Source organism: Pyxicephalus adspersus, chromosome 12 (assembly GCF_032062135.1).
Source record: "Pyxicephalus adspersus chromosome 12, UCB_Pads_2.0, whole genome shotgun sequence".
NCBI lineage: Eukaryota > Metazoa > Chordata > Amphibia > Anura > Pyxicephalidae > Pyxicephalus > Pyxicephalus adspersus.
In genome coordinates, this window is record NC_092869.1 from 17,930,099 (window position 1) to 18,002,187 (window position 72,089).

The window sequence follows — 72,089 nt, forward strand, 5'->3', positions numbered from 1 at the left end:
CTAAATCTCAAAAGTTCTAGCGTGTCTTTAAGAAAAGATGGTAAATTGTTCACAATAGGTGGCAAATAGAGATGAGCGAATTTCTCAAAAATTCGATTCGGCCGTTTTGCTGAATTTTTCGTAAAAATTTGCTTCGATCCAAATTTGTTTGCAGCAAATCGCATTAAACAACGGCTATTTCCAGGCTGCAGAAAGCCTTGATAGTGGTGTAGAACACTGTGCCTTGCAGTAACACGAATAGGGAGTCTGATGTGCTAGTTAAATAATACTGTTAGTCAGTATGACATGCAGATGACATGGGTCGCTATTAGAATCACTGCACACTTCACTTATTTGGGCAGTCACGGGGCCAAAACTGAGAAAATAACTCAAGTATGAACTCACCCTTACAGGTCTATGTTAGCATCAAGAAGGGCACTCCTTTTACACCCTCCTCCACTGGTTCCACATAGATGTCTACAGAACCTGTTCTATTTACCGTCTATACAAGTAGAGCCCCCCCGACAGAGAGGAGAGGGTGTCAGCAGTAAGTTTGTGTTGATGTCACTGAATATTTTGCCCTTCCTCTGATCCGTCAGAACAATAATCCACGAAAAACGGATCCTGTCTGTGGAGCATATGCCTTCACTCAGTCAGCATTTGCTCAATAATCCATCAGTATTGCTAATGCCAAAAAAACAGGAGTGGATCCAAAAGAGAGATGACATGTGAAAGAAATATTTGCATGTCCCTAGTCGTGCTTTTGGCTACCAAATCATAAGCCAATTGTGATGGGGACCATACAGGCCTTATAGCTGCTACACAGACAGGATCTGTTGTGCGTCTCCTTTTTCCTTCCTTCTGACAGATCAGAAGAAGGGTCAAATAAATAGTTATGTCATCCAGGCCAAAAAGGCAAAATAGTCATGGAGTGGGAAGGGTGGGAGAACAGCTTGAGAAGTCCACAGAGTGGCACAATGACATAGTGGTGAGGTGGAAGCAGCATGAGGAGACCACAGAGTGGCCCAATGACAGTGTGGAGGTGGCAGCAGCATCAGGAGGCCACGGAGTGGCACAATGACAGAGTCTGGAGGTGGTGGCGGCATCAGGAGGATACCACAGAGTGGCAAGGGGACATAGTGTGGAGATGGCAGCAGCAGCATCAGGAGGAGGCCACGGAGTGGCACAATGACAGAGTCTGGAGGTGGTGGCGGCATCAGGAGGATACCACAGAGTGGCAAGGTGACATAGTGTGGAGATGGCAGCAGCAGCATCAAGAGACCACACAGGCCGCAATGCGGCCGCAAATCCAGTTTGGCTGCCCAGTAGTCGAGGGGATCTTCAATGACGGTTGGCAGGGTGCACTCCAAGTATGGCACCACCTGCTGGATCAGGTTCTGCTCTATGTCTAGCTGCTGGTGAGTAGTTTCTTCACTATGCAGGTGAAGAAAACTGCTCATCAGCGACTCTAGACTCAGGTTGCGGCTGATGGAGCTGGTACTGCTCCTGCCACCACACCCCTCCCCAGCAGCCATGGCAGTAAAACGTGAGTGCAGAGGCCCCCCCGCCAGACCTGCGAGAGGATGGACGATGGTGCAGATAGGCAGCGGCCAACTGACTACATAGGATGTCTCTGTAGTAGTTCAGTTTGTCCTCCCTGTCAGCGGGTGTAAAAAAGGTGCTCATTTTGGACCGGTAGCGAGGGTCCAACAAGGTGGAGATCCAGAGGTCATCCCTCTGCCAAATGATGACAATTTGACTGTCACTACGTAAGAGCATGAGCCGGGCCATTTGTGCAAGTGACTTGAAGGGACTCTCTGCCTCCATCTCCACTGCATACTGCCACGGTGTGTCTGGGTTCTCTTCCTCGTCTTCCTCATCTCCCTCTTGCTCCTCTGGCTGCTCCTGCTCCTCCTCTCCTGTCACCTGAGTAGAAAAACTATCCATTTCCCCATACATTGCCTGTGCCCCAATGTCCTCCTCCTCCTCCAGTTCAGCCCCCACAGGGCTTGTGGCCGTGACATCTAGGCACCACGTCTCCAGTCCCCTGACCAGCCAGATTTACCAGCATCTGTTCCAGGACATGAAGCAGTGGAATGACGTTGTTCATCCCGTAGTCCTGGCGACTGACAACGTGGCCTCCTCAAAGGCCTAAGCAAATGGCAGGTGTCACGCATGAGCTGCCACTGGCTGACATCGAAGTTACACAGTTACTCCTATCTGCTTGGATCATCAAGAATTCGTTGATGGCCTTTCTCTGTTAGTTTAGTCGGTCCAACATATGGAGGGTGGAATTCCAACAGGTGGAAACGTCGCATATCAGCCTATGTTGGGGGATGCCGTTCAGCCGCTGCAGCTCAAGGAGGGTGTGCTTTACAATGTACGAGTGGCTGAAGTGCATGCAAAGATTCCTGGACATTTTTTTGATGTCTTGCTGATGGGTGAAAGACTTCAGGAACCGCTTGACAACCAGATTTAAGACGTGTGCCATGCAGGGCGCATGGCTCAGCCTTCCTTGACACAACGCCGACACCATGTTCTTCCTGTTGTCGGTCACCATGGTTCCGATTTTGAGTTGTTGCAGAGAAAGCCATGATTTGATTTCTTGATGACTCACACGGAGCAGTTCCTCCCCGGTGTGACTCCATTCGCCCAGGCAAACCTGGTGCAGAACAGCGTGACACCGCCGTGCTCTGCACATGTGGTATGCTGGAGGGGCACTGTGAATTGTCCCTGCAGTGGAGGATGAGGAGGCAAAGGCGGATGTTGTCGCAGGACCAGCGGCGTGAGAACGTGGAGGCGAACGAAGTGTCACCTGAGGAAGTTGCCGGTGTGGCTGTGCAGGAACCACATTCACCCAGTGGGCCGTAAAGGACATGTATTGTCCCTGACCTTGGTTACAGCTCCACACGTCGGCGCTGCCGTGCACTTTGGCGGACACCAACAGGCTCAAGCACTGGCCCACCTTCTGTTCTACATTTTTGTGCAGGGCTGATACTGCCTTTTTCGCAAAGAAATGACGGCTTGGGACTCTCCACTTTGGCTCGGCACAAGCCATCAGTTCTCTGAAAGGTGCAGAATCCACCACGTAGAAAGGAAGGGATTGCAGTACCAGCAACTTGGACAGGCACACATTGAGCTTCTGCGCCGTTGGATCAGTGCACGCATACTGTTGTCTCTTGGCAATCGCTTCGGTGATGGATTGCTGACGGAATGACTGACAAGGAGTAGGAGGAGCAGCATCTGGACCAGCAGAAGGTGGAAATGACATACAGCTCCCTTCGGCTGAGGTGGTGGAGCCTTGACTGCCTGAAAGCCGGTGCGTGCCACTGGGTGATGCAGCGGTTGCTGCGGCAGGCTGGACCACCACATCAGAGCCACGGTTCTCCCAGGCCACTTTATGTTGATGCAGAGCCGTAGTGCCAACATTGGCACCCTGGCCACACTTCACCTTCTGCCCACATATTCAACATATTGCCATGTTATCCTGCTGCGGTGGCTTAACAAAAAACTGCCACACTGCCGAGTAGGGGATTTTTCCCCCACACTCCGCACTGACTGACTGCTACTGCCGCTGCCTCCGTGGACCCCTGCACCACTACATCCAGGGCAGGTAGGCTGCTGCGAAGCAGGTGGTCTATCCCGGGCATGTTTGGCTCCCGACCTCCCACTACTGCCACCCTGCTGACTCCCAGCCATGCTACCACTTTGCTGGCTCAGCCGCTGCCTCACGGGCAAGCTGCCACCCTCTTCGCCTGATGATGATGAAGCCCCTTCTTCACCCGGCTCCCAAGTTCAATCGGCTTCATTATCATCGAGTAGTGTCTGCACGTCACTGATGTCCTCCTCAGCGGTCTCTGGGTCAGGAGCCTGAACACTCGCAACACCACCTCCCACGCCACTCTCCTCATCACTACTTGCCCGCCTAGCCAAGGAAACGGTGGATGTCTCCTCCAGACACACTCTATTCATCACCACAATGTTGCCACCCTTATCTGCAGGTTTTATGACTAACTTTTTGTTACTTTTAAAATTAATGAGGGCCTTTTGTTGTTGAGGATTCAAGTTATTAATTTTTGTCCCCGAGGTAGTTATTTTTTTAATTTCTTTTGTAACTAGATTTACAAAGGCTTAATGTGAGAATGTTGAATTAGCGGAGGAAAGAATTTCAATTTCAGTTTCCTCTTGGGAATAGAACTAAGCGTTGGAGGTTCTTGTAGTAGAACAGTGTCCATCCTGGACTGTTCCACGAGTGGGTCATTATTCTCTTCAAGTAGTAAGTTAAGAGTTTTCAGATTTTTGAAATCGGTAATATTGAAGTCCGCAAATCCAGTAGATGGATTAAAGTTCATTGAAGTTTTATCTTTATCAAACATCACTTTCAAACTAAGATTGTGTGCAAACAAGTTCAAGTCTTTAATCACATCAAAATGATCCATATCAGACAAAGGACAAAATGATAAACCCAATTTCAAAAGATTTGTTTCCTCTGTTGTTCAAGCAAAAGAGGATAGTTAATATATCTCTAGTTTTTGTCCTCTAGAGGCAAATTCAGCAAAAACCTGTCTATCAGGCCTTCGATGGTGGTGGGTGATGATAGTGGTGGAGGATTAAGGGATAACAAAATTTGTCTTGTTTTTTGGTATTGCTCCAGCTTGGGTGAAGGTATTGGTAACATTTGGTTGAGAAAGGCATTCTGGAGTCAAAGAGGGTGGATTATATGTTGAGAATTCAGGAATGGGGCTGTCCATGGGTGAGAGCCATTTGTGGTTCCATTTGGTCCAAGGAAATGTTTTGAGCAGAAGGAGGGGTCATAATTTTGCGTGGGAAGGGTATAGGTGCTAAAGGAATAGGTAGAATACTACTTGTAGATGTCATAGAAGGTTTACGTTTTGCATTTTCTGGACTGTAGAGACTGTTTTCTCTTTGTTGTCATTTTTTTAGCTTGGTGAATATTGCGAATATGAGTCTGATCTGTAATACCATTGAAAGTTTGTTGTTTGTCTATTAGGTTACTATGTTGGGGTGGGGGGGGGTGGATGATTGGGTATGTCTATCAGGTTTTGTCCATAGCTCAGAAGATGAAGATTTTTCTGATGTGTATGTCTGTCTATTTGTTTTATTTTGTTGTTGAGAGGATGGAGGTTGATCTGAGGATGTATGTGGTGGGTATTGTTTGTTGGATATATTGGATTCCCATTTGTATGCTTTATGGAGAGTGAAAGCCCACTTATCCTTCTGGAATCTCATTTCTTTATTTATTTTCATTGCCCTTGTGCTCTACTATCCTTTTTTCCTGCTCAATGTAGCTAGGTGAGGAAATAATATTCCCTCCTCCCCTACCTAAGATGGCCACCGCGCTTTTGCAGGAACAGTGAAGTCTTTCGGGATCTCGCACTGACTCCAGGGATGCGTGGCTGCCTTTCTTATCTCTTATTTAAGGACGAGATGCTGGCCGGTACAGTCCTTCTGTGGCTGACTGCTGGCTCCTTGCCCTCTTTATTCCACAATCACCATTGATCCAAGTAAGTGTTAATCTTGTACTTTTTGGAACTATACTTTTATTCATTGAAAATCCTTTGCATCTCTTATATAGACTGTTATATGGTGAACCAGCAACCAGTATATGGGATGACAGGTAAGTATACCTGTATTCCCTTGATTAACCCTTACTACACTTCATTACCTATATATTAAATGAAACACCTTCTCATTCATTGTTCCTAGTTACACTCTGTATCCCAACTCTATTGAAAAGTTCCATCCCTCTACTACTTTAAAGACCTATATGTAAGTAAACACTGCAAACTTTTGTGTATATATTATGAATGCCATTGACTATAGCTATATTCATCTACCTATATTTTGTTCTATAACAGTAATATATGCTCTTCTCATCCAGACGTATCCATTCAAATGAATACATTTTTCCTATCCATCTAATATCTCCAAACTCCAGGCAAGCCAAGTCTGAATTTCTTTTCCTTATGGTTAATGTTTTATCCTAAATTATGCAACATTCATCTAACCCCTAACTCCTAAAACACTTTTCTGTTCAACAGAATACTCAAGAGTGTAGTAACCCTAAATATCTTATTTTGTTCCACTTACACATTTTGTGCTTTGTTGCTGACAACATTATACCAAGTGCAAATTAGTTTCCCTTTTTTTCCCTGAATATTTCCACATACCCTTATCTCTACCCATATCCTGAACCACCCTTATACATATATATATATATATATATATATATATATATATATATAATTATTTTTAACATTAAAATTATTATTTCGTAGTCACCACAAATACCCTCCCTCCCCTCTATTGGTATAGGTTGGCGCGGTTGTCCTGCAGATGCTTTTATCCACTCTTTATCACTGTGATAACATAAGTGTAAGTAACAATATCCAAGCTTAGTGCATTTTTCTGAACTTTATGCATTGTAATATGAATGACTTTGGCATTTAATCTGAACTTATTGTTTTTCTTTTCCTTTATGTCTTGCTTTTTATATCCACCAATATGTAATTTGATACATTCTCAGTTTTCAAGTCAGACTTTAATCTCAATTTCCCCCCCTAAAGAAGCCTAAGGGCGAAATGCGTTGGAAACCTAAAAGCCCTTCTGAACTCCATGTTTACATTATATTTGAAATGTAAAACTATATATATGTGATCACAAAAAAAACTTTCTTTTGTGTCAGTTTTCAATCAGTATCAGTAGTCGATTTCAGTAAAATCAGTAGTCGATTTATGTAAAGTATAGGAGTATACTATACATTATTAAATATAGTTATTCACCTTTGAACTTGCCTACAAAAGCCTGTCTATCCTTTTAAACCTACCAAATAACCATTTAAATTAATATAGGTACAAACAATATTTACATTTATATACAGATTGAAAATATGATAAACAATGGTTACAATGTCCCCCTATTTTGTTATAACTTGGAGGTTCAAAACCTGGTAACTTAGAAGTAATAGTAGAAGGATGATGTAGCATTTCTGACGTGTTTCCCTCATTCAGACTTCTTCAGAGAAAAATGAAAGCAAGAGGTGTAGATTTGCTGCAAATGCTTGAATCAAAAATTGTTGAATTGGATATCGGTGTTTGACTCCCAGAGTGTAACTTTTTTCTAGGCTGAGTCCATAGATATTTATAGGATGTTTTCCTAAGTATACCCAAGTCTAGCAAAAGTTTCCATGTGAAGGGGGCGAAGAACAGATTTTGCTTGGAATTGAATGTGTGACGAGAGTTTGGACCCTCTAGACACGTGGGGGACTGGTCCTGTTGCAGCTGCAATCACATTTTTCAGAGAGCAATTTTTCTCAGTGGTAACCTCCCATAAAACTTTATTTATATACACAGTCCTATCTTGTCAAATTGTCACCCTCCATACCAGAAAATCATTTGGTCATTCACCAACCTTTGCTGACCAAGTGGTGATGCCTAAAACATTTCATATTTCTGTGGTGTTTTTAAATAAATTATACTTTACAAGTTGCTATGTGCTTGATGTTGGTTTAACCAGCCAAAACAGTTTTTAAAACCACATATAGTAAAAGTATAGAAATTAGGACAAAACGCATGAGCATGCGCGGACCAGGCGGATGGTAGTGTCCTGAGAACGCCGGGATGCACAAGGCTCCAACAGATGTATCGCACAGTTTTTTTTCCCCCTAGGATGCTTTCTGAGGGCGGGCAATACAGGGGGAGGATAGTGGTGGAGAAAGCCAGATGCCGACACGCAGCAGGCGTCGGCAGCCCCGTGTGGGAGTGCAGACAGCTACAGCAGACACAGCAGCTGAGAGGATGGATTCCTTCCCCCTTATGAGCCAGGGAAGGAGGGAGGGCTCTAGTGAGCCGGATTTGTTTGCAGGGAGTGCTCCTGCAACTCCAGCTCCTCTCATGCAGCAGCAACCATTGGATACAGACAATCTCCTGGATAGATTCCAATTTATGTTGCAAACAGCCTTGGAAAGTACAACTAAGAAGATTTCTGAATATTTTACTAAGGAAACGAGAGGGCTGGGAAAGCGTATAGTGTAATTGGAGGGGTGAATGGATGACACTACTACTGTTTTGGAGGGGCAAAAAGAGGGATATCGAACACTTGAAAGGGCTACTGTCCCTGCAAAACAAGTTGGAGGATCAGAAAAATAGGTCCCGCCGTTCTAACCTGAGCATTTGTGGCCTACCAGAGAATATAGTTGATCTTTACCCAATAGTCACAGCTCTCTTTCAAGAATTATACCTTTAGATTCCTGTAGAAAAATTAGAGTTGGATCGTGTACATCGCACTTTAGCAAAATTAAAACCTAATGGTCCACCAAGGGATGTAGTGGTTAAATTACAATTTTTCCATGTTAAAGGTTTGTTAATGAAAGCAGCAAGAGCAAAAGAGCCTCTATCCGTTCAAGGAAACCATTATCAGCTTTTTATAGATCTGGCTCCAATGACAATATTGCGCTGCAGAGAGTTAAAACCGTTTCTGCAGATACTACAGAATCAACGGATCCCTTACAGATGGGGTTTCCCTTTTAAATTGCTTTTCTCCTATGGGGCAAGATGCAAATAATTTCTTCGCCAGAGGAAGCCAGAACTTGTTTTCAAGCTTTGGGACTTGGTAATTGTGAACAACCTGAGAAATAAGGTGCTGCGGATAATTCTCATTCCTCTATACCTCGGTTATCAGCTCCTTATCAACAAAAGGTGAATAAGGAGCATAAAGCAATAGTTTCACTTAATATATACATTTATAATCTTTCAGTTTCACTTAGGCTACAAAGTTTTTGCCTTCTATGGATAAATATCTATCTTAATTACTAGCTGTATGTTGGATAGCTGATTGATGCCTTTTTGTGTTTTTTTATGTGCCCTGGTCCTGGTGTGGAAGTCACTGTACACTTTTATTATCAGTAGAGATATCCCCTGCCATTTTTTGCAGGGGATATGTCTGGTGATATTGTTGGAGTGACAGAAATGTTTCTTCCCTCCTTTGTATACACTATCTTGTTGTACTATCAGATAATGTGGATATGGGGTGGCAGTTGATTTTAAAGGTGCGTACACACTTCCAATTTTTATCGTTCCAATCGAACGACGAACGATCGATTGGGCAAAAAATCGTTCGTAAAAGAGTAACCAACGACGCCGACGAACGAGGAAAGTCGCTGGAAACGAACGACCGGACCGACGGATCGGATTGGGCGACGATCGTTGAACATCGTTCGTGTGTACGGTCGTTCGTTGATCGTCCATGTTCAGAGCATGCGTGATGAACGAACGTCCGTTCACTTTCCTGTCGTGCACATAGTTCCTCTATCGCTCAAACGATCGTATCTATTGTGTGTACAATATCTACGAACGATCGTGTCGTTAACTCTATGTGCAGGATCGGTGCTATACGATCGTTCATATATATCGTGCATGAACGTTCGTCGTTCGTTTTCCAACGATAATAATTGGAAGTGTGTATGTAGCTTAACTCTACACTACTTGGGTGTATTTGCTAAATATAGTGCTTTGTTTGGTTAGGTGTGGTTTTTGTCTCCCTGTCTTTCTTAGTTTTTTTCCTTTTGTTTCTGATATTGGGGCAGGCAGCCTATTCTATAAGCCTATTGTATATATTGTATAAGTATTGGCGATAGTAGTACTTTGTATTTTAATGTAATTTAAATGCATAAGGCAGATATGTCTTCAAGGGACACACTGTAACTTTTCAATTGGATAGGGAAGTAGCTTATAATGACAGTCGCTATTTGATACTGGTTGGAATGCTAAATGACGCTAAAGTAACATTGGTGTCCTATTATGCCCCTAATGATAATCAATTACTTTTTTTTGAACATCTTATGTTTTTATTGCGTATTTATACACAGGGTTCCCTGCTGTTATGTGGGGATACCCCCAAAACCAAGTATACAAAAAAATGTTACCTTATCTAAAAAATTGCTTGAATTATCGCGTGTACGGTTTATCGCGTGTGCGATTATCTATCGCGTGTACGGTCGTTCATTGATCGTCCATGGTCTGAGCATGCGTGATGAACGAACGTTCACTCAATACATACTAACGATCGCATCTATTGTGTGTACAATATCTGCGAACGATCGTGTCGTTATCTGTATGTACAGGATCGGTGCTATACGATCGTTCGCAGATATCATGCAGGATCGTTCGTCGTTCGTTTACCAACGATAATTATTGGAAGTGTGTACGTAGCTTTACACCCTAAAGATCGAGATTATACTTATTTCTCACATCCCCATCAATTGCACATCTCCATCAATAACACGTATAGATCACATTTTAGTACACTTCAGGGTACTTTATTTACTTCATCAGGCTAGACAAAATAAGACTCCAGCATTTTTGTTGAGCCTGGATATTAGTAAAGCATTTGATTCGGTGCTATGGCCATATCTTATGACATTAATAACTAAATGGGGTTTCAGACCTAATTTTTGTAAATGGGTATCCTTTTCTTATGCTTCTTCTAAAGCGTTTGTCCAATATATGGGCTACTGTTCAGAAAGTTCTACTATAGGCAGAGGCACCAGGCAGGGTTGTCCACTATCGCCACTGCTTTTTGCACTGGCAGTGGAACCTTTGGCCATAGCAATTCGAAACCATGCATATATTTAGGGTATAGATGTGAATGGCGAGCAACATAAGATTTGCCTTTTTGCGGATGATATCCTTCTTTGTTTGACGAATGCTATGGTAACTCTGCCTCAATTGGTGGAGGTCTTGGGACGTTTTCAGGCTTTTTCCGGGCTTCAATTGAATAGTTCAAAATGCAGGGCTCTTAATGTTACTGTCGCCGGAAATGGTGAAGATATCTAAAGAATCTTTTCCAATGGGAACCAAAAAAAACTTAGTTATTTGGGTATATATATCTCCCCAACCTTTGATACTTTGTATGCTGCCAATATCCCTGACTTAGTGAAACATTTGATAGGCCTTTTTGAATCATGGAAACAATATCAAATTTCATGGTTAGGCGTATTGCTTCTATTAAGATGTCTTGGCTACCAAAGCTTTTGTACCCTATGAGAGTATACCAAATAGCTTATACTATAGTGGGCCATTCTTTTCCTAAGAGACCAGTGGAGGCACTTTTGAATTTGAAACCATCGATATGTACTATAAACCAATTTAAATTGTTAACATATTTGTTTACTTCAGCTAAAATGGTTTTGGCCAAGGCCCGGTTGTCTACAAGCCCCAATGTGCAGCGGGTTAAGAACAAAATGTTTTGGTTCCTAGTAAATGAGAACATGAGAGCTTTACTGAATGCCTCTGTTCCCAAATTTCAAAAAATATGGTCTCCATGAATTGAATATTATATGCCCATGGGTTGGGATCGATCATTGTTGAATATATAGTCATACTACTGACCAAGTATGAGGTACCTTTTCTTTTCTTTCTTTCTTTATTTTGGATTGTTTTTGCTGCCTGCTTTTCTTTCCCTTTCTTTTCTTTGTCACTTTGTGTTTGTGTTGTTATATGTTATTTGTATTAATATTATTTAGGTTTAAATGTAAATGTCTCTTTTTGCATATGTATAACTATAGCCTTGATATTTTGGCAAAAATTGGAAAAGAAAGGAAGGCATATGGTAATTAAAGTATAATATAGGGAGAATAGAAAATATGTATTCAAAATCTATTGAGTCAAAGGGAATATTAAAGATTGATTGATTCATAATCTAAATATAGTTATTATTTAAAGAATGAAATATTTCTTCATACATTACAGAGAGAAATACACTAATTTTGATATGATTTTGATAGGATTCACTTGTCACAGGTTTTTTTTTTGGTTTCTTTGACACAAGTTAAACACAATAGGAGTTTGATTGTTTTGAATAAATATGTTGTTGTGGGGGGAGAGGAAAATATTTTTTTCTTTCCTCTTACTATGAAGATTGATTATAAGATTAATTAAGGATATGAAGAGAAGAGATTGTACATAGTAATTAGAGAAAAAAGAGAAAATAGGTCTAGTATAATATGAGGCATTTTATTTTGTTTGTTCAAATGTTTGTATAGTTAAAATGAAAGTTAATAAAGAAATTGAAAAGAAATTAGGACAAAATGCAAAGAAAAGGACATGAATATGATGGTTAGTACATGCTTGTTTAATCTGGTCAGTGCTGGTTGACAACATGTCTTGGCAGTGCTGGAGAGAATGGATAGGTTTACAACAAGGTGTGGTTGTGCATAAGAGCATTTGGATTAATCTGAGCCCTATTCCTGGCTATAGCTATAACATGAGTCCTGGGTAAGCGGCTGTACTGTGGGATGAGAGCTCCCCATAAAGACAACCCTTGTTTTGTGTGCTTATTTTATTAAACTGGTACTTCATAGGCAGTTATGCTGAAATAATTTTTTAAATTTGTAATTTGTGGATTTTTTATATCTGGAAGTCTTACAGACCCTATAAAAGGTATTCACATTAGAAGTTTTAATGTTTTATGAATAAAAAACTCGAAGATAATGCATTTTACATAACAGACCAAACTGGGCAACATTTATCAAAAGTTGAATAGGATGTTTTGAGACATTTCACAGCTTTCAGTTTGCTTAACCACCTGAGCGTTACACTGAGGTCTAGATTTCTGTACCAAAAGTGATCCACTGTTTTTCATGAAATTTTTTTTTTAAATTGATTACGGGGTTAACCATCCTAGCCATTTTTTTTTGCCCGACCTTCGTACGGGCATAACGGCTAGGTGGTTAAAAAATATTATTTCAATATTTTGTCATTTTTGCAAACCTCTACTTAACACAACTATTGCCACATGTGAAAGGATCTGCTTCTACTTCTTTCCGTACTCACCGAATTCTTTGTGCTCTAATCCCGGACCCGAGCCCCCAGCTGAAAGGATCTGCACCCTGACTTCTCCTTCACCAGAGAGACAGACGTCTGGAGAGATATCCCAATAACACACACTCACTCAGTATGGTCTTAGGAATAGTCTTTGATCTTTACTTGTCAAGGCGGTCTTTTTATACACATTGGTACAAGGGGTTTATGTTATTTACGTACAGCTATTTACGTTTTAGCCATATATAGTGTCACTTGGTACATTGCAAGGCATACATTGTACTTTAAAAAGCTTTCGTCATCTGGTTACAAAGTAGACAGAAATAGAAATACAACTAGTATATACTACAAGAATATTTAACATTAATATTAACATTAATTAGCTATACAGTCCTAGTTAACCCTTCAATCCCCTCTTAAGTCATGAACAGGACTTATTTCTTTCTAACATAGAGAGGTAAATAGCATATTTTTGTCCAGGATCTGTGGGCTTTGGACACATAGCGTGAAATGTTTGTATAAGGGAAGGGATACATTGGATACAACAACATAAAATGATCAAGGAAGCAGTTATAATTACAATACTGATAAATAATGTTCTTAACCAACTCAGTTCCGGCAGCCAGCACAATAACCAGTCCTGCCAGGAGGATGAACCATCATCCTCCTTGATATTATTAGCAGTTTCATGTAACGCTTGAATATGGGACTGGATTGATCTGAAATGGTCGGATAAATTAAAACAACACATTCCTTTAAAATTCTGACACCCTACGTTATGTTTAAGTAACAAATAATCCACAGAAATCTAGTTTCTAGCACTGCTCCTCTTACTCCTTGTAGATCTAAAAGCATGTTTGATAAGGCGGTAGAAGTATGATTCAGAGATTTAGCCAAGTCACATGCAATAGAATTTATAGTACGAGTATAATATATAGCCAGTCCAGGCACTCCCAATATAGAGGTCCCCAAACTTGTATATTCTGCACGGCTGAGAAGGGGCTGGAGTAGAGCCACAATTTTCTGATAAAGTCTTGGTAACCGATCTTTGGGTTCTCCTGATACGGGGTTGTCTAGGAAGGGCCAAAGTCAGCCTGGATAATGCACAGGGACCTCCAATAACATTGGCAGGAATTTAATTGTAAGTGCTGTTACCACATGACAAAAACCATCCCTTAGGGAGCATTATATTATAGATAAAACTGTGAGTCAAAATGGTCTTATTACAACTCATGGAATTATCCAGGGAGCTAACAATCCTACCATTCTTTTTACAGGTTTTAATATTATAATCATATACGCTATTCTTAGGTAATTCTCTTTTTATGTCTCTGTCATCACAATATAAGGTCATATCCTGGGAAAAGGTAAAACAGGTGTCTGCTGCAGTCACATTAACAGTAGTTATTCTAATATTATCCCTGCTATATCCTAATTTCTGACATTCCCCACAGAAGTCATACAAGGGAATAAAAGATTGTGTATTTTTAGTCATCGATCCAGACTTCAAGGAGGGATTCATCCAGGTGTAGGCACAGCTACAATACATGTTTTTATAAGGTCCCGTGGGCTCTGTAGGTCTTCAATGCACAATAAGCTAACATTTAGGGCATTTGCCATCCTGACTATACTATTCTGTTCAGAATGTAAGGGGTCGGGAGCAAAGGGATCTTGCTCCTGAGCTCTTTTGGATACTGACTGATTATTCGGTGTACCACATAAGAAACTCATCTCCTCTGGATGACAGATACAAGTAGTAATAAGCCAGACTGGCAAGAAAACACAAAGATTAATAATTATCAACAAACAAACAAATTTCCCAGAATATTGTGGGGTCATCATCACCTGCTTCACCCTCTTTGTCTCTGTTTGACGCTGGAGAAGAAGCCTCAGGGACCCTTTTCACTCTGCTAGCGTGAATCCAGATTGGAGCCTCTTCTGTGAGAATCGCTGTTTTGGTGACTGCTACCACTCGGGTGGGTGGTCCAAATGGGAACTCTGTCTGTTTTTGCCCTTTTGCCAGGCGCTGGACTATCACTACGTCTCCTGGTTGGAAAGGATGCGCAGGTTCCTGTGGAGAGAAAGGGGAGGCATGAGCAACATGTTTTTCAACTTTATCTAAAGTTTCTACAAGTTTCCTCACATATTCTGCCTGTACTACTTCTAGATCCCCTTTTTCTATCACGGGGGCCTTTGGACCCCAAGGGGTGGGGAAGGGTCTTCCCATTAGGACCTCAAATAGTGAGTAACCAGTATTCTTGTTAGGCTGCATCCTAATTGCTGCTAATTGCTAATTGCTAATTCCTGCTAGGGCTACAGGCAAAAACTTTTTCCAATTAGTGAACGTACCTCCAGTAATTTTCCTTATCTTTTCTTTAATTGTTGTATTCATCCTTTCTACTACCCCAGAACTCTGAGGGTGGTAAGGGAGGTGGAACTTCCAGTCAATCCTAAGGGCATTGGAAAGCTCCTTACATACCCTGGACCCAAAAGCTGGGCCATTATCTGAGGTAATTTGAACAGGGCAAATTAACTCAGGGGGATCTGGGGATGATCTCTTGTAACATAATCTTTACCACTATTTGTGTGGTTTCATTGGTAGTAGGAAAAACCTCCAGCCATCTAGAGAACATATCCACAATCACAAGGGCATACTCCTGCTTTCTTCCTGTCTTTGGAATATGGGTAAAGTAAATTCGTAAGTGAGTGAATGGCGAAGTCGAGTAATTCAGATGCTGATGTTGGGCCTTCTTTGAGTTATTTGGGTTGTTTCTGAGACATATAATACATCGTGAAACATAGGATTGTACCTTTGATCTATAGCTTGGTATATAAAAAAAAAAATCTCTCCTAATGAGGTCAGTGGTTGCCTGTGCTCCCCTATGCCCATATTGTGCAATTAAAATTGGGGTGCTTGCAATTGGAATATATGGTTTCCCCTCTTTGCAGATAAGACCCGTATCAGGGTCTTGTACTGCACCTACCGACTGCCATTCTAACTTGTCACTCCTTGTAGCCAAATCCTGGAGGCTTAGCAATAAATTGTCGGTAAGGGTAATTTCTGGAACTAGGGAGGGCATTTGAACTGTTGCTGCCTGTCTAATAGCGGCCTCTTTTGCTGCCTTGTCAGCTAGGGCATTCCCCTTACCTATGTCCGTTTTGAGGCCAGTATGTGCTTTACAATAGATAATAGCAACTTTGCTTGGTAATTGGATGGCGACTAGGAGATCACGTACTAGGGTAGAATGTGAGATTTGCTTCCCATCTGCAGCTGTGAAGCCTCTTCTCTGCCAGATTACCCCATGATCATGTACAACCCCAAAGGCATATTTGGAATCAGTGTATATATTTACATCTCTTCCCTCAAAAAGACAACAAGCCCTAGTAAGGGCAATCAGTTCAGCTGCTTGGGCTGACTGAAAAGGTATAGGATTTGATTCAGGGAGTTGAACCACAGCGTATCCCGCATGATAAGTGTTGTCATTAGGGCGGGAACAGGATCCATCCACAAAAATATCTGCAGCTCCTTCAATGGGTGTGGACTGTAAGTCAGGTCTAGGTGAGGTGTGTTCATGTATGAGTTCAGTACATTTGTGGGGAGGAGGCAAATCATCCTGCTCTCCCTTAAATCCAAGTAGGGCATTTAGTATAGCCATTGGACCGAATGTGGGTGCTGTGTATTTAATATGAAGTTGGGGGTTAGATAACAGCAAAACTTCATATCCACTCAGTCTTTGTGCTGACATATGTTGTGTATGTATGTTTTTTAGTAGGGCTAAAACATTATGGGAGGTATGCAGAGTGGTAAGATGACCATGGGTGATAGGCGTGGCCATCTCAGCGACCATGGCACAGGCTGCCAGACTCCTGAGACACGCAGGCATGCCCTGATCCTGTACCGGAACCACTTTTGAGAAAAAAGCAACAGGGCGAATTTTGCCTCCATGTTCTTGCGCCAGAACTCCTGCCATGGTTTTACAATTGTCCCTGGCAAATAAGTGAAACATCATGCCATAGTCGGGTAGGCCCAGACCAGGACTTGAAACTATTGCACACTTTAAATGACTAAAAGCTTGTAACATTTCATCAGACCATTTAATGAAATCAGGCATATCAGTCTTAGTGGCTTGTCTCAGAATATTGTCATAGTAGGAACAATCAGCTATCCATTGGCGGCAGTAACCAATCATGCCAAGAAAGGTTAACATGTCTTTCTTAGTTTGTGGGCGGGGCAGACCCAGTACAGCAGTAATTCTGACATGGCTGACTTTCCTTTCACCTTTACTGAGGACAAAGCCCAAATAATCAACACTTTCTGTACACCATTGCAATTTTGACACCTTGTGTCCATATTCACATAACCACAGTAACAAGCTAACACAGTCTGCCTGGCAGGCCTCCCGAGTAGAACTACATATGAGGAGATCGTCCACATATTGTAGAAGGACAGAACCATGAGGGGCAGTCCAAGGGCTCAGTGTAGCTTGGAGGACAATGGAGTAGACTACCGGGGAGTTTACATAACCCTGAGGCATTCCACACCAGGTATACTGGCGATGTTTAAATGTAAAGGCAAAGAGTGGCCGTGTCTCCTTGTCAACTGGGAAAAAAATGCATTCTATAAATCAATAACAGAGAAAAACTCTGCATGGGCAGGAATAGCTGATAGCAGAGATGGCACATCTGGAACCACAGGGGCTATGGATATGATCTGAGCATTTACTGCTCTAAGATCCTGGACAAACCTAAAGGTATTGTCAGCCTTTCTCACTGGGTTGATAGGTGTATTATAGGGGGAGATAGTTTCCTCAATAACCCCTGCCCCTAGGAATTCCATCAACATAGGCTCAATTCCCTTTTTATTTTCTGGAGAAAGTGGGTATTGTTTAATGTAGACAGGTGCAGTGCTGGGCCTAGGCATTGCCTTGTATGGTGTACAAGAGATTAGGCCAACATCTTGGTCAGTATTTGCCCAAACCTCAAGAGGAACCTGATCAAGTAGTGGATCCTGAAGTATTCCAATAATTCCCACAGAGGGCTCAGCATTTTCTCTTGGACCACTTTAATAATCCTCACATAAAGTGCTACAAGTGGCACCAGAATCTACAAGAAAAGGGAGAGGACGTCCCTCTATGTTTAACACAATCGGTGGTGACTCCTTATAGTGGTTCGTGATGAGAGTGAATGCCGGGATACTGTCCCCCGGGCATCTTCATTGTAATGTCTGCTGACCCCAGGCTACAGGGAAGCGAGGAGTATTATTCTGGGGCTGTGGTGGGGGAAGATTTTGAATCTGAGCTTGTGGATATGGTTGGGGACCTTGAGCTTGAGTATCATTTGGAGCATTTTTTCCTAAGTGGGTAGAGGCATCTACTGATCCAGTGGTCAGTCTTACCACAATTAAAGTACCCTGCAGAACGGTTTCTATTATTACCCCCTCTTCCAGAATATGAACCTCTACCCCTTCCTTTGCCCCTTCCCATTCCTGGTAAACCTCCCCTGTTAGACTGATTCGGGGGGAAATTCCTTTCCTGAGTCTGGTAATGGGCTTCTTTGGGTCTTGCCACTTCAAAACAGCCAGCCGCATCTTTCTCCATTAATTTGCTTTGGAATTGATCTTTATTAAGACTAGGCCATTCGGAGATCATTTGCTTAACAGTAAGCTGGAGATGTGGCTTTAAATTGGTAAGGAAAGTCTGAATGAGCATAGAATGCATATTATCCTGAATATTCATTCCTGCTTCCATAGTCCAAACTTCATTAAACCTCTTCCAGAAGTCTATAACAGACTCTCCTGATTTTTGTTTACAGGCTACAGCGGTAGGCAACGAGGACCTAGTCTGAAAACACCTGTCCATTTCACGCTTAATTTCTTCCCACATTGTGTCTATGCCCGCCTCAGTATTTAGTTTATAATTTCCAGCAGGCGTATTTGGGGGCTCTAAAGTGCTTATAGAGGGGACCTTACTCCAATCCCAGGGGGAATTTTGTCCCACTATCCCATCTAATATGAGACGCATATCTTCCTGTGTCAGACACCTTCCTTTACAGGCTCTTTTTAAATAATGGAATGTCCCGGATGAAGATAAAGAAGGTTTAGGGCAGTGCTTAACAATCTTAATAATATCATCTACTTCAATCCGTTTTTTTATATATAGTGTCACTTGTTACATTGCAAGGCATACATTGTACTTCATCATCTGGTTACAAAGTAGACAGAAATAGAAATACAACTAGTATATACTACAAGAATATTTAATATTAACATTAATTAGCTATACAGTCCTAGTTAACCCTTCAACATGTATTCCCCCCCCCCAGTATCCCCCCCCATCCCCCCCCCCCCCAGTACTCACAGGTAACTTTAGACCTTCTTTGATCTTTTTGCCATTTTGGCTATTCTGTTACTTTCTATGTGCCAGACACTCTTGCTGCCCAAGAAACAGCTGAACACACAGAAAGCCCATATTCATACCCTGTTAATGCAACGTAAATTATCTTGAGGACAGAACTGGCCAAATCAAAAAGAAGAATAAGTACAACACCCAGGAAAAATCTCTGATTTTTTTTTTTTTAGTAGAATACTCTACCCCAGAGGTTGCTAGGAGTTCCTTGAGCCATGACAAATTAGGACCTCCCAGATCAATGACACCAATTATTACTTTGGCTGTTAGTAAGGATAACATTTTTCCCACTGGCCACCACATTAAAGTGCTGTGGATGTAGTTTTTTGTAGGAAAGATTTATTAAGACTTGAAAGTTATTTTAAGGGTTTCCTTGTAAAGATTTTGAGAAAGAATGCTTTGCCCATACAGAGCAAACATTTTGACACCATTCAATTTTAAACCCGTATGAGAGTTAGGGGTATCATGGTCCCAGTTGTTATTTACACTTATGCTAATTCTGAAACAATTCCTTATTTTTATGACAATTTGCACCCATTTCTATAACCTCTGGCAAATATCTGAATTATCAAGCAGATTCTCAAGCATGTCACCTTTTTCTGCAATGCATAAAAGCAACTATTACTATTATAAAAAATATTATTAAACAGTATTTATATAGTGCCAACATATTACGCAGACATCGTTCATTAAATAGGAGTTGCAAATGACAGTTACAGACAACGACGCAGGGGGAGGCGAGGACCCTTCCCAGAAGAACATACAATCTAAGTGGGGAATGTATCTTTTAAATGAGCAGAAAGTAGTGATAAGCCAAATTGGATGCAGTAGCCCATTCCTGAGAGTTTGGCAGCCCTGGAAAGGTCCTGGAGCCTTTCATGTGAGGAGGTTATTATTATTATTATTATTATTATTATTAATAAACAGGATTTATATAGCGCCAACATATTACGCAGCGCTGTATATTAAATAGGGATTGCAAATGACAGACTAATACAGACAGTGATACAGGAGGAGAGGACCCTGCCCCGAAGAGCTTACAATCTAGTAGGTGGGGGAATTTCACACACAAAGGATGTGAGATATGTAGTGTGGGAAGTAGTGATGGTTTCAAATGACAGAAAAAGCCGGGTAGGCAAGTTTGAAAAAATGGGTTTTGAGTGCTCTTTTAAATGAGCAGAAAGTAGGAGCAAGCCGAATAGGACGAGGAAGACCATTCCAGAGAGTTGGAGCAGCTCTAGAAAAGTCTTGTATTCGTGCGTGTGATGAGGTTATGAGTGAGGAAGTCATTAGTAGGTCATTGGAGGAGCGGAGAGAGCGGCAAGGGGAGTATTTTTTAACCATGTCAGAGATGTAAGTGGGACAATAACTGTGTAGGGATTTGAAGGCAAAGCACAGGAGCTTAAATTTGATTCTAAGGTGAAAAGGAAGCCAATGGAGAGAACTACAAAGGGATGTAGCGGAAGAGGAGCGGAGCGAAGGATGGATGAGTCTGGCTGCAGCATTCATAATAGATTGTAGAGGGGAGAGTCGGGTTAGTGGAAGGTTATGAGTGGGGAAGTCACTGGTAGGTCATTGGAGGAGCGAAGAAAGCGGCTAGGGGTGTATTTTTCTACTGGGTCAGAAAAATAAGTGGGACAAGATCTGTGGAGGGATATGAATTTGATTCTAAAGTGAAATGAAAGCCAATGAAGAGAACTACAAAGAGAGGTGGCAAAAAAGGAGTGGTGATACGTTTGGCTACAGCATTCATAATAGATTGTAGAGGAGAGAGTCGGGTTAGTGGAATACCAGGGATGAGGATGTTACAGGAGTCTAGATGAGAGATGATAAGAGCATGTACAAGGAGTTTGGTGGTGGTCTGTGGGGACAGGTAGGGGCAGATTTTAGAGATGTTGTGCAGGTGAAAGTGACAGGAACTGGAAATGTTCTGAATGTGGGAGATGAGGGCGAGGGCAGAAGCGAAGGTGATGCTGAGACAATGTGCCTGAAGGGAAGAACGAATAACAGTGTTGTTAACAGTTAGAAATATGTCAGGGGGAGATTAGGAATGTGGGGAGGAAAGATGATAACTTCTGTATTATATAGAAGTTAATTTTTCCCTTGTGAAATGTTTGATATGGTTCAAACAGGTAAACAGGCAGAAGTTCATATGTGACTGGATCTTTTAATGTTCATGGTAAATGAAGCAGTAGAAGATGCCAAAAATAAATTTGCTAATGCTTCTCATTATCAGCATTGTGTGTATAAAGGGAGGGTGGTATAGGTAGAGTAGATGTAGATCTACCTGCACCAGCAGTAAGAATATTTCCATTACAATTAACCATTAAAAATAACCATTGTGTAACTTTTGCCATAGTTTCTATTTTCTGGAACACAGGACTGTATCTTACTGTTTTTACCATGAAATAACTTAAATATATGCACTCCTTTGTGACATATGACACCTGTAATGGCATGTGACGCTATTATGTGACGTGACACCTGGTTTGACATGGAACGCCACTATGTGAAATCTGACACCCTTTTGTGATACATCACATAAGACACCCCTATGTGACATATAACCCTGATTAAAAAATTTGAGTCCCCTATGTGTAATATGGAAACCCTATGTCCTGAGATGCCCCTTTGTGAAATTTGACATGTGATGTCCCTATGTGACATATGATACTGATAATGACATGGAAAACACCTATGTGACATATGACAATTCTTTGTGACATATACCATCCGTTTTGGCATGTGATGCCCTATATATGACACCTTTGTATAACATAAAACAACCTATGTCCTGTGACAGCCCTATGTGACATATCACTTTGATTATGATAGGGAAATCCCCTTTGAGACATGAAACCTGTAGCAACTTTTGATATGTGGCACAATCCGCAAAATTGTTCTTAGACTGTGTTAACAATATATGAATATGGCAGTCACATTAGATTGTAAATTAAAAATAATTACTCCTAAAAGGAACTCTGGGAAGATTATCTTCTTTTAAATATGTTATATGTTTTCGCTACATTGTTATAGGGTATGCAAGTGAGGGAAGGGAAAAAGACCCTACAACAACTAGTAGTTAGGAAAAACACCTTACAACAACTAGTAGTTAGTTCTTCTTCCTAATCTCAGCCCCAAATTTATACAGGAAATGAAGAAAGAAGAAATGACAACTATTTTTTTTTTTTGCGGCAAACATTAAATTGTATTATTAAAGTGCAATATAATAAGGTGCATCTTCACGCAAATTCACAGTGAATACAATGTCAAATATAGAGGCACCTCCAGATAAAACTATACAGAAACTTCCTATATGTTTGCTAATATACAGAATAGTACGTCACAAACCTGACACATTTCACCAACAGGCTTTTTCAGGCAATACATTGAGATCGCAACAGAATTCCAAGAAGACAATAATAGGTATGTAGTATCACATCAAACAATATCAAAAAAAGTAACATGCAGATATAAAGAAAGTGTGATTTTCTGGCTTGTAAATTGCATACATCAAAAATTACAAGTTACAGGTAAACAATATGTGCGCATGTATGCAAAATCATCCAAGGTAATATCAGCTTGTTACAGAATATATCACTGCTAACAGATTGGTAACTTTCAAAAGTCATAAGTACCTCATAGGATATATATGAAGATTAGAAGGCAAAATTATTATGTGGGGGAGTTTTAAACATGCATTGGTAAAATTTCATGTCCCAAATCGAAGATAACTGCCACACGCAAAGACTTGTTGAACCACAGATGGGGACGCTCCTACTCAAATTCTGACATCTGCTAGAAAGAAAATCCATGCTATACTGGCATGCAAAGTATCTTAACCCCCCTGGCGTTCTAATTATGTCCATATTTTTATGTCCAAATCGGTACATTGCTTTGTGTGGAAATTTGTTGTTTAATATTTTAGACCTGTAATTATTAGGAATAACTCCCGGGTATTATAAAGTTTGAAACACAAGCCCTAAATTATACTTTAATAAAAAATTTGTTATATAAAATAAAATTTATGAAAAAAAAATAATTTTTTTTTTATTTGTCCAAATTAGGATACAATATTAGAATAAACTTTTGGATTTATTATTCATTATTTAGATTTTTTTTTTAACTTTATCACTGTGATCAATGTTTTAAAAGCAGAATACAGTGTAATCTCCTTTTAAATTTCCCGCCAAGGTATGGCTTCCCGGCGTACCAATGCTTCACGCATCAAATTGATGACACTGAGGATGTGATGCAGAAGCTGGACGGGGATCGCTGAGGATACTGCTGGATTGAGGGAGCAGGTAGGATTTTGTTTTTACCTACCCCGAGTGTGGCTTGTTGTTACCACTTTTGGAATGTACAATTCACCCCGAGCCACACTTGGGAATACCGCCAAGGCGGGTAAGAAATACATCATAGAGCAGTTCAACCCTTTTGTGCTCTGAATCCAACTTTTTTTTTAATGTGAAGAACCCAGAGCATATTACCCTCCTGGGTGGTTCATTTCTGTCTAGATTTAAATGTCCAAAAGCAGTACATTGTTTTTCATGAAAATTTATTTTACATTGTAGGCCTGTAATTCTTAGGCATAACTCACTGGAATATGTCCAAACAAGGGTCTGAGTATGATAAAGTTTGAAACACAAAATCATGTCAAAATAATAAATTAAATTTAATAATAAACTTTAAATAAAAAACACAAAAAGCAGACCATTTATCTAATAAACATCCTGGGTGTGGTATATTTTAAAACAAAGGGACAGCACGTCACAATTCGGGCAGTAGAAACAGGTTTCTTTTCTAATTTTTATCTCAGCGTCATCCTGCTTAGAGCAACACACCATGCACATTCTTGTTGGAGTTTCCTTTCTTGTGCTTGGTGGTACATGCTCCATAAAGTAGACCAATCAGACATTCTGGGTTCACCACTGTAGTAGCACACTATCCAACTTGACCTGTATCCATATGTGGTGTTTGGTATTTCAAACATATGGCCTCACAAACCTTCTGAATGAATCAGGGTGAGGTACTGGCCTGTCATTCTGTTTGAAAAGAATGTAGGCATTCCACAAACATTGTTACACAAGATGTCTGAAAATCTTTTTTTAATACTTCCTTTGTTGCTTTCTAACGGCCAGATAGAAAGTCATTGCCTGGTCCGCTCTGTCAGCGCCTCCCATGGTGCTATTATAATCCAAGACAACTTGTAGTTTTAGGATCTCTTTACCACCTCTTGTTCTTGTCATAGCAGTGACGGTGTTATGTACGGTGCTCAAAAGGCAGACATCCTTTTTGTCATGTCATCACAGTGCCATTATTTTGCCTTGCTGCCAGGCAACACTTTCCCCAGTCTTGAGCTTCTGTTTGGCGAACATGGATAGCATTTTGCGTAGGTAGCCCTAACGGTTCCATAAGCATCAGTTTTATGCTGGATGTATCCTGTTGCTGATTCGCACAACATAAATTATTTCACACCAAACTGTGCTCTCTTGGATGCTATGTATTGCACCCAGCTAAGCCTCCTTCTGTAGACCATTTAGACTTTTGTCTATACTTATTTCCCTTTGTGGCACATAGCTGCTTTTGAAGTTATACAGGATCATTTGATGGACCTCCCAAGTTTTTTTCAGCTTAGGTGCAGAATGAGTGGTCTTATCAAAAGTGTAATTATTGGAAAAATGTAAGTATTTCATGATCAAGCCAAATCTATATTCTGACAATTAGTTTATTTAGCAATTAGTTTATTTGTGGACCAATACCATTTCTGCAGGGGTTTCCCCACCACTCCCTAGAGAATAACTAGGCCCAGTAAAAGCCAGATGTCCTTTTCGGTGACAGGTTCCCACTTCCTTCTTCTGGAAAACCTCCTGTGTGTAGCAGCTAATTGTTGCTCAGCGTACCTGTTGCTTTCCTCAACTATTTACTGAATGACTGTCATTTAGAAATAACTCCAGGTACGCCAAGGGGTTGTAGTCCACCTCTACTTTCAGGTTAGGCGTCCCAATAAATAGGAGTTTTGTGGGCACTGGCTGAGTCTGACTAATGTCAATCAAGCACCAAGTGCGAACATCACTAATCTTCAGTGACAAAATCTTCGCTTGCACTTTTGGTGTTGATGACAGGTCTCCAGGTGAATCACTGTCGCTTGACTTCACTAGTAATTTCACGTCACTATCTCCAAGTTGTTGAAAAACAGCTTGAGTTGAGAGACGCCTTTTGGAAGCCATGGCAGAGGTCAGGGCTGACGGCGGGCAGAGACGTCAGAATCCAGGCAGAGGTCAGGACAGGCAGCAGGCAGAAAATGGTCAGAATCCAGGCAGAGCTAAGGGCAGGCGGCAGGAAGAGACATGGTCAGAATCCAGACAAAGGTCAGGCAGGCAGAGACGGTCAGAATCCAGGCAGAGGTAAGGGCAAGCGTCAGGAATAGACATGGTCAGAATCCACTCAAAGGTCAGGCAGGCAGAGTTGGTCAGAATCCAGGCAGAGGTAAGGGCAAGCGGCAGGAACAGACATGGTCAGAATCCAGGCAAAGGTCAGGCAGGCAGAGACGGGTCAAAGGTCAGGCAGGCGGCAGGCAGAGAAGTGATCAAAGGTCAGGCAGAGGTCAGTAATGGAAGGTAATGGCAGACAGGCAGGGCACTGTAATACTCACTCCAATGATCAGAAATATACTGGTCACTTTGTATTGGATTCAATACAGTTATTTTGTATTGAATCGAATACAAAAAAATGTGAAATTCCTGCCACTCTCCGAACGCACCAGCCGCACGCACCGACGTCACCCAGAACTCCTGGATGACTGATCAGAGGCAGAGGATGCGAGTGGACAGGCAGGATGATGGAGGATGTCAGCGGACCAGGTAATACTTTATTTATTATTCTTTTAGCTACCCAGAGTGTGGCTTGGGGTTACTGCTTTCAGCTATATTTTTTTTTTTTTACCCTGAGCCACACTCGGGCTTACAGCTCGGGTAGTTAAACAAGTTTGGGAAGAAGCTCGTAAAACTTGTTCTGAGACACGTATGAGAATCCTTGTTTCATATTATGAAGAAGACATAACGAAAATTGATATGGACATCCAGTCACTTCAAACACGTCACAATCATTGAGACCCAGATTTTCCAAGAAAGATTTTTAGATCTAAAGAAACAATTGGAGAAATACAACAATAATATCTTTACTAAGAAAGACAAGAAACTACAGAGAGACAAATGGGCTTTCATCAACAGAGGCGTGGGAATCTCCTCCTCCCACTAATAAATCTAACACAACCATCAGGGATGTATCTGCAACATTAGTGTACCAGACTGCCCCTAAGCCTCAGTTACCTACCTCTGAGGCCCCTACCCCTATCCAATCAGTCTCTCACCAACTTACTGAATTGGAAGTGACCTCAAAAGGGAAGAAAAAATCTAAGAGCGATCATAATGTCCTGGGCCAGTACCCTAAGAGAGCCCCAACAAATAAACCACCCAAACCAAGGACATCTCTGAGTGACCCAGGGAATATCTCTTCCACCACTCTCATCCAGCATTTTGATTCATATTTGTCCAACTTCAACAAACAATAGCGATTCCATCGAAAGGCTTGAACCATTGGTAGGGGCAACGGCACCCACGATTACAACCTTTACTACCAATACTATGCTTAGCAAAACTTCTTACTCCCTTTTTACCTTGGGAGCTATCCTAAAGGATAAAGCAAAGAACACATCGGACATTCTACATACCCAATTGTCCTCTCCATTAACTAAAAAAGGATCGATGGAGAATTATTTTCCCAAATTCAAGAAATCTAGATATTGTTAATCTCTCAAGCCATTAGTTACCTGAACTTGAAATTCAAGTACTTAAACTAGATTTATCCTATTGCCCCTCTCACCTCCTAGACAAGTTTGAATTAATCAAGGACATAAATCTGTTTCCCAGAAACCTTGTAATTAAATCCATGTTTGACAAAATTTCTGACACCACCCCATCATTTATACCATGTGAATTCCAAAAACTCGAATTCCTAAAAATCTTATACAATTACTCACTGACAATGAAGAAGATTCCTTCTTCAAAACTTCACCTAAACTCCCAGCATACCCACCGGGTCAGAAAGATGTCTCCTACCAAATCACAGGAAAACCCCCTTCTACTTTTTATCCCTAAATATCCAACTACCCTTGAGTCCAACTTTTTGTGGACTAACCCGGGATATATATAGTTACCCGGGATATCCTACTAACTGGAACACAACACATATACCATTCCCCTGAAACTCACAACACCACAAACCAGTGCCATCCTATCTCTGAAGAAGAATAAGGCTATAGTTATTAAGTCTTCAGATAAAGGAGGAAATGTGGTCATCGTAGATACGACACAACACATTATAAATCTATATGCCTCCAAATTTTGAACAGCAGATAATGGTATCTACCTATCAGTTCACAACAATTGGAATATTTCAAGAAAGAATTCTATACGTTACTATGGAATGCATATATAGCATATTTCATCAATAAAAAAACAAATGATTATCTCTGGATCCAGCACCCACTCATACCAACGTTTTATATACTACCAAAAATGCACAATAATATCACAAACTCCAGTGGCCGACCTATAGTTTCAGGGGTTAATTCCCTCCCCACCAATGCCAGCGAGTTGGTGGATTCATATCTTGGGTTAGCAAATTACCATAATACCTGTTCACCAAATGCTAGAAGCCTAGCAAACAGGAAAGGGGAGTTAGAAGCCTCAATGAGTAAGGAGAATTATGACTTGGTTGGCATTGCTGAATCCTGGCTTTGTTCTTCGCATGACTGGGCTGTCAATATAACTGGGAGTCAAACGAAAGGGTGGTGGTGTCAGTATGTGAGAAGTGATCTAAAAGTGAATGTGAAAGAAGAAATTGCGGATAGAAGAAACGATGGGATTGAGGCATTATGGGTGGAGTTGAATGTGGGGTTGAATAACACACAATTAAGTATTGGAGTCTGCTAAGGAAGAAATAGAAAATCAACTACTAGCACAGATAGAAAAAGCAGCAAAAAGTGGAAGTGTTTTAATCATGGGAGATTTCAACTACCCTGACATTGACTGGAGTAATGGCACTACAGGAACTGCAAAAGGGAGGAAATATGTGAATTTAATAAAAAATAAAATAAATGGTACAGTTTATAGAAGCCTCAACTAGAAATGATACGCTGCTGGACCTAGTTCTTTCTAACAAGGCAGAGCTTATAACAAATTTGCTTGTAAAAGAGAATCTGGGTAGCAGTGACCATAATATGATTTCATTTAATGTAAGCTGTAAACAGAAAGCAAAAACAGGAAAGATAAAAACATTTTTTTTTAAGAGAGCAAATTTTCCATTATTAAAGGTCTCTCTTTGTGACTTGGACTGAGAGAAAATATTGTCCTCAAAGAACACTGAACAGAAATGAGAATCTTTCAAGTCTGTTCTACAAAAGCACACTGAAAAATATATTCCAATAGGTAAAAAGTTTGAGGCTAAAATTAAAAAAATGATGTTATGATGTTAAAAAAGCTTAAGAGATGAATATGGGACTTTGTCTGGATTTAAGGTCAATCAAACAAAACCAGAAGTTTTACCAGTTAATTTGGATCAGGCACTGATTGATAGATTACAGGATAATTTCCCATATCGCTAGAAACAGGAAAACATTAAATATCTTTGAGTTCAATTGTCCCCTTCATACCAATTGCTCTATAAAGCAAATTATCCACAATTATTCCAGGATATTAAATCACTTCTGACCAAATGGCTCACTCTCCATATATCCTTCTTTGGGTGTAGCGCCCTTATTAAAATGTCTGTCCTACCAAAACTGCTCTATCTTTTTGAAACCTTACCGGTGAATGTATCAAGTGCAACCTTAGGGCACATTCAAGCCGAAGTACTTAACTTCATTTGGGATTATAACCATCACCATCTTCCCATTATGTATTATGTTCATTGAAAAATAGGGGAGGTTTAGGGGTACCAGATTTGTAAAAATATTTTTTAGCCTCACATCTTCGGCAGAATGCTTCGTGGACCACTTTAAGGGGTTACAACAGATGGACAGAGATAGAGAAACTTTGGCTTGCCCCTGCACATCCTAACTCGATGTTATGGGGATCCCAACGCTTTATACCTGACTCATCCCTATTGGGACCTATGCAGTTCACTAGACGAATTCGGATTTCTAGTAAAGAAAAGTTCTGTCTTGTCTCTCCCAAGTCCTTACTAACTTCCTTTCTATACAACCCCCAAATCCCAGATAGCTTGACTAGGCGTATGATTTTTCCCTGGGTTTCTAAAAAGATTTTCTGTTTTGGACATATTTCTAATCCAGTCACCAGGAAGTTATTGCCCTTTGTGGATCTACAATCCAAATTTGAACTACCTACATCGGCCATATACAGCTACTTACAAATCCTTAATTTAGCCCAAGCCGTCACTAGAGACTTTATCTTTTCAACCCCCACATTGTTTAAACATGTATGAGCAGGTGGTCCATCTCGCAGAGGGCTGATCTCTGAGATTTACAGGATATTCACTACTGAACCTGTGATGCCTTTAGTCAAGCATGCTTATATGACTAAATGGGAGTATGACTCGGGATTACCGCTTTTTGCAAGTAAAATCCACCTCGAGTCACACTCGGGATTACCGCTAGGAGGATTCAGAAAAAGTTGGATGTTTTTCTAGAAGCACAGAATATAACTGGGTATTTAAGGCTTTAAAGTAAAAATAACAGTTGTCTTCCTCTGAACTAACTATATCTTATTGGGTTTTTTATCTGGGATATGTTTATTTCCCTAGTGGTTGAGCTTGATGGACTTATGTCTTTTTTCAACCTAACCTACTATGTAACCATGTAGCCTAAAGGATACTATTGAGCTACTTAAACTCACTAATATGGCAGTCCTCCCTAGCACCATCTTGGTAGCCATAGATATTGAGGTGCTTTATAGCAGCATCCCGCATGAAAAGGGTTTGGAAATGATTACTCGCTGTTTGGATAGAAAAATACCACATGAATCCCTTTAGAACGCTTTCATTATTCCTCTATTGAGGTTCATCCTGGAAAGAAACATTTTCACCTTCCATTACATCAAATATTTGCAGGTACAATGGTTGGCGATGGGAACTAAATGTGCCCCATCTTACGTGAACTTGTACCTGGGAGAATGGGAAAGAAACCTCTTCACCAAACTCACCCAGTTCCAGCAATATATTCTGCTATGGCACCGATACATTGATGATGTCCTGATTCTATAAACAGGCTTGGCTGAAACCTCCAGGAATTCTAGAACCTCCCTGGCGGTCTGATTATGTCAGTATTTTTGAAATCAAAAGCGGTACATTGTACATTGCATGAAAATTTGTTGTTTAATATTGCAGGCTTGTAATTGTTATGAATAACTCGCAAATATGATAAAGTTCAAAACACAAATCATAAATTATATTATAAATAATGATTAAAAAAAATAAAATTATATATCAACAATAAATTAAATTTATTAATTTAATTAAATCAAAAACACTGAAATCTGTGCAGAGAGTGCAATATTATTGTTAAATTAGTATGAAATATTTATTTTTTTGAATTTTTTTTTATCACTTTATTACTGTGAATAACAAGTTAAAAGCAGATTACATTGTAATCTGCTTTTAAATCTCCTGCCAGGCCACGCCTCCCCGGCGTACAGAGGCTTCACATTAATCAAGCCAAGGATGCGATGCAGAAGCCGGCCGGGGATCGATGGAGAATGCGACTCGATCGTGAGGAGCAGGTAGGATCTTTACAATGCTACCCCGAGTTTGGCTCAGGGTTACTGCTTCTGGTACATAAAATTCACCCCGAGCCACACTCGGGAATACCTCCAAGGGGGTTAATAAAGTACAGAGGAATTACTTTAACATGAAGTTCACGTTGGAATCCAGCACCAATATGCTACCATTTCTTGATGTATACATCCGTATCAATGAGAGAAACAGATGGTAGGCAACACACTCTTGCTTGCCACCTGCAGTCATCCACAACCCTTGATAAAAAAGCATTTCATATAGCCAGTACTTGAGGCTCCAGAGAAATTGTTTAACAGAGTCTGACTTCAATAAAGCAAAAGCACTCCAATTAAGAATAATTGAAAGAGGTTATTCTTAGAAACTTTTAAATAGAATCTTTCTTAGAGCCTTCAGCTTTCCTGGAGAAAACCTATTTTTCAAAGATCATACAGCAAACAAAAGCATTAAGCAGGCAGAAACAGGAATCATTACTGTATAAAATTAGCAACATGACACTATTTGAAAAAATCTGCCAGAAATACTAGCACCTATTAAGCACAGATCGAAAATGAAGTAAATTTGTAAAAGGGGCAACCTCAAATATTCTTTAGGAAGGCACCTTCATTAAAGAATTATCTGGTACATAGTCATTTCTCCAAAGCAGGACCTTGGATGAGGGTCACCAAGAGGACCTTCAAATGTGGAAGATGCCCTCAGTGTCCACGGATAAAAGAGGCTATGTGTATCACCCTTCCCAACGGCGAAGTGCATCGTCCGAATCGGTATAAATAGATTGCACTACAATGGAAGTGATTGACTTAATCTTATGCCGATGGCAGAATGACAACACCTATCAGTATTTACATTGGTATGAAACACAACTTTAACCCGTATGCCTTATGGTTTTTTGGTTTGGAGCACATACTACTATATTCCAGCGGTGGGGACATTAATATGAAACTCTTTCGCAGGGAAACCAAATGGATTTTCAGAAAAAAACAAAACTTACATAACAAGAATTCAGACATACAACACATACATCCTATTTATACATATCAGCGTAGGCTTTGTATGAACAAAAAATATAAAACCTATAATCTGCATTGACCCTGAGAAGCATAACAATAAACAGTAATAGCCCTTATGGGTCAGTATTGCATATATTAGTACAATTATATAGAAAACAACATAAAATCTTATAGAAGCATATGGCACAGAATATAATCTAGACAGCAAATAATGAGAAATAAAAACATATAACAAAAACAAACATATATAACAAAACAGCCTAAGGGGGAAGATGGTACATAAAGCAGAGCTAGAAGAGGTAGAAAATAACCCTCAATGTCAGGATAAGAATCTAGCTAGCAATCATGGTCGCTAAGATAGATACGTTTGGAGTCGGGGAGATTCTTTCAACCAATGCCAGGTAGACCATATTATTTTGAATTGTTTGGAGACCCAATCTGCTATAGAAGGGGCAATAGGTTGCTTCCATAATCTCGGAATAATAGCCCTAGCAGCTGTAAGAAAATGACGTAAAACGCCTCTTTTGATATTTTTAAGTGAGCCCGGGACCATATATTAGAGAGCTACTTTGGGAGTATTGGGTACGGTAGACCCGGTGCAGTCATTAAATATCTGAATAATTGTGTCCCAGAAGCGAGATATAATTGAACATTCCCACTATAGATGAAGCATTGTCCCTCTTTGAGAGTGGCATCGCCAGCATCGGTCGGAGTGTGTGGGAGAGATTCTTTGTAAGTCCACGGGGCAATATTACCACCTGGATATAATTTTGTAATTAACCTCTTGAGCTTTACAGGTTAGTGCAAGCTTATGTGTGAGGATAAATGATTTTTCCCAATCATCCGCAGTTATGAGTCTAGTCATTTCCCTCTCCCAATATCTGGTGTATATAGGGGCAGTGGGCTCAGAGTTCTGAGTAAGTAGCCCGTATAACTTGGAAACAATGTGGGAGGGGCAAACAGGTGAGCTAACTGCTCAAATTAAATCAAGCCTCTATGTAATAAGGATGAGTCAGTAAAGGAGACTACAAATGAGGTCAGTTGCCTGTACGAGAGCCAGGATAGCAACTTGCTTTTGTTTGGGAGGTCAAGGGAGGACATAGGGGGAACCCGTTCGTTGTGTAATATACTCCTAAGATGACGATTGTCCCAAGCGGACCAAGATAGAAATGTTGCGGTTCGCATTGCCGGAGGGAACGCTGGGTTATCAAATAATGGTGTCATGGGACCCGGTTTCGTTGACAGTTTGCCCGATCTAAGGAGGGTATCCCAATTATATAGTAAGTCAATGGTGAGTGAAGCTATAGGAAAAGTTAGCTTTAACAACGACCGGTCCACCCACGGTAGGGAACGGAGACTAATTGGCGATAAGAGTTCCTCCAGCAGAACCCATTCTTTCAACTCCTTGTTGTGAAACCAGTCTATTAGACGTACTAAAACTGATGCCCTATAGTAGGATATATTATCTGGGGCCCCTGCTCCTCCTCTATGTTTGGGCTTGACCAGGGTACTGAATGCCAATCTGGGGCGCTTCTTATGCCACAGAAATTTCAAAAACAACCTATGTATTCTACGTAAATATGCAGTTGGCAAGAATATGGGAACCATTTGAAATATATATAATAATCTGGGGATAATATCCATTTTAAGAGTGTTTATGCAAGCGAACCAGGAAAGAGGCAGGGAATCATACTTCTGAAAATCAGATTGAAGTTTACTATACATTGGGGAGAAATTGAACGTGAACAATTTAGAGGGATCCTATGTAACCATTATACCCAGGTACTTAATGGCGTCAGTACAAATCCGAAAATACATATTAGTATGTATAGTTGACATTTGAGTAGAGTCTAAGGTAACATTAAGAATTTCAGATTTGGAGTAATTTACCTTGAAATTACTATATAGACCAAATTCATCAAATTCCTTCAGTATATAGGGGATGTTATATACATCAGTAGGTCATCCTCATATACGGAGAGTTTATATTGTGTGCTGCCTATCTTGATTCCCTTAACATCTGGATTGTGTTGCAGGGCCACAGCCAAGTGTTCCATAATTAAGGCATAGAGCAATGGGGAGAGAGGACACCCCTGCCTCGTGCCGTTCTTGATTTGAAAAGAGTCAGAAAGAGCGCCGTTAAGCCGCACACAGGCTCTGGGTGAAGAATACAATGCTGCAATTCTGGGGCCCACCTGACGTAGCGCTGAATACATAAACTGCCAGCTAACCCTGTCAAAGGCTTTTTCAGTGTCTATTGACAGTAGGCACATGGGGGCACCTGTAGATTGCCAAATTGGGTCAGCAGGATAGTCCTAATAGTATTGTCTCTGGCTTCCCTTCCATAAATAAACCCAGTTTGGTCCTTATGGATCAACGAGGACATGTGTGGTGACAACCTATTGACAATCAGCTTAGAAAAAATTTTCGCATCTACATTGATCAGTAATATAGGTCTGTAATTAGAGCATACCATATGGTCTTTGCCTGGCTTGGGAAGGATCATAATATGCGCTTCTAGACTCTGTGATGGAAACGGCGTGTCAATAGATATAGAAGAGAATACTTTAGTCATGAAAGAGACAAGATTAAGGGCGTGAAGTTTATAAAACCATCCGGGCCAGTAAATCCATCTGGGCCAGGGCTTTTCTCAGGCGGTGTGGCATGTAAGGCAGCAGAGACCTCCTCCTCGGTAAATGGGTATTCTAACTGAAATATCACCTCAGAGTCTAATGTTGGAAGAACTGTTTTAGTTATATATTCCTGCAGGGAGGAGGGAGTCGCATGCGTAGGGTGGATTTGATAGAGATCTGCATAATATTTATGAAAAGTTTGCAGAATCTCTTTGGTAATAGATGTCAACCCGCCATTAGTGGTCTGGATGGATGGTATATATGTGGTGGATGTGTGCGGGTGCAGACCTCGCACCAACAGTCTGCCACATTTATCCCCGTGTTGGTATATTAATTTACAGAAACGATCCCAGTGGCGTTGGTGTGCTAAATCATACAATCTCAAAAGGTGACTTCTAGCAGCTGTCAATTCTAAAAATACATCAGGGGCCATGTTTTGTTTATGTAGGCGTTCCAAGGGGCGGATTTTATCAGATGTGAGTGTAATATCCTGCGATCTAATCTTTTTAAGCCTGGTTCCTTGTTGTATCAGGACCCCTCGAACAACCGCTTTCATAGCTTCCCATTGCATAGGAAGGGGAGTGGGATCTGAGGCGTGATCCCCAATAAAATTGGTAATCGCGTCAAGAATCGCCTTTGCACAAAGAGAATCCTTGAACAGGGAGTCATTACACCTCCATGTCCATTCTCCTGGACCCATTTGAGGAATCTGGAGTGAAAGGGATACCGAGGAATGGTCGGACCAAGGACAAGACTCTATAGAATTGGTAGGACACCAATCAAGCTTCTCGCCAGAATATAGTCTATGGGGGAGTACATATTGTGCAGATTGGAGTAAAAGGTATAGTCTTTGGTAGTGGGGTGCAGGATGTACCATATATCCATTAATCTAAGATCGTACAATTTAGAACAAAGGGAGTTTAATTTGGAGTATGAGATCAGGGTTTTCCCTGACGAGGTATTAATGCGGGGGTCCAGTACACAATTTAGGTCCCCACTCACTATGATAGTTCCCTCCGCAAACCCTTTCAGAATCTCCAAATATTGAGATAGGGCCGTTGTGGGTTGATGATTGCGTGCATAAAAAGAGGCCAATGTAAATTTCTTATCCCAAAGAGAAATTTTGAGAATCAGGTATCTGCCCTGAGGATCAGAGCAGGAGTCTAGTATCTGTACTGGTGTTGAGCATATAATAATTGAGAGCGCTTGTTCGGGGCTATTTAGACCCTTCACATTAGGAGTGCGGATTCTCAAAGTTTGCGTTTGATTGTGTATTAAGGACATTGTGGGGAAGGGACAAGGGAAGGGGCACCAGACGGGCGAGGCGGGCTAAAATCTCGACCGTGAGGTGAAAAACTAGAGCAGGATGCCAAAGATCTCAAATCACCGCCCAAGAAGACGGTAGACCTATGTGGGAAAAGTGTCTGCGTGCGGCGGAAGGAGGCAAACAGACAAACAACAAGTAAACAAGTGAGTCCCACCTGGGGAACCCACAAAACCATAAATAATATGAAGAATAAGAGTATTCACTGAGCATTCACCCAATATACTAAACAGTTATATAAGCGTATTAGCTAAGACATAGGGCTTGAAACAGATGACATCAACATACAATGAGCCATTCACCAAATTCCTGCTGAATTAGTCTAAGGAGAGAACACTGTAGCTCAGGCACCCACTAGTGGCCCCAAATCATGTCAACCAAATAATCTAGAAGGCATTCAAAGTTGCTGTTGCTGTTAACTGTCAGTAGGACCTATAGTAATAAACAATATATAGTTATCCCTTATCTAAAACCTGAAAGGAAATGGAAAATTTGACATAGCTACCAGTAGATGAAAAGTCCCACAGTGAATGAGAAACTTCTTAAACAGGAACATAAAGTCTCTTCTTCAAGGTGGGCAGTCCACTCGACTAAACACAGATGGCTGTACGAGTTAAAGTCGGGGGTAGTCTAATAGCACATGGTGGCCTAGAAAGTGTGTGGATATATAAGATGGTAACTGGAGGTTCCGATAACATCACATGAGGTGGCTTGGAAGTTGAAGAAAACTTTTGTCGGTGTGGATTTAACAGGCTAGGATGTTGTAGAAGGAGGACGAGAAAGATGACCCGGTAAAGCGTTTGGGGATCTATCAGGCGGAAGTCGTGGAGGAGCTTGCAATTCCGCTGGTTTGCTGATGAGGAGTGAGGTCGCTGTGGGCCATTCAGGTAATATGATGTCAGGAAGGTGTAGATCCCGTACAATGCGAGGCAAGCTGGATGGCTCACGAAGAACAAGGGTTCTGCCTCCCAATCTGATAATGAGATGGAAGGGGTATCCCCATCTGTATGGGATGTTGCGTTCACAAAGAACTGTTAGAATCGGTTTAAGAGCCCTGCGAAGGTCCAGTGTATGTTTAGAGAGGTCAGGCATCAGTTGTATCTGTGCCCCAGCATACTCGATAGTGGTAGATTCTCTGGCTTTTTTCACAATGTCTTCCCTGGTTCTGAAGAAGTGGATGAAACATATAACATCTCTAGGACGTTGCGGGTTTGTGGTGTGTGGGCCCAGGGTTCTATGTATCCAATCTATCTCTATATCAACATCGGATGGAACAGCAAGGAGTTTAGCAAATATGGAATAGGCCGCTGTCGATAATTCTGAATTTGGTATAGTTTCAGGTAGACACCTTATACCGATGTTCCGCCTGTTGCGATTTTCAGCATCATCATGTAATAAATACAACATATTAATTTGCGCTTCGTGGCGTTCCAAAATATCCGCATGGGACACGACTTGTGAAGAAAGATCAGCACATTGGGTTTGGAGAGCTGTGGTGGCACTGGTCACTTGTTGGATGGATTGTCGCTTGGCGTGAAATTTTGCCTTACAACTTGCTTCCAAGCGACCTATACTATAATCCAGGTCTTGCCTGGTGGGTAGGGCTCTGAGGTGGGCCTTCCAATCCTACTCCTCCTCAGTAGCCATTGTAGCAGGGCTATGACCTAAAGATTCTTCCAATGTAGGGAGTATGCAGGGGCTGCAGATGGGAGAAGCAGAACATACCTCTGATGGTGGTGGGGTAGAAGCCTCTGAGCCCTGTGCATCAGGCTCCTGCTGAAGGCTGGCCCACAGCTGTATGAGTTGCGACTCGGGTGCCTGCGCGTCGGATGCGGCTGAAAATCGAGCCCCCGGCTTTGAGCCCTTGTCGCGGTCACTTCGTCCTCCTGCGAAAAAAAACCCGGGGATGCCTCCAGATGATGAATCGCCTCCACCGGGGCATCCCTTTTGTGCCCCCTTGGCTTTGGGTCCCATGAGCAAGAAGAAAAAGGCGCTCAATGAATTCCCCCAGCCGGGACACGGAGCTCTGTGGATGTGCGTCCTACTCCACTGCCATCAGGCCACCCCAAATGGATTTTTAGGCTTCAAGCAACAATCAAACCAGGTATCTATAATTCCTTATCATTGGTATTTAATATCATTTGGTTCTTTATTATTATTTGGTAACATAATAAATAATAATCACCTTTGATCTCATCTGACACATATTATTAATTATTTGTTTGTTATAATTACCACCTTATGGTTCCTCGGGTATATACTGGTTACTCTATTTCTGTTAGGTAAAAGTTGGTCTTCATTCAAACCTTAGAACTATCTTTCCAATGACCCTGATTTATGAAAGCTCTCCAAGGCTGGAGAGAATACACTTTCATCAGTGAAGCTGGGTGATCCAGCAAACCTGGAATGGATCTGGTCCAGGATTCAAAACATTTGCTAGCAAATATCAAATGATTTTTAAAAATCCATTCCATGTTTTCTGGATCACCCAGCTTCTCTTGTGAAAGTGGGATCTCTCCAGCCTTGGTAAGCTTTCATAAATCAGGGCCATGGTATCTTCTACATGTATCACCTACCATAGTATTTCTGATACTCTTGGGACCTGATCAACCATAGCTCTAATTATAATTATCCATGAATTCCTTTGCTTAGGAGAATGTTCCTATATCTTGATGTAAATAGCATATTCCTCTCTGTGACATATTTGAAATTTTTTTTATTAAGTATCGCTACAGACTGTTATCCAGGATCTTGACTATTTGATATGCTTACTGTTATCTGTCGTTTTAAGTTTAATAGTACAAATGTACATTATGTAATCAGAGGACTATATTCTATATGTATCAGTTTTTTTAATTACTCTGCATTCCTGTCACTCTTGACTTATTGTACATCTTTGAACCATCTTCCTGTCATTTTTGAGTAAACAAGTATAGCACCATCCTTTTATTCCCCTTCCCCTCTCCTCTACATCTGTCCATTAGTTTCACATTATATCTACATCCTATTGCTCTTCAACCCGTTAAAGAGCATTCATCTATCATTCATTTATCTATTCCTCCCCTCCTCCCATCATCCACACTCCTGTCCTGGCGCTTTCCCCACCCACCTTGACTGCACTAATGGGGGACCCAGTGCCCCCTTTGTGTGGCGCTTGCTGCCCTATGCGTTGCTCTGCAGAGTATTGCACTGCATCACTCTTCTCCATTATTCTGCGGTATACAATTGCCAGTGTCCTGTTTTTCTTTCACTGTTTTTCTTTCACCTGTTTATGAATGCTGCATGTCATGTTCTGCAGCTTCACATTTCTTCCAGTACAAACCTCCATATCTCCTGAACAGTATGTCTTACCGACCAAATTTTCAGGTTACACAGGGGACCCTCATAGCTAGCAATACCTCAAATTCCATCTCCCCACCTTTAATGCCTTTAAAAATATGGGGGTCATAATATTAAAAACTAGTGAAAAGCTAACATCAGGGTTGCTGTTTAAAATGTGAGTCTAGAAGCCCGAAATAAACATACAAATTATGGACCCCCAGGGCAACTTACATAGCAAGGAGATGCGACCCCTAACATTATACGTACCTCACAAAACTAGAAATGTCATACTACACTACCCTGTCCACTTACCCACTTTGAACCTCAATTTCTCAGGAACGGGGAGATGTACAAAACAAAAAATGTAGGTGCAAGTGGGGGACACCTGTGGCTAACACCCCCTAAAATTTCATCCCTAGGCCATTGCCAGAACATAAAAAACTCTGCCCATCAAAAAAAACTACCCAGTTACACATTGGTGGAGGCTTCTAGGTGAACAAATATATAGGTGCAAGTGGGGGATACCTGTGGCTAACCCCCCCTAAAATTTCATCATTAGGCCATCGTCAAAACATAAAAAACTCTGCCCATCAGAAAAAAATGTGTAACAGTAGTTTTTTTTAATGGGAAACACTTTTTGTCCACTCCCCCCCCCCCCCCCCGCGATTAAAATGGTATAGTCATCATATCATGCTACCCTATCACACATAGCTATCCCTCTACTCTCTATGAACCCCAATTTATTTGTAACATCTCGCTATAGATAAAGCTTTTATTGACACGTGTGAGAACAATCAAATGTGACTATTGTTCTAATTGTTTTATGTGCTGCATGAAACAACCTAAGGACTTTCTACCTTACAAATTAAACAAATCAAATGTGTACATTTTGTGCAGTTTAGAAACAGTTCTTTATGTACCTATTATAAGAAAAAACTCCTATGTAGGGGTCATGTCTTGGGAAACAATTGTTACTATCATGAGTTCTAAGGCTTGGTACACATGTGCAATAATTCTCATTGGATATTTCATGATCCTTTCCAACGACAAAAGACTGAAAGATGCATGAACGAGAGCTGTACATACAGTGCCCTTCTGCTCTATGGAGAGGGGCCCCCCGCTGTGCTCTCTCCCCTTCCCCTTCAATACAATCGTTTCTTAACCGTTATTTATGGATCCACCAGGACGGTCGTCCGGACTACAAGTACTGTACACATGCCAAATTCTCGTCTGATATCAGGCCTGAGGTGATTAATCTTACATGTGTACATAGCCTTAATTATAAAAAAAATATTTATGATTGAATGATGGTCTGTTGGGCAAAAGCTTGATATACCTTGGGATGAGTCAAATAGTGACTCATTTTAGTGGGGGATTTTATTGCTGCAGTGCCATTACATGATAAAGAAAAAGGTATACCCGTCTACATACAGGTATACATGCTACCCTGTCACATAGCTATCCCCTTACTCTCTATGAACCCCAATTACTCTGTAACATCTTGCTATAGCATAACCTCAGAGACTTTCTACCTTAAAAATAATCAATAAAATGTGTACGTTGGGGTTCAAAGAACGTAAAGGGACATTTATATGTGACAGAGCACCATGGAAACAAGTTTTGGTTTGGGGGGGGATGGGGGTAATCACACTTACTATGTGACTCATCCCAAGGTGTAATAAAGTGTACCTAAACTCGGTATTTTCACTCTACATAAAAGGGTAGACAACTCTTTTATTTAAAGTAAATATTTTGTTTGTGTCTTTTTAGAGTGCTACACCCTTTTTAAAAAAAAAAAAAAAAAAAAAGCGTGCAGCACTATTCTCCTAATTCTCGATTGCCTAGGCAATCAAGAATAAATGGAAGCACAGAGCCTCCTGAAATACATACGTCACGCATCCAGGAGGTTCTTGGCTGCTCCATCTGCGCATGCCCGAGATGCATGCGCAGAAGAAGCCCTTTCATCAATAGGGAAAAAAATTGATCTCACGCATGCGCAGATACTGGGATGACGGACGCGGGACCCGATGGAAGAAATCTCGCAATGGATAGACTGATCTGCGGGATCGAAGGTAAGTGTGATTTTTATTGTTTTGGATTTACTTCCGTTTTAAACTTGTGACTAACAGACAATTGTTTAATCAGATATCATAAATCTTGTTTTTTTTTTAATGAGGAACTCATGATAGTAACAATTGTTTCCTATGACTTGACAAAACCCCTCTATCAGAAAATTTATGATAACAGGTACGTAGAAAAGAGGTTAACTGTTTCTATACTGCACAAAATGTACACATTTTATTGTTTAATTTGTAAGGTAGAAAGTCTCTGGGTTGTTTCTATGTAATTCTGGTATTCATTTTACTGTTATGAACTCATGCGGCACATAAAACGATTATAGCAATAGCCACATTTGATGGTTCTCACACATGTGTCAATAAAAGCTCCATCTATAGGGATGTTACAAAGAAATTGGGGTTCATAGAGAGTAAGGGGATAGCTATGTGTGACAGGGCAGCATGATATGATGAGTATAACATTTCAATCGGGGAGGGGGGGTCGTGGACAAAAAGTGTTTCCCACTGGCTCCCACATTTTCAATTTGTAACATCCCTCTGATCCAGAGAAGGTAGGTGCCCAACTATGTGTTTAAAACCCAAAAAGGCAAAGTCCCTTCCATTCTGTCAGTGCCGTGGCCTCCTGGGATACGTATGCCAAGCATCCAGGAGGCTCGAGAACAGGCATGCTCAGGAGGGAATTTTCTGTCATTGAAAAAAAGAAAGATGGCGATCTCACACATGTGCAATGAGATTGACTTTTTTTTTGACAAATACAGTGACATACGTCAAGGATCTGTGCAAGTAAAGGTGCTCACGGTGAAGCAGAATCCCATAGAGTAAGATCGGCATCCCCTTACTCCTGCTCTGATCACAGACACACTCTGCAGCGTGGGCTGTTTGACACATTATTGAATTACTGATCCCATCTCACAATTCCTTGAGGTAAGCTGTGCTTTATCCCTCGTACTGTTTTAGTAACATTATTTTTTGTCCTACATATAGTAACACCTAGATACTTAAATGTAATTGTTTAATCAACCTTTATTACTTACTAGCTGATTACTGGGTGTTGCATGGGTATTTATTTATTCCAATCTTCTATTATACATGAAAAAAGGAATCAAATAAAGCTATAGTGTTAAATCAAAGAAATGTTTTTTACAGGTTTTAAAAGTATAAGTACAATATACAATTAAATTAAAATACAAATAAATTAACCTAGATTATTTACATATGTTCCAGTTCTGTTTTAGTGCCGAATGGTATCATTTGGAAACATGAGTTGTATTTTCTGATGGTATCAAGAAAATGCTGTGACTCTGAGGTATTTGCTGATGTGTAATTACAAAGTTTTTGTGGTAGTGTTTGCAGTTGGCAGAGTTTGACTTTTCCTTTTTTGCAGCAAATACCAGAAAACTAAGATTTAAACTTCATGGCTTGACAGTAACTACAAACCATTTCCATTTTCCGATGGTAACACTTGCATGCTGTGAGTAGTCTTTATGTGGATCATAGTGGAAACCTTCTGATGCTAAGCTAAAATGTTGTGCAGTTCGTAATTGTCTGGCTCTTTCTCTCATTTCCTGTACTCGGATCTCACGCTGTTGTACTGTTTCTGAAGCTCTAGATGTAGTAGCTCTTTCTCTCTTATTCTGTAGTCGGGCCTCATGCTGTTGTACTGTCTCTGAAGCTCTAAATGTAGTAGCGCTTTCTCTCATTTCCTGTACTCGGGTCTCAGGCTGTTGTACTGTCTCTTAAGCTCTAGATGTAGTAGCTCTATCTCTGATATCCTGTAGTCAGGCCTCATGCTGTTGTACTGTCTCTAAAGCTGTAGATTTAGTAGCTATTTCTCTCATTTCCTGTACTCAGGTCTCACGCTGTTGTACTGTCTCTGAAGCTCTAGATGTAGTAGCTCTGTCTCTGAAGCTCTAGATGTAGTAGCTCTTTCTCTCATTTCCTGTACTCAGGTCTCACGCTGTTGTACTGTCTCTGATGCTCTAGATGTAGTAGCTTTTTTGCGCATTGTGACAAGTCTTTTATTACTGTCCTCTGGATTTTCTTGTCTACGCTGTTGTTTCATTTTTTTGCCTTTGATTGCACTCGGAAAATTGCCTTACATTTTCTCTAAGGCATTATTACAGGCCAAAAATCTGTAAGAGTCCAAAAAAAGTATGTAAGCAAAAGGTACACTGTCACTGAGCAATACATACATACATACATCAATAAATACATGCAAATATACCTCTGACATATACCACAGTGCTGTACAAAGATCAGTGGTGCACTCACATGAGTCTGAGTCTCGATGCGTCTTACATGAGCCTAAGTCTCCATGTCTCGATGCGTTTATGAGTGATGGTGGAACATACCAAGTTTGGTTGAAATGTCTCCATGCATTTCCTAGTCATCCCATACACACATCTATACATTTAACATGGTTGAAATGTCACCATGCGTTTCCTAGTGATCAGCAAATATAGCTCTGACATATAGCACAGCGCTGCACAAAGATCAGTGGTGCACTCACATGAGTCTGGGTCATATGTCTAGCAAGTTTGGTTGAAATGTCTTGATGCGTTTCCGAGTGATGGTGGAACATAGCAAGTTTAGTTGCATGCATTTCCTAGTGATGACATACACGCATACATACAAACATCCAAATATAGCTCTGACATATACCACAGCTGTACAAAGATGACTGGTGCACTCACATGAGTCTCAGTCATATGTATGGCAAGTTTGGTTGAAATGTCTCCATGCGTTTTCGAGTGATGGTGGAACATACATACATACATCTGATTATAAATATTTAGATTATATAATATTATCCCTAACAAAAGTTCTTATTATAACCCTTCCACTATTGACCTTATTATTACGTTATGTACTACTTAGATCTTAATAATAATCTTTTATTTCCAACCTTGTTATTACTTTTATCAGGTAATCTTTACATTATATGAACTACCCAATAACTTCTTCTCTATAATCATTTAATAATTAATGGTACTTATCTTTCCTATGACAGCATTATCATCTAAAGACCACTCCCATTCAAGAATTTCTCACCTTTTTCACCTCCCAGCATCACATCTTTTCACCTGACAGTAAGTGACCCCCCCATCCCACATAAACATTTTTCATGTAAATATTATATATATATATATATATATATATATAAATATATATATATATATATATATATATATATATATATATGAGGTACTCTTCTGACTTTTGGAAGTTACCAAAAAAATCTGTCAACAGTGGTATTTTATTCCCTAACAAGCTGATATTACCTTGTATGATTTTGCATACATATGCACATATTGTATGCCTGTAATTTGTGATATGATATTTGATGTATGCAATTTACAAACCAGAAAACTTCCTGTTCACACTTTCTTTATAACTAAATCTTACCTTTTTTATATTCTTTGATGTTATACTACATACCTTTTATTGTCTTCTTAGAGTTCCGTTGCCATCTGAATGTATCCCCTGAAGAAGCCTGTTGGTGAAACGCATTGGGCTTGAGACTATTCTGCATAAAAGCAAACGTATAAGAAGTTTCTGTTTGGGTGATAAGCAGTTTTTATCTGGGGCTGACTCTACATTTTACATTGTATTCACTGTGAATTTGCATTAAGATATACCTTATTATGTTGTACTTTGTGGGTGGACAGTGGCTCACATGATTTAAGATGGTCAATTCAATTTGATTTATGGTGCTTGAGTCTTAAATGACTAAGATTGTTGGTTATACAATGTTTATGGTTTATGAGTTAATAAAGATCAAGTTACATTTTATTTAAAGCCTGAAAAAAGGCCACAGACAAAATGTTTCCATTCATGTGTCTGGTGTTTTATTATTTTATGCATTGTTTATGCATTTTGGGGTGAGGTGATAGTGGAAAATGCACCCCAAAGAAAAGAAAGATCTAGGCTATGGCTACATAGGCTGTTTCAACAGGAATTAAAAGTCACCAATATTTAACATTTTTTTTTATTCCAATTAAACAGTTTACACCAGTGCGTTTTTGGGTGTCACCCTACAGCTTTGCAACATGACAACAGCAATGTTGTCACACAGTTCTCAAACTTTTTAACCTGAGAGAGAGGAGTCAGGAGTCAGTCTTGGTGGGTTTAAAACTGATGTTGATACTCCTTACCATCTCATATTAGGGAATGTCGTGTCTGGTACTATTGCCAACCTTCTAGCTGCACTTCAGAAAAGTCACTTTACCCATTTACCATGTTATGAATATGTTCTAAATATTGTTGATTCTTATTGATTACTGTTCTAAAGAAACAGCTTGTTGTTGTACCATGTCTTTTCCAAACCATTTACTATGTGGGAGAGGTTGGTTTGCTTTAACCAGCTGGTGGACTCTTAGGCCCTGATTCATCAAGCAAAATCGGAACCTGGCTCGCGCATTCGTATTTGCGATCCAAAATTGGAAGCCGTTGCGCTATTCAACAACTGAATGAGCTCGCTGCCGGAGCCGCGCATCCCCGGCAGTTTTACACTGACGAGCTTGCATTAAAAGTCACTGTTCCCTAAAAAAGCATTCTTTCTAATGGCACACATATTACCCTTAGCCCTAAAAAAATGTTTGTGGTGTTCAAATGTTTAAAACATCTATACACGCCTATCTAAAGGCTTATGATGCCTGATCGGAGGACCGGCCTCGGGGAAAATCTGGCGACTTTCCACGGGCAAAGGCTCGGCTTTGCCATCGGACTAGATTTTCCCACAAAAGTCACAAGCACACACACGTTCTTGTTTGCTTCTTATAAATATATATATGTATATGTGTGTGTGTGTGTGTGTGTGTGTGTGTGTGTGGGTTAATATAAAATAATATGCGTGTATCTATGCGGAACACCGGCTACAAGCAGGTAATGATGCTCATACAGCAGGCGCACGTGCAAATGCGTGGCCACGTTATACAGTAGGTGGGAGTAAACCAGGAAGTTTCATATCTGTATTATCATCATGCCGCGCCCATTGTTTGAAGAGAGGGACCAGCGCTTTATTATTAAGGTAAGTGATTTTTTTTTAAAGTTTTAGCGGGGGGCGGGGAGGGGGATTATTTTTACTACAATAAGCATACATTTTGTCCATGTTTGCACATTTAAATGTGTTTTATGCATCATGCATGTTTGCACATTTAAATCATGTTTGCACATTTAAATGTGTTTTTAGGCTGCTTCTTATATTCCTCAGCCTAAGAAATCACCATCTTTAATCCTTCACATGTCCTAAACCCTTGTTTGTAACTGCTTGAAATATTGAGGCTCCTATTAGCTACTACTCAACCACATTTCTTGGAGGTTGTTGCTGTTTAAAAAGCAAGTGCATCTAGGAGGCAAAAGGCAAAAAGGGTTATTCATGCCCCCGGGGCCATTGGGCTGAAATGTATACCTACATTTCAAAGAACCCCAATTTATTGGGAATGGTGAGGTGCATAAACCAGAAAATGTAGGTTCAGGTCGGGGGACACTTGCTCCTTGCTACGTAAGTGGGCCCGGGGTGCCACTTTTTCAATTAAGGACTCCTATGTGCACTCGCTTTGGAAAAAGCATTCCCAATGTAGGATTTTCTATAGTGTTTGCAATTGGGATCCCCATATCTTCAAATGCTTGTAATTTGGTGGCCTGGGATTTTGTAGATATTTTGGGACTATTATCAATGAGGGTCCTCTGTGCTTGTACACAGAGTTGTAAGGCTGCGAGATATGACATGCAGAATTCCCACACACAGATATCACACTGTGCCCATGATGTCGTTACACATGCCCACAGAGTGGATATATTTTACCAAGTAGTTTTTTTTATATAGAAGCCACAGCACAGCTATAGAATGGGGGAGGGACAGCCTGTGTCCCCATCTCATTCTAGCTGTGCTCTTCTCACTGCCCAGCTCTTATCGGCAGCTGGAATCCTCTGCATGGATGACAGCTGAGAATGGAGCGTCCTCTATTGTTCTTTCAATGGAGTAGAGCTGCAGATGAGAGCTGGGTAGAGGTCCACACACCTAAAGATGGCTGTTCACAACTATGTACATGCACATATTTCGATGTGTGTATGTATGGTTTGTAAAAATCTTCATGATTAAGCTCAATCAGAGGTAGATCATCTGAAGAGCACTAATTTGCCTCCTCGCTATCACGCAAGCCTGGAAATTATCTTTCTTTGTCCGGAGGACAGTGGAAGCCTTCTGGTAGAATGTCCCCCGGATAGCTGAGACCACAATCCTGATTTTGGTGAATGCACATTATTCTACTGTATCACATAGATATTCCCGTGTTTTGTATTTCTCCACTTTTTTTATAGATTTTTTTTTTTTCACGTGTCAACAAAATAAATCCACATGTGCTGCATTTTCTGACCCAGTGCAACAGTGCTTACATTTTGCCCCTAGATTGTATGTATGTATGTCTGGCACTTACTAATGCTTCACTAAAACCAGATAAACAGAGTTTACATCTAGGAGCACAATTATTGGTTTTAAAATGGTTTTAACAGGATTAAGCTTAGTGGGTGGCAACTGGAAGCTTCTTAGTAATAGTAATAGTATACCCCAATATATCTTCACACAATATTAACAAACAGTTTACATTTGCAACCAAACTATGTCAATTTGCAGCAGAAAATATATCATGTTTGGTTGTTGTCAAAATAACTCACATTTGGTTTCTCTTTTTCTTTAGACAATGATTCGGCAGAGATATGACCAGCAGCGTTCGATTTTTGTAAAGCGCCAAATCGTGGAGAGACTGGCATACAGGCTGTGGACCCCTGCAGGGACGCGCCCAACAGTCGCCCAGATCCAACATACTTGGAGCGACCTAAAGACCGGATTTGGTGCGCAAAGTGGGGGACGGCATCCTGTCTGGTAAGTTTTGCATTTTTTCTTCTCCTCTTGTTAAGGAGTGGTGTTTTAGAATGTTTGTTGTTTGTGTAAAGTAGTATTGTTTAGCCTAGAACTGTTTGTTTTTCACTTCCTATATTTTACTACCCTTATTAATTTTGTATATTTGATTTTGTTATTACAGCCAACTCTCCATTACGCCGGCTACAAATTATACAGCGGCCACACAGGCGACTGGCCATCCCCCAGGATGTGGAGGAGGAGGAGGTGCCATCCCTAGGGGAGGAGGAGGCAGTCGTTTTGGACGTAGGCAAAAAGTATCATTTAGAAGTTCTGCATTATTCTATTCACCTTAAATAACCTTACAAATCTACTTTAGTCCTGCCCACCCACTTTTACTTATGCTGTTTTTTTATCTACAGCTGCTGCAGCGCCCTTGCCAGCACCTCCTCCACAGGACACAAGTTCCTCATCTGAATGTAAGTATTTCTCCATTTTAGATATTGTGAACATTCCTTAAAAACCATGAAAAGAAAGTAGGAGATACTTTGTTAGGCCTAGCTCCATCAAGTATCATTAGTAGTGTATGACTAGCCTCATGTCTAGGCAGCTTTTAACAGAAGACAAAGGTTAAATGTCACTTAGCCACGTTTGTCCCTTGTGAAAACCCACAACCTTCATTGCCAACAAACTGCTTCACTTTAGTTCCATAGCCATTATTAGCTTGGCCCCAGGAATAACCTTTCTTTCTTGTTTGGCACGGTGTAAACAGCAAAACTGTCAGATGAGATGACATAACTTGAATTTTTTAGTACTGTGCAGTTTAAGAACTAGCTGCATATTATACTGTTACATTTGGTCAGTACTTACCTCTCTTATTTTTTTGGTCTCCTTCTACAAATACAGACAGTTCCACATTGAGGGAGGCAGCCAGCCCTCCTGAGGAGCTTCCGAGCCCCCCACCACCGCCACCCCAACCCTGGCGTCATGGCAGACATCCTCCTGGTAAGTTTATATTTTCATTTGTTTGGTATTTAAAAGGACAGTACTTTTAAAAAATGTTTGGACCAAACTCTTCCAGTTAATATATTATTTGTTTTTTCCTCACCCGCCAGGAGGTAGACAGGATAGCCTGTATTGGCTGCACTGGAGGATGTCTGCCATGGAGCACCACTTCAGGCTGGCCCCTCCTCGGGATCTGCCTGGGCGGTACCGTTTAAAAAAAAAAAAAAAACAAATGTTTTAAAAGAAGTTTTGTTGTATTGTTATATTTTTATATTTGTTGGGGTTTGCACATTTTAAGTTATTGGGGGGAGATTCAAAAAATAAAACTTTTGTAAAAAAAACTAAAAGCCAGCTTTTGTGAATTTAATTTGTTTTTTTTTTATTAAAGTGCACAATTTTCCAGCCTGGCCAATCCAATTCAATCCCTAAAAAAAACACAAAAAAAGAAATCTTATTTTTTACACAATGGTTATTTGAACCATAAAATATTGAACATGCTCTTATCCTACACAAACCTGTTTTGCAGCTTGGTTGAGTTTGCTCCATTCCTCCATTGATCACTTGGTCAAAACATCATGTGACCTTAAAAGTAACAGAGTTGGGTATGTTAGATATGTCCCCCTCAAAATATATGTAATTGTAACATCATTCAAGAATACATTTGGCATAGAATACACAGCTGAACACCTTAGTATGTCATTTTGACCTATTAGCAAGCACATTTATCTGTTACAGACAAGTGTCAGAGAAGTGTGGTGTGCCATATTTGGTCCCTAGACTCAACTAGATTTGTGTTCATTTAGTGAACAAGGATGCAATTGTGTATTTGGAAATAATGTTTAGATTTTTTTAAGGTCATTACAGCAATACTTGAGTATTGAGCTGAGACTTCATACTTGATTAGAATCACTTTGACAAATTTACAAACTGGAACATTCTTCGGGGAGTAGATAGCAAAACTGCATTTGGAGCATACTTGGGCCGCATCAAAAGAAACTTAGATAGGTAAAATGTCAAAGTGCGAGGGTTACTAACCTGTGGACATTGGGCAGACACAAAATATAGATATTTATATATTTTATACAAACAAGCGTCTTCACACAGGATACCAACTCAAACCCACACTGGTGATCTCATGAAGTCCCGAAAAAATTGAGTGAAGAATGACAGGAAAATTCTCGGAAAAGACAGGGAAAGAATGTTCTCAACTGGCATCCGGCATCCATTTACATAGTTCGCCCTAACCGGCCATGGCCTACTTTACCAGCCCGGCCACGGGCGTGGCCCACCCTAACAGCTCGGCCACGGGCCACCTCCACTTCCTGGACTCAGCCACGGGACCCCCCCACAGCAGGCTACGGTCCACCTTCATAGCACGGGCGCGAGTGCGGCCCACCTTCAGAGCATGTCGATTGCTTGCCCGTGTGTTAGGAGGCAGCCAGGGGCACGGGGTGGGCTGGCAGGGGCACAGGGTGGGCTGGCAGGGGCACGGGGTGGACGGGCAGGGGCACAGGGTGGGCTGGCAGGGGCACCCATTGGCCGGGAAGGGGCACAGGGTGGAGCCTGGGAGAAGAATGGAGCTGGCTGCTCTGCAGGAGATGGGGGGCCAGCAGGGCTTATTGGGATTTGCAAACCAAGCCCGTGAATAATCGCCTGATGTAGGCGAGATTGTTGGCCAAGGGATTCACTTAACATGTTATAGAGATGGTCAACTCTGAACATGTAGGCACCCAAAGTGGTCGATTAATGTTGGACCGATTCTATCAGATGATGCACGGCCGCCAGATGTTGTTGGTTAAATTCTCGGCCCTGGCAATTTTGATATATGTTTTCATGTAGGAGCGTAAGGACCGGTTCCAAATTATCTGAACTTGGGCCAGGCATCCTTGACTCCACTAATCTATCAAAATGGCCAACCAGGGGGCGTGGCCGGACGATGGCGGATTAGGACGCGAGCCTGCATAGCTCCGTGTCCTGCAAGGGGGTTAGAGCCGCACACTTCAGCACGCTAGTGCCTTTACACATCGGCCATGGGGCCAAAGCAGAAGGGGAGTCAGAAGGGGCGCTCCGGAGGCGAAACGCCCGTATCCAGGGGATTACCCGGGCTTTTTGCGGCCGGGAATCGGGCCGCGTGCGAGCAGGCCGCAAAGCCGCGGCCTCAATTTACAGTGGGATCCGAGCCGCGAGAGACCGCGGACAGCATACCCGTCCATCCCGCAACCCAATCGCCAGCAATGGATACCCAGGAGACTACTGAACAAGCATCTTTGATAGAACAGGTACCAGGGTCTCCCTTGCTATATATGCACAGCCCCAGTACAGCTTTCAGCATGGAGGATTCCTCTAAACATCCATATAGCCCGGGGTGGAGGACACAGAGTGGGATTGGAAGGCCTATGTGAAAGCCTTGCCAACACGGTCTGACTTAAATCGTAGTATTGAGAGGTTGGAAACCACCTGCAAAACTGAGTTCCACCGTATACAACAGACCTTACAGCAGGTGACTACTACCACCAACGTACTCCAGAACACATTTATGGAACTTTCCTCTCAAGTAGTTTCCCAAGCTGCCACTCTTGAGCGCCAGGCGGCCCAAATTAATATGCTATACCTACTTCAAGATGATGCAGAAAACCGCAATAGGCGCAATAATATTCGCATTCGAGGGTTACCGGAAACAGTGCCAAATTCTGAGTTATACACTGCGGCTTACACTATATTTGCGAATTTATTGGCACTCCCACCAGATGTGGATATTGAAATGGATCGGGTACACAGGACCCTTGGACCTCGTGGACGTAATCCCCAACGACCAAGGGATGAAATTTGTCGTGTCCATTTTTATAGAACTAAAGAGGACATTATGAAAAAAGCTAGAGTCGCCACATCCATTGAATATGCTGGGGCCCAAATACAATTATTGCCGGATCTATCCAAACATACGCTGGATCTTCGCAGAGCTGTTAGGCCTCTCCTGAATGTGCTTCGCGATCAAAACATTCCATACCGTTGGGGCTACCCATTCCACCTTATTGCTAGATATGGAGGTAAAAATCACTTTTTCAGAGATCCTTCGGATTTACCACAACTGCAGAGAGCCCTTCAGCTACCTGATATTAGATTGCCAGACTGGCCCGCTGTTCCCTCAGCTCTTTTCATAGGGAACTCCCCTCCTGTGGATCAACCTTAACATCCTCCGATCGGCCCTTCTAGGCGACAACAGAATCCTGGTCATGAATCATATCTGCCCTTGTCAGGTTCCCCTACCCACTCTAAAGTGGCTCTACGTGTCTGGGATGACACCCAGACATCGGCCTCACGACCCAATATACTCAGCTGGGCTGTGCAACGAGTGTCCTTTTGTTTTTTAGTGACTCAGGGATTTACCGAATTAGCCTCCTCCACGGGAAGGAATGAACACTGAATACTACACTGGACCATCGAACTTACCCGGCAGTGGATTGGTTCATAGAGGGGTCTATAGTGAGGGAGGGGGTATTTTGGTTAAGGCTGAGCCCCTCCCCTCCTCCCTTCTTGAGATGTCATTTACAGAGTGCTGTATTCGCTTCCCCTATTACGATATGCATATTTCCTCATCCATTACATGGAGTTGCATACATAAATATATGCTCATAAGGATATGCCACTTTTTGGCCTTGTATGACGCTGGCTACAAAGAGCTTGGCTCCAAGACACAGCGGTAATCGCTGTGCTCTGGTATATTTTTCCCAACTACCTCTTATGGTCTGGTCCACTCCGATGCTGGAGATTTGTGCAATGCTAGTTTGAATAGGACAATTTTGGGAGGGCCGGTGGGTGGGTGCCTGAAAAGATACTATACTAATGCACATATCGGTTAATTCTGGGTTATATGCCTTAGTGTTAAATGTTTTGTGCTGACTACCTCATGTATACTGTAATGTGTTCTAGCAATTTTGATATAGTATTGGTTTTTTCCCCCGAGTAGTTACACCTATGAAACCTACAAATACTATCCTCCTCCGCTCTCCCCCTGCCACACAAACCCACATAGGAGAACTGCCGGTATAGGCAGCGAATAAGGTTAAACCTTATCTTAGTGACTCCCCTTAGACAACTGGGAATTAGCCCCACCCAGTCGACTGTAGCCCCACACCACCCCTTACCTGTCTTACCTGCCCCAGCCCCTAGATCCTGACCTAATCAGCTTACTCCAGCATTTGATTTCCCAAAATAGATCCAATCAACTCTTCGGCTCTTTTAAGGAGTCTACTAAGTCATCAAAGATTATGCCTACCCAGTCCCGTACCACACAAGGGTTGATAGTTCGCACCCTTAATGCCAAAGGACTCAACGGTCCTGTCAAGCGCTCCCAACTTCTGTATGGTCAACATAAAGCTAGAGCCCATATATTACTGCTCCAAGAAACACATTTCCATTCTCAAAAGGTACCCCTTTTACACAATGGATACTATCCTACTTGGATACATAGTACCAACCCTATAGGCAAAACAAAAGGGGTGTCTATAGCCTTTCATAAGTCACTTCCTGTTTGAGTACTGGACACTTGCATAGACCCAGCAGGCAGATATGTATTTGCTAAAATATCCCTATGGGACAAGAAATTTACTGTTGCATCTATTTACTCTCCTAATCAACAGCCGACGGTAGCAGCTGTCCAGTATTTGACTAAGCTACATACCTATGCAGAAGGCGCACTGATAATCGGAGGTGATTTTAATTTTCCCTTGGATCCCCGGATAGACACATCAACTGGCCATTCCTCAATACCTTACTCAAAACTGAACGCCTTCAAGGCCAAATTATATGACCTCCAAATTTTAGACGTATGGCGTACTCTGCATCCGGATGATAAAGACTACACGTATTGACTACGTCCTGGTGAGCCATAGGATTTTGGATTAGCACCCAGAGGTGTCCATTGACAGTTGTCCATGGTCGGATCATGCTTCGGTAACACTCACCCTTCAGACTCCCTCTGTGGGCCCTCGAGAGTGGACCTGGAAATGCAATGATTCATTGTTTAAGGATCCGGTCTGCGAGGGGGCTGTATTGGATACTATTAAATACTTTCTGAAAGACCATGAGTCAGATGACACCTCCCTTCCCTTTCAATAAGAAGCACTTAAGGCAGTCTTACGTGGGGTGCTGATCCAGCAGGGGGCAAGACTTAAAAAAATTAGATCTCAGGATATAGCTAATATGATCAACAAAATACAGAAGCTACAAAGACTACATAAGAATAATTTGACATCTGACGTGTTTACTGAACTGACCTCTGCCAGGAGACATCTCCTACAACTGTACAACTTAGCCCATCAAAAGTATAGAGACAAATACCGAAAATCTTATTATCAGTATGGGAAAAATGTGGCCGACTATTAGCGAGGGGACTTCACCCAAGACCAGCAGCTACATATATCCCACATATTCGGAACACAAAGGGTGAAATTACTGCTATACCCCAAGACATTCTGAAGACGTTTCAACAATACTATTCAGACCTGTATAATATCCAAAACACTACAAACCCAACCATATCCCTTTGGGAGTATATAGCCTCTACAGCTTTACCAGAATTGGACCCAGAGGTGTCCTCTAGCTTAGAATCTGCTTTCATGGAAGAGGAAGTGGCCTCGGTGATTAGAAACACTCCTGCAGGCAAAAGTCCGGGCCCAGATGGGTTCACCCCTAAATTCTACAAAACACATGCAGAAGCTCTTGTTCCCTTTATGACGAGGGATTTTTCATCCATAGCAGATGACACTTTATTCCCCGCCCAAAGCCTTGAGGCACATATTACAGTCCTCCCTAAACCTGGCAAAGACCATGCGCTCTGCTCGAACTATAGGCCAATTTCATTAATCAATGTAGACGCAAAACTTTTCTCTAAACTGATAGCCAACCGATTATCTATATATTTGCCCGATTTGATCCATGCCGACCAGGTTGGCTTTATCAGTGGGAGGGAGGCTAGAGATAATACGATTAAAACTTTGCTGGTTACCCATGCCGCCAAAATATCGCAGACCCCTTTGTGTCTGTTATCAGTTGATGCGGAAAAGGCCTTTGATAGGGTTAACTGGGATTTTATGTTATCAGGCACTCAGATAGGCTTGGGGCCACATATGATAGCCAGAATAGCGGCACTTTACTCAGCACCCAGGGCTCGTGTGAGGATCAATGGTTGTCTGTCGGCTCCATTTCCTATTCTTAACGGCACTAGGCAGGGATGTCCACTATCTCCCCTATTGTACGCTATAGTGATGGAACATCTGGCGGTGGCGCTGCGGAATAATCCTAATGTTCAGGGGATCCGTATTGGAACACACCATCACAAACTGTCCCTATTCACAGATGACCTACTCATGTATATCTCGTCACCCCAAAGGTCTATTCCGACGATTATAGAGGAGTTTGATAAATTTGGGAAGGTGAGCAATTTTAAAGTAAATTTCAATAAATTTGAAGTGCTCAATATTTCACTCCAACCAGATCAGATACAATATGTTAAAGACCACACCTCCTTTAGACATTGCAATGATAAGATTAAATATTTAGGGATATTTATATCAGCAGACCCTGCCAAGTTGTTCCAATATAATTATGAACCGTTACTGGGTAAGCTGAAGTAAGACCTGGGAAGATATGCTTTATTGCCTCTATCTTGGTTTGCGAGAATTAACACCCTAAAAATGTATATCTTGCCCAGACTGCTGTATATTTTCCAAACCGTTCCAATATACCTGCATTTCGTTTTTCTTGGTAAAATACAACAATTGTGCAGAGATTTTATTTAGAAAACGAAACGTCCCAGGATAGCATTGCGTTATCTTACTAGACCTAAAGCACTGGGTGGGGCAGGGGTTCCAGACTTCAGACTGTATTACAAAGCTACCATATTGTCACGAATAGTTGACTGGTTTCACAACAGAGACAGGAAAAGCTGGGTTATCCTGGAGAATCTCTTATCCCCCATTGACCTACGATCCTTATTGTGGGTAGACAGGTCGGCATTGTGTCTACAACAGCCACTTCCAATTGTTACCTCAGACCTATTGAAAGTCTGGGACGGCCTCACCAGAACTGGCCAGGTGTCCACTAAGATAGGTCCCATGACTCCCCTATTTGACAACCCAGCATTCCCCCCGGCACTGAATGTCGGTGATTTTTTATCTTGGACGGCCCAGGACAATAGACAGGTATACAGTGTATTACAGAATGGAAGACTGCCTCCCTTCTCATCTTTGGACTCCGAGATGCAGACGAAACCATCCGCGTGGATGTCATCTAATCAGCTGACATCCTTTTTATCCGCATTTCTCAACACACATACTATACACAGAAACCGTACGGCATTTGAAACCTTACTGAGTGACACACGCAGGCCGGACCACGTTATCTCTTCAGCCAATAATGCCCCCACATATACGAAATATTGGGAAGATGAATTGGGGTCCCCCATATCCCCCCCGGAATGGGAAAAGGTTTTTATATTGACTCATTAAATGGCACTCATTAAATGGGTAAGGCCCAGGAGACCAATTATAAAATTATAATACCTAGAAAATGGAAACAATCCACAGCGCCATCCATGAGGGAATGGCTTGCAGAATTAGAACAGATACAACGTATGGAAGCATTAGTTGCGGAGGATGAGAACAAGGTGGAGCAATATAAACTGACGTGGTCCGTATGGGACTGGTTTAAAGAATCGTCCCAGTTCAAATTGCTATGGCCATAAGCCTACAGGAAATTAAGGGCACAGAAGAGATTGCATTAGCTTTACGGGTTCTCAGAATAGGAGAACAGGCGAATATTAGTCCAGTCAGGTTCCCTTGTATCCCTAAGCCCATTCCTACCTTTACCCCAAGGTTTTCCCTCCTATTTATAAGTTATCCAAATAGAGGTCTCTCTGGCATACTCAGGTTTATCCTGGAAAGGTAAAAAAGAATAACAACGAAGATCTCATGGTTGAATGATTGATATATTTTCTGTTTTTTTTTAAGAGAAAAATATTGTTTGATACAGTGCATTTTTACCTACTATTTCTCATATTCACTCACCCAGTTTCAAAGCTTTATTTTGCGGATTATATCCCCCCCCCCCCTTGTTTTATCCAGGTTTTTCTTGGATCCCCATATAGTTGTCCCCACTCTATACTGTTCATGGTTTATGTATGAAAAGCGACATAAATATTGTACTATTTTCTTATACAAGTGGGGGTTTCGCCCCTATTATATTTACATTTTGTCCTTTTCTTTGTATTCCTTTTTTTGTTCTATTTGTTTTTGTCCTGTTGAAAACTAATAAACTGATTGAAAGAAAAATGGCCAACCAGCCTCTGAGGGAGGTTTAGAAGCTGGCTGCCCACACTGGGTTGATGCAATCCACCTGCATCCACTGGTTGCTATAAAGGGAAAATAAAAAATTACTACAATATCACATAACTTTGTGGGTCACCATAACATTATGCAGACAGCATCCTGACATTGAAACATCAACTAATGTTAGACAAAATGTTGGACACATTTTTTCTGAATCCTATACATTAAACATAGGTTACTTATGGAAACCTCAGGTGTCTCCTCTTCTGCTTGTGGTAAATTTGCACCTGAGGGATCCCAAACAAAAAAAAAAAAAATGGAACACATTGGGAAAGGTTCATTCCCCCAAACACATCCCAAAATAAACACTAATGGACCAGTTCTTGCCTACCTCCACAGTGGATGCAGCCCGTGAAAACTCTTCAGAACCAGAAACCAGCAGACATGGATGTTCTACAAAGGCACATGATATATCACATCAAAATGAATGAATGTGGTGACAAGTCTTCACATATCAAAAGTCCCCAATATTTTGCACACGTAAAATTATTTTTGACATTAAGCTCACACATTCCCAAAGGGAGGCTGCACCAGAATCCTCTGCCAAAAAACACTTAACAAATCTTATCTCTATATAGATATAATATAGAAAGATCAAAGGTTATTAGTTAGCTTTTGGAAGGCTGAACACACACACAAACCAAATTACCTGTGTTCTCCTCAAGGCTTCTCTGCAGTGGATCAACGACCTTCTCCTGTAGATGGTGATCTGGTGATGAAAGCACAAAAACAAATGAAAGAGTGAGCTTGACTCTTAAGCTGCGTACACACTTGCAATTTTTGTCGTTGGAAAGGATCTTTCACGATCCTTTCCAACGACAAGGGGCTGCAAGATGCATGAACGATGCTGTACATACAGCACCGTTCATGCTCTATGGAGAGGGGAGGGGGGAGAGCGACAGAGCGGCACCCTGCTGCGCGCTCTCCCCTTCCCTTTCATTAGGATCGGCTGTCGTCCATCGTCCGTGGATCCGGCAGGTCGGTCGTCCGGACGATGGACGACACCGACTGTACACACGAAGATTTTCGCCCGATAATTGGCCGATGCCGATTATCGGGCGATAAAAATCTGCCATGTGTACGTAGCTTAACCCAAGTTCATTTGGATTGATCGGTTCACCACAAATCTAACCACAAAACATACCACTCCCAGAGCCACAAATGTGTGAAATTAAACACCCATATTACACATGAGTGTGGTTATAAACATGATTAGAGACACGTGCAAAATTTATAGGGATTCATTTAAATGTGCGCCGGCTCAAGGATTTTGTTTGCTGTTGTCATGGATACGAATTTGGAACTAGAGTTGCTCTTTACAACTGCTGTTGTGACATTAAACACCACTTTCCTTGTCATAACAGAAGAAGAGCAGCAGCAGCAGCAACAACAGCAACCAGAGGAGCAAGCTCATGCTTCACAAACGCTCCGGGCACCACGCATCTTCTTGGAGCGCAGCCGAAAGTTTGCGTGACCAGGATGTCAAAAGCCGTTTCCGCCTGTCTCGCCAGGTCATCCATGACCTTGACAGCTTGCTGGAAGAGAAAATTTCTCCAAAAACTAGGAGAAGCCAGGCAGTGCCAGGAATGACCACGCTTCTGGCCACTCTGTATATTTTAGGAAGGGGTTCCTTTCAAACCTCCTTGGCCTTAATTTGTGGACTAAGCCAGCCTACAGTTTCCAGGGTTTTTAAGAAGGTCATCAATGCCATTGTGGACCTTGTCCCATGAAATATTCATTTTCCTCAAACAGCTCAGGAGCAGAGGAAGGTAAAGGTTGATTTCTTCAGGCGAGCGGGATTTCCGAATCTTTTGGGGGCCATCAACTGCACCCATGTGGCCATTCAGGCCCCTAAATTGCAGGAAATCGCCTTTCGCAACCGGAAGCGATATCATTCACTGAATGTACAAATAGTCTGTGATGCCAACAGGAGAATCATGAGTGCACGCAAAGGTTTCCCAGGATCATGCCATGATGCCTGTATCCTGCGTCAGACAGCCCCCTACCAGAAATTCATCTCTGGAGAAATGCCTGAGGGCTGGTTAATAGGTAATGTATAATGTCATTACTGTAATACAACTAACAGTAGTCGAATCCTAAAGACACCTATTATGTTGCTATGTCCCTTCGCATTGTCAGAATGCCAGGCCATGACCTATATTGTATATATTTCATATTCTGTGCTAACATCTAATTTAGCAAAAAGTTTATAAATATTGTACAATATTGGGCGCATGGGGGAAGAACTAACTTTCAGATATTCCCGGAAGCCCTAGTATAATTACAATGTTCACAGCTCACAGTACTTCAGTGTGGTAGTCAGTAGTAACAATGTCTCCTAACAACCAAAAAGCAATAAAGTGACCGAAGAGCACAACCCTTAGCAACCTTTGTAAAAAAAACTCTAGTGTTACACTGCATTCACGGAACACTTACTTACTTATACCAAGAACTAACATGTATTATGTTTGTCTTTTTACAGCTGACAAAGGATACGGGCAGCTTCCATGGCTTATGACAGCTGTGCGTCACCCCCGGTCTGAAGCAGAGCATAATTACAACAAGGCTCTGCAAAAAAGGCGGGGGGTTGTGGAGCAAACCATCGGGCTGCTAAAAGCACGGTTTCTGTGCTTGGCGCGGCCCGGTGGTGAGCTCCTATACGCACCATGGAAAGCTGCCTGAGTCATCATGGCATGCTGCGTCCTGCATAACCTGTGCCTGCACCATGGGGATACCTGGGACATTCCAGAGTAACTCGAGCCAGAGGTACATCAACATCCCTTTTTTCTATACAAAATGACTAATACGATTAGAATCATGTAAACACATAAATAAAGCATACTATCTGGTATGTAAGAGTGCTTGACCCCGTTTGTGAGCTTGGCAATCAATGTGGTTTGATGTGCTTGGCAACCTGGACCTCCTTCCATTACCATCAGGTGTGTTAAGCTACGTACACACGTCAGATTTTTATCGCCCGATAATCGGCATCGGCCAATTATCGGGCGAAAATCTGCCGTGTGTACAGTCGGTGTCGTCCATCGTCCGGACGACCGACATGCCGGATCCACGGACGATGGACGACAGCCGATCCTAATGAAAGGGAAGGGGAGAGCGCGCAGCAGGGTGCCGCTCCGTCGCTCTCCCCCTCCCCTCTCCATAGAGCATGAACGGTGCTGTATGTACAGCACCGTTCATGCATCGTGCACTCCCTTGTCGTTGGAAAGGATCGTGAAAGATCCTTTCCAACGACAAAAATTGCAAGTGTGTACGCAGCTTTAGAATGAGTATGCAACTCAGCTAGACAACTAATTGACAACCAGTTTGGACAGAAAGTGGAAGTGTGTTTGTATACAATAGGGCTAAGATCAGGCAGCACAGCACAATGACAACAAACCTATAACACTACCACAAATGAACAGAGGAGATGTGTGGCAGCAAATCAATATGAGTGCGAATGTCAGAGTAATAAATATGTACATAATACATTCAAAAACCAATATGTGACTTTGAAAATGGGACAAAGGCAAACGTGGGGTTCAAGTAGTAGTTTGGAGTGGAAAGCATGCAGACATTTGTCTGAATATTAGTTTTAAAAAAAATGACAAAACATTGCAGAAGATTTGCTATGCTAAACAACAGAAACTGTCATTACAAACCAAGCACAAAAACATTGCAACAAAAGAAGAAATTAACAATAATGAGGATTACAAAGTCACATCAGTGCATAACATCCAAGCAAATTTAATCCGGCTGGCAAGTAAAGGCACGTGTACTAGCACTCGGTTCCGGACCGCGGAAAACCGGCTCGCTGGACGCGCGAACGTACACGCGTCCAGCGTATGCACATTTCATTGATGAATCAGGGCCTTAGTGTTCAAGTGAGGAAAGATGCAGCGTCTGCATTCCTGTAGAAGCCTAAAACTAAATTTCTTACTATTCCTATTAAAATTCCTATTGCAGGGATTGCCTAAATTTTCTTGACTGTACTTGTGCACACAAACAGAGCTGCTACATTAGAATGCAGTATAAAAGTGCCAGTGGATAAAAAAAGTTGAGGGATTTTACCTAATCCTTTTTCTAGTAAGCAGGAAAACAGGACACTGGTGCTCCATCTGTAAGGCCCTAGTCCAGCAACTACTTGCCAAACACCAGTCCCCCAATCTAACACCACACTTCTCACCTATAGCAAGCCCTCGCTAGTTGCGTCTCCCAGCACTTGGTTGCCCACGGGACTTGGACAGGATGGTGTCTGGAGATAGGCTGGCAGAAGACCAGAAGGGCCCACAGATAGAAGAACCAATATTCTAATAGACAAGAACAGAATTCAGAGACTGATATCATAAAAGATAATGCATCCACCAGATGAAGTACACAGGGACAAACACAGTCAGAGTCAGGGTCACAGGCAAAGGTCTATCCAAGCTAAACTATCCAACACAGATTAGCCATGCTCAACGCTACAACAGGCACTGGTGACTGGGAGCAGAGAGGCTATGAAGTCCCAGCAGCCAATGCCAATGATAAAATCCTTTTTAGCCGTGCACAGACTCTCAGAGTGGTGCAGGGGATACTGATAAAATACATCAGGCTCCACAGCTAAACGGAAGCAGGGGCTGCTGCTATCTTAGTTCTCCTGGCTGCTGCAAATGACATAGCTGGACAGAATAAACCGTGTTTAATACTGCAATTGTGCACAGCACAGAATCGACGGGCAGATAAACATCTCCTAACACCATCCTAATGAAAGTTCAACAGATGGATTTGCATTCAGTCCTTCAAGATGGAATTCTTGCCCCCATCCCTTCTCATAGATTACCAGCAGGATTGGCTGCTTTCTATAGATCTGATTACATGAATGTTCCTAACCACTAGCGTTTTTTTGCGGTGGGCAAACACCTCTAATTCTAATGCCTACCATTCTTGACATCCATGTCTGACCTTTAAGAAGGTTGTTATGGATTTTAGATACCAAGGATTGAGAATTTACTACGATTTGGATGTAATCCTTCTGCCGTTTTGCAGTAAAACCATTCTTCTTCAGCACAAGGGTCTCACCAAACAGTTTTAATTGGGTAATAAACTGGAAGTATAATTAGGAAGTGATTCTAATCCTACCTCTTGAAGATATTTAGTGGAGCCGCCCCCTGTAAAAACACTTAAAATGATACAAAGACCAAAGGAGAGCTGTATTTTTTGCAGCAAATAAAATTTTTATTGTAGGCAAATGTTTGTGGCAAATAACAATTTTAGTATGCAAACAACATATGGTAGGCTTTTTGGGCTTTCCCACTTATTTTTTCATGGAAAATATGACCAGTTAGCTAGACATAATAACCCCTAATCAAGAAATAATGAAAGAACATCTGGTATCCCAACATGTTTCGCCGATAGGCTTCTTCAAGGGACATACAGGAACATTTACAAACTGTACAGGAAAATATAATAACATGATTAAAACATATATACATTCGTTCAAATATATAGCAGAGTAATTGATAATTATACATTGTATCAATATGTTGTATTGTGCTCTTTTAAGTGTACTTGTTATAGGTATTGTGTGTGGGATAGTATATGTAATATATGTGGATGGTATAGATAGGATAAGAGGTGAGAACATAAATGAATGTAAAGGTATGTACAAAAAGAGTTAGAGATGGTTAAGCAAATAACAAAGGAATTTTAGATTGTTTACTTAGTGTTTCAGGGATTTTACTTGGATAGGGAATGGGGGGTTACCTTGGTTGTATTAAATATAATACACTTGGTCAGAACATAAGGTATTTCTTAAATTGTATCCTAGTAGCAATACATTATGGGATTATACTAAAAAATATTTTTAGAAGAAGTAGCAGTTTACTAGGACAAATTATTAATGTTTTAAGGAGATAGTAAGGTACTCATAATTGGTTCATTTGTATTCTTGTAGCGAGATATATTGACATCTAAGTGATTCTTAGATGGTTGAAAGCCATACATAGTGATTGGCATGAAGCTGTATTACTACAGAATAATATTAGATATACTCAATACACTAATTCATCGGGTCAGTATAGATTGTAAAAGTACAAATGGTTAATAAGGAATAATTATGGAAAATCTATAAAATATATATGTAGTATTGAAAATTGCTATGAATGTATTAAAAAAAGTTCCAATGACAATCATTTTTCATAAACTCGAAGTACATGCTGTTTCCCAGCAAGAAGATTGTCTTTTTTGGGCTCAGTCCCCGTGGTCAAATGGACACACTGGGACCTTTCCAGTCATGGGAATGCGGCTTCAAGGGCAGCATCTGCAAGGTCATATCACAGACTATGTGCATATGAATATCACTTTTATGGCACACTTTATTGTTAATCCATCCTGTCCAACCTTGGTCTAGTATGTAAGAGCAATTTGGCTACATTGTTGTTTAGATCTTTCTAGATAAATAATTACTTCATCCCACTGCATTCTGCCATGATGCTCCAGAAAAATGAAATGTTGTATACTAATTTTTCAGTAATTGTTCTTCCCTGGGCATCTTCATGGCAATATACATGTTTACCTTGGTAATATTCTCACGCATTACCAACACAATATAAAGCAAGATAATACCTTGCATGACCCTCTAGTGGTCTTTTTGAATATCCCGCTACTGACTCACTTTTAACCCACTAATAATTATCTCCTCTCCATCTTCCTTGGGGTAAAGTCCACATGCCTATGATACTTTAAGCCTTTATCAACTATTATATTATTGGCATCTGATTATTGAACTTATTTGGACATAAGTTACCTCTTCTTATGCGTATTATTGTTTATCTTTTTTGTAATATTGTTCTGTTTTAACAAAACTCACAGTGTTCCATATCTTTCTCAGTACGTATAAGGGAACCCTTGTCCTTTTAAAGTGACACTTTTAACCCCTAACAAACAAGTTCTAATACTAAGCTAATGCCACACAGATTACCTACATAACTATATACATATACATAACATATACATAACTTTCTCAAATTGCAACCTTTGACACTAACAATTAACATGTATACTCAGTCAACATGTACTACAATATAGTCACATATATTCTTTAAACACTGTTGTTACCAACATCTTGATCTTTATTCTTACTTACCTTTATGTATCTGAAAACATAGTCACTTTACTATAAGGTGAAGCTAATACCATACTTTCTTTTTCACACTGACTATTCTTGTGCACCTTTGACGTATATCTCATCACTTCATTTACTAAATAATGATTCACTACACAGTTACCTAATTAACATCTTTTTGTGTTTTTTGTGATTTTGCTTTCGAGCAATTTATGTACAATGAGTGTAAATATTCTTATATTCTATCACAACGGTCGCTATAATGGTCTCTATTTATCCCCTGATGAAGCAAAAGGCATTTTTTTTTCCTCACAAGTTCGATTGGGAAAGCCTGAATTACTGTGTGTATATATTTTTTTGAATTGCAGTTTTTGTATATTCACTCAGTCATTAGCATATGTATTAATATACCAACTATAAATTTGACTTTTGTCAGCTTAAACCCAGCCTTTATTGTTCCTTGGTATGTATTTACGTATTATCTCTGGGGCAGGCAAACCTTGATTTTATGAAGTAGAGTGATACCTCCATTGTATATCTTCTCAAGAACAAGGGTTACTAGAGAATCACAAATTTATAGTAATCTGGTCCGATCTGTCACAGATCCCTGCAAGTCTAGGGCATCTGTGCCTCCTTCTGGCTCACCCACCTTGCACTCCCCTTCTACCAGCACCAACTCTCTGCACACTTCCTGGTCCAGGGCATGTGATTCTCGATCAGCTGTTCCCTTGCCTCAGAGGGCTAGAGTGTTCCGCAGATGCACTCCACTCGTCAGCAGGCAGGTGAACAACATCTGAGACTGTCTCGTCACCAACACTCCCTTTGTTGGTGGGTTTGGTGTCTGTGGCTCACATGACTCATCACATGACTTCCCCGTTTTATGGAAGTCGCTGGCAACAGGAAGTTGCCTGAACAAGGAGTTCCTTTGGCTCTGCTTCCAGGTCCCTGTTGACTATTCCTGATCTCTGCCTGCCCTGACCTCTGACTTGTCTGAATACTCTTTGTCCCTTGTTCTGGTACCACACCTGGTTCCTGCCTGTCAGCAGTCACCCGCCTCTGCATGCACAGGGGCTGCAACCTGGCAGTTGCTCGCAGCACAACACCCTCACCTCTGAAGGCACTGGTGAAGACGGGGCAGCTGCTTAGATTCTGCACCCTGTGCATGTCTCTGCAAACTGAGCTGGTAACACAGAGGGTCAGGAGGGTCAGGAATTCAACACGAAGTAAGCTTTAATAAAGCGATGCACTAGGAAATGAAGAAACAGGAAGGTGAGTATATAAGAATAGAGGGAGAACCTTTCAATAATTTTCCATTCTGCTTTGCTTTCTAACAATACTTTTGTGAGATCTTATTTTTACCCACATTCCCTTGAATAGCCCCCTAGATAGCAGCAGATACACTTTACCTTCAGAACACGATGTGGAAGAAGTGATGCATGTACAGTATGTTGAATGTATTTTACAGTTAACTTGCATCTTCCCTTTCCCTATTGCCTGAAATTATGTCTTTTTTTAGGAAATATAGCTCTGTGGGATTACAGTAGCGGTAGAGTAAATCTTGCATAGAAACCATAATCTAAACTGTTCTACTGTCATTACAGTAGTAACATTTTGGATGCAGACTGGAACTAGTTTTACTTACCTTAAAATGTAAAAGCACATAAAGTAATCTGTAGGTGGGGGGCGCTTGTGAGCCACGATCCAAGATGGCTGCATTTTAATCGAGCTCCGTGACTCCTGAGTGCAAACAGGATCAGCAGGTCTTTTTACCTTGGCTGGATTTCTTCCTCCAGTGACGATGCCACCCAGATGGGCAGAAAATCGGGCTTAGTTTGGTCCCAGGCGAGGATTCCCGCGAGTGCTCTGTCCACGCGGCAGGGATCGAAGATGGCAGGCGTGAAGGCTGTGACTGACACACTGCCTGCTTCTCCTTCTCAGCCAGACATTGCAGATGAGACATCCAGCGACGGCTCCCATATGTCTGTCCCCAGTGCACAACCTAGCTCAGCATGCTAGGTTGCTGAATTGCTAGAATGCTTCAAGCAACTTGTACAGCAGGAACTTTCTCAAGCCACAGGCAAGTTGTCTTTAACCCTGACCAGAGAAATTAGAGAGCTAGGCACTAGAATCCATACTCTAAAACAGAAAATGGATGATGCTATTATTGTGATAGATTACCATGAGCAAGATTTAAATTCGCTCCAGAAAGATATGCAAGCTGCAATGCTTTGCAGAGCTAATTTGCACGTATGGGGGATCCCAGGAACTGATTGTTGATTTTTCCTGGATTCATGCTGACACTGGTTCAGGAATCACTTCCAGATTACCCACCAGAGAGGCTAGAAATAGACAGGGTCCAACATGCTTTGGGTCCCAGGAAAGCAGATGGCCCCCAAGAGATAATATTCTCAAGCCTACCGTTTATAAAACAAAGGAAGCAATATTGAAAGCAATATTGAAATTCTTTTCGGATTTAGTACCACAGACGATCCAGAAGAGGGAGAGCTCTTAAACCTTTTCTTCAGATTTTACAGCGTTTGGATATCAAGTATCAGTAAGGATTCCCCATCAAGCTTCAATTTACACATTTCACATTCTATCTCTACCCCAGATGGGGCCCAAGAGCTATTCAAGCATCTACAATTATGCTCTTCTTCATCTATTTCTCCCGCGCAGTCGTCTTCTGCTTCCCAGTGGCCTCCACGTCTCTCTCCATTATGGGAAAAGGTTTGCAAACATGGACACACTTCAGTTAAAGGACTACCCCCCTATTCCACAGTTTTCTGAGACCTGAGGACGTTTGTATCTGGTGATAATTTTTCAGATACCTATATTGATCACCAGATGTACTGTATTTAGTTAGACCTTTTGCAGGTTTACAGTATCGACATTTGCTATGTGCCTTTTCCTGCAATATTTTGATAGCATTTCTGTTTGATTATATGGTGCTATTCTTAGTTTGATAAAAATGTGTATAATCGACCAATGCCAGTTTTGCCACACACACTCGGGAGTCTCTGGCGTCCTCCATGTGCAAGACCGGTGTATTCCTACGCAGATATAGGTACACTTATGCAGGTGCCTCCATAAGTTTTGTTTATTTGTTTCCAGTTCTTTTTTATTGTTTTATTTCCTTATTTTGTATGAGTCCTATAGGTCCTAGAAGGCGAAGCCATTATATCTTGCAGAAAGTTCATATACTGGCATGGTTCAGATGCTCTGATTCCACTATTTTTCATGGCGGATAATAACATCATGATTTTGACTCACAATGTCCAGGGTTTAAATTCCCCTTCTAAAAGGAGAAAGGTTTTTAACTGTTACTCTTCTATACGGGCTCATATTTTAGACTTAAAGGAAACACGGTTTTCAGTTTCCTCTCGCCCTAAATATCTTCATAAGTCTTATCCTCAAATTTTTCAGGCATGCTTTTTGGAAAAGAAAAGGGGAGTTCTAAATGCTTTCCATCAAACTATCCCTTTTTGATGTGATTTTGAATTAGCGTATCCTACAGGCCGCTATTTAATTCTTCAGGGCAAACTGTATGATGTTGATTTTATCATAATCAACTATTACGCTCCTAATTCCCATCAATTGCGATTTTTTAAACACCTTTTTCTGTAATCGAAAAGCATGCAAAAGGTTGATGATGGGGGATTCAAACTTAATCATTAACCCCAAACTTGATTATTCATCTAAAACAGATTCTGGTTCTTCCATATTTGATTCTAGGTTGCCATCTGATTTTTCTAAATAATTAATGCGTTATCAGTGGATTGATGTCTAGCGGGATCTTAACTCCACCACTAGAGACTACTCATTTTACTCTGCAACGCATTGTAGTTTTACCAGAATAGACCATATTTTTGTACAACAACAAATTCTGCCCCAAGTTTCCAAATGAAAAATTCTAACGATGATTCAGTGTAATTCTTTGGTCCCTAAGTCAGGTGTATTCCACTGGCGTCTTAACGATGCACTGCTTTCCTCTCCTGATATCACTAGAAATTGAACTGGCCTTGATTCAATATTTTAATATAAACAGTTCCTCAGTACAGTCGTCAATTACAGTTTGGGACACTCATAAGGCTACTCTGCGTAAAGCTATTATCAAACTATCTTCACGTCAGAAAAAGGCTAGAAACCAGAAGATTGAGGAACTGACTAATGTTCTGGAGCTATTAGATGGTAGGACGAAATCTAATTCATCTAGCCAACTGTACAAAGAAGCCCACCAAGTGAGAGTAGAATTGAATGGTTCATTAGATTATCAAGTGGAAAAGCATATTCGTTGATCTAAACGGAATTATTACGCAAATAAACCTGGCCCTATTGTTGTGTGTTGTTCCCTAAGCTGGGTCTCTCGGACCCCGTTAATTTGCGAAAGCCTAATAGCTAGAATACAGCTAACCCCTATACATGTCTGTTCTATGTTTACTGAGGTACATTCCAAAATCTTTGGTTTAAGTGGTCCTTTTAATACTGAGAGAGACGATTTTTTTTCTTTTCTGGTGTTACCCTGCCAGCTTTAACTGAGTCTATGGTCCTGATTTACTAAAGCTCTCTAAGACTGGAGAGAATACACTTTAACCAGTGAAGCTGGGTGATCCAGAAAACCTGGAATGGATTTCTTAAAATCATTTGCTATTTGCAAGCAAATGTTTTGAAAAGCCTTGGAGCCTTGGAGAGCTTTAATAAATCAGGGCCCATGGCGGAATCAATAAAAGCTGAGATTAGACTAGAAGAAGTTTTATTAGTAATTGACACTTTATATCTTCAAAAGCACCAGTACCCGATGGGTTTTCCGCATTGTACTACAAAGAAATGCTCTAAAATTCTGGCTTCCAAACTAATGAATATTATTATCTGAGAACTCACCCAGACCACCCTATGTCTTCCCTTTCAGCTCACATTGTCATGATATCGAAGCATGGAAAAGATTCTTTTGACCCACATAACTATAGGCCAATTTCCCTACTAAATATTGATATAAACATTTTGACCAAAATACTAGCGATTAGACTTAACAAATTTTTGTTTTGTTGTTTTGTCTCTTTTAAGCAAGCCTCTGATAGTACTAGGAAAATTATAAGTCTCATCGATTATGTACACCGTGAAAAAATTCCGAGCATGCTTTTAGCTTTAGATATCCAAAAAGCTTTTGACTCCATTTCTTGGGACTATCTGTTCTATGTCCTTAAGCGGCTGGGGTTTCGCCCAGGGTTTATGACATTGCTGAAGGCACTTTATTCTAATCCCTTGGCAAAAGTCCGCTACCTATCTTTTTTTCTCAGAAACTTTCCCCATATTCCGAGGAATGGGACAAGGGTGTCCATTGTCGTCTATATTGTTCATTTTAGCAATAGAACCTTTAGCATGTTAACTTAGGTAGAATCCTGATATTCAGGGTATCTTAATAGCAGACTCGTCCTACAAACTAAGTTTATTTGCGAACAACCTTCTATTGGCCATCACTCAGCCAAAAATCTCATTACCCAATTTAACCCATGTACCTAAGATGTTTGCGAAAATTCCGGGTTATTGGTCAATGAGCAGAAGTCTGTGGCCTTAAATGTGACTGTCTGACCAGCTGTGTACTACTCTTCAAGAGGAATTAACTTTTTAAGTGGGCTCCATCCCATCTGGAATACTTGGGCATTAATTTGACCAGCAAATACACAACGCTGCTATCCACTAACTATTCTCCTTTATTTGTTCATCTAAAGCAGTTGATGAACAAATGGGATTCCCATCCTATCTCTTAGATGGGTAGGATCAACTCTTTCAAACTGACGATTCTTCCGAAACTGCTGTACTATTTTAGGACAGTTCTGGTCCCTACGCACATGCTTAAGATATTCCAGAAGGTGTTTTTTACTTTTATTTAGAACAACAAAAAGTCTTGCATAGCCAGAAACACTATGTATGCCCATAAACATCATGGGGGCTTGGGGCACTCAATATTTTAAAATATTATCAGGGGGCTCAAATAGCCCTGTTGACGGTTTAATTATCCCCAATAGATATATGTTCTCTTCACTGGCTCCCCTACAAACTACGCCCCTACTCTGAGTGTTCAGTTGAGGCAGGTATTCAAAGTGCGGGATGAGATTAGGTATTTAGCAGGTTTAATGTCTCCACACCTAACACTTCCAATTCAAAGAAACCCTCTCTTTCAGCCTGGGTTTGTGTGCCCCAAACCCTTTAAGGGCGGAAAGCTCATAATTATGGAACAGTTTTTTCCCTTTTAGGGAGGCGTTCTATTCTTAGTTGGGAGGAGATTCACACGACACACCGAACCCCAAGATTTTTCGCTATCTACAATTCAGACATTGGCTTGATTCTCTGACTAGAGGGAAAGACCTATCTGTCAAAATAACTGTTTAAACATGTGTACTATAGAACACCTCTTTGTCCGAAACTGATATCTATATTGTACGCAAAGCTTTCAGACGACACATGTTTATCAGTGCACTCATACTCTCAATGGGAAAGGGACTTGGTAAGATCAGCTGAAGAATGGTTCGGTACCTGGGCAAAAATTGCTAAATGTTCTATTAATAAACTAACTTTGGAATCCGCTTTTAAATTCATGATGCGGTGGTACATGGTACCATCAGATTAAATATATTTCCCCCACAATATTACAACTCTGTTTTTGGGGATGTCAAGAGCGAGGTACAGACTCCCATATTTATAGCCCTTCTGCAGTTTAAACCTTCTAACCTCACCAATGTTCAATTCTTATTGTGTGCACTAATATTAATTGCAGCAAAACAAACCATTGCAAAACACTGGAAATCTCAGGCTATCCCCTTTTTTGAAGATTCAAAACGAGTTGATAACACGTTTCCTAAATTTTCTACTATATGGGAACCCCCGGCAGCAGTATTCTTTGCCAAAGATGCAGTTGTTGTAATAACCCTCTAGGTATGGACTATCTCTAAGCTGGTGATTTTGTAATATGTCATCCTAAACTCATTCTTTACCTTCCCCCTTTACTTTTAATTTATTTGTGATGTTGTTTCTTTTGTTTTGTGTTGTAATTGAGATTATATTTTTTGTACATCCAATATTGTGCTATGATTTTAATATGCACGCTGTACTGTATCTCTATTTTTTGTTATACATACAAATTTGTTTAAAAACATTAATAAAATTTATTGAAACCAAAGAAAATTCCAGGTTTTGGTTTTTTGCCATGTATTTTATTTATTCAGTGATTTGTTACTTAGAAGATATTTTAAATGTAACCCACATTTTGCAACTAGGAGGATCCTTTTGTTTTAACTGCTTAACCTTGCATATCTAAAAGACCCAACAATTAAACACAAGAG

General features: G+C 41.1%; 4 long non-coding RNA genes across 5 annotated transcripts in view; 3 read left to right on the forward strand and 1 right to left on the reverse strand.

Annotated features, from left to right (window-relative positions):
• Positions 1 to 19,461: 19,461 nt before the first annotated feature.
• Positions 19,462 to 45,139, forward strand: LOC140342248 (uncharacterized). The gene is made up of 6 exons (XR_011923021.1): positions 19,462 to 23,526; positions 42,158 to 42,323; positions 42,624 to 42,705; positions 42,784 to 42,870; positions 44,410 to 44,488; positions 44,856 to 45,139. It is a non-coding gene; the product is annotated as an uncharacterized lncRNA (long non-coding RNA).
• Positions 45,140 to 46,622: 1,483 nt separating this feature from the next.
• Positions 46,623 to 49,688, forward strand: LOC140342345 (uncharacterized). The gene is made up of 4 exons (XR_011923043.1): positions 46,623 to 48,282; positions 48,443 to 48,737; positions 49,165 to 49,263; positions 49,374 to 49,688. It is a non-coding gene; the product is annotated as an uncharacterized lncRNA (long non-coding RNA).
• A 7,721-nt stretch (positions 49,689 to 57,409) lies between these two features.
• LOC140342496 (uncharacterized) overlaps positions 57,410 to 72,089 on the reverse strand; it is a 31,617-nt gene continuing 16,937 nt past the window's right edge. Inside the window, exons 1-3 of one of the 2 annotated variants that reach the window (XR_011923090.1) lie at positions 66,395 to 66,740; positions 58,300 to 58,359; positions 57,410 to 58,043 (exon numbers count right to left, since the gene is read on the reverse strand). This is a non-coding gene — a long non-coding RNA (uncharacterized lncRNA). Of the gene's footprint in view, positions 58,044 to 58,299; positions 58,360 to 66,394; positions 66,741 to 72,089 lie in introns of those variants that run through there. The other variant, XR_011923091.1, reaches the window with a different exon arrangement.
• Positions 65,687 to 72,089, forward strand: part of LOC140342495 (uncharacterized) — an 82,531-nt gene continuing 76,128 nt past the window's right edge. Inside the window, exon 1 of the long non-coding RNA XR_011923089.1 lies at positions 65,687 to 66,021. This is a non-coding gene — a long non-coding RNA (uncharacterized lncRNA). The remainder of the gene's footprint in view (positions 66,022 to 72,089) is intronic.